General features: G+C 39.1%; 3 protein-coding genes across 11 annotated transcripts; 1 reads left to right on the top strand and 2 right to left on the bottom strand.

Moving 5' to 3' along the window:
• Nucleotides 1–401: 401 nt before the first annotated feature.
• FAM229B (family with sequence similarity 229 member B) lies at nt 402–12756 on the bottom strand. 7 transcript variants are annotated; one of them, XM_053591381.1, is made up of 4 exons: nt 12547–12756; nt 3767–3925; nt 1793–1931; nt 402–624 (listed from the first exon to the last, which is right to left on the bottom strand). In XM_053591381.1, exons 3-4 carry the CDS (start codon nt 1915–1917, stop codon nt 507–509), a joined length of 243 nt encoding a protein of 80 aa, XP_053447356.1. In that variant the 5' UTR covers nt 1918–1931; nt 3767–3925; nt 12547–12756; the 3' UTR covers nt 402–506. The 7 variants fall into 7 exon arrangements, with proteins under 7 accessions (XP_053447356.1, XP_053447362.1, XP_053447358.1 ...); XM_053591387.1 differs by having other exon boundaries at nt 3824–3925; nt 12547–12668; XM_053591383.1 differs by having other exon boundaries at nt 12558–12656.
• TUBE1 (tubulin epsilon 1) lies at nt 12722–29960 on the top strand. 3 transcript variants are annotated; one of them, XM_053591377.1, is made up of 12 exons: nt 12728–12860; nt 12961–13034; nt 13605–13657; nt 17018–17075; nt 20072–20187; nt 21704–21825; nt 22880–23067; nt 23604–23779; nt 24520–24660; nt 27634–27774; nt 28685–28859; nt 29197–29960. In XM_053591377.1, the coding sequence occupies exons 1-12, from the start codon at nt 12836–12838 to the stop codon at nt 29353–29355; spliced, it is 1428 nt and encodes a 475-aa protein (XP_053447352.1). In that variant the 5' UTR covers nt 12728–12835; the 3' UTR covers nt 29356–29960. The 3 variants fall into 3 exon arrangements, with proteins under 3 accessions (XP_053447353.1, XP_053447352.1, XP_053447354.1); XM_053591378.1 differs by lacking the exon at nt 13605–13657 and having other exon boundaries at nt 12722–12860; XM_053591379.1 differs by lacking the exons at nt 12728–12860; nt 17018–17075 and having other exon boundaries at nt 12960–13034.
• An 853-nt stretch (nt 29961–30813) lies between these two features.
• CCN6 (cellular communication network factor 6) lies at nt 30814–47995 on the bottom strand. Its single transcript, XM_053591380.1, has 5 exons — nt 47736–47995; nt 40755–41052; nt 35745–35987; nt 32269–32462; nt 30814–31152 (listed from the first exon to the last, which is right to left on the bottom strand). The coding sequence occupies exons 1-5, from the start codon at nt 47778–47780 to the stop codon at nt 30871–30873; spliced, it is 1062 nt and encodes a 353-aa protein (XP_053447355.1). The 5' UTR covers nt 47781–47995; the 3' UTR covers nt 30814–30870.
• Between the last annotated feature and the right edge of the window lie 12953 nt (nt 47996–60948).

Below are 60948 nucleotides of genomic sequence, written 5' to 3'. Positions count from 1 at the left end.
TTCATTTCATTTCAAATGAAAATGATATTTTTCATTTAAAAAGTTATATATATATATGTATATATATATATTCCTAAGCAAATGATATCAGGACAGCAACTGGCCTGGGATACTCAAGTAAAAGGACTAGGCTAAGTAGTAACCCAATATAAATCTAAAAAACTAACCTAAAATACATGAAACATTTGGAATAAGCCCCACCTGATTTATAACCACAGTAGATTAATCTTCATCTTGAATTATTGATATTAATGATCTACTGTGATAAAAATGATCTCTAGACCACTTTCTAATTGTGAAATATTATTGTCTTATCTATCAGAAATAACTGACAGCTTATCATCGCTCTACTTACTGTATTTCTGCCTTTCTTACTGCAAGTAAATATAGTACACCCATTATCATCATCCAAAGGTGCCACCACTTTTATTTGTTTACCAGATCATAAGATGATCCTGGCCCATTACCCTTGACCTAGTCAAACCTCTACAAAAGACTTAATGATGCTATTTAGGATGCATTTCCTTGCTGCTCTGTGCAGGTGGCTTTCGCATTGTTGCATAGACAGTGATAGGAACATCAGTTATTGTCAGGCAATGACTTCCAGGGCATCTTCGGAGTTGCCTGAATAAAAAAAGCAGATAACACATAGTTAGATATTAACAAAGAAATATTTTTTCAGACTGCCAAAGTTTCAGTGTATGTTCAACTGTTTTAAATCACTTTGAAATCTCTAAATGTCACAAAATAAATATAACACAGTGGTACTGATGAGGCAGACATTTTAGATTTTTGTAGAAAAGGTATTGTGGCTGTTGCCATACATTTAATTACAGGAAATTAATAAATACAAAGATAATCTTCCAGATGTTCATTTTAACAATTATTACCAGATGGCATAAAAAATGCCTAATTACAAATGTAAGTGATAATACTATGGCAATTCGTACATATATGCACCAGTAAAATCACTTCGGTTGGGTGATTTCAAAATTAAAATATTTATTTATAGAAGAACATAAAGCTGAATACTCTGCTCCATAAAGCATCCAAAAGCTGTTAGAATCTCAGATTTGAAGTAGCCCTTATTTGACACCTAGTCCAAAAATACATCTAGTATATGAATTTCTTTTCCAACATCCCCACCAAATAGTCACTTGGCCTTAAACATTTCTAAAACAAGAAGGTCACTACTTCCCAATGTAGTCTATTTCATCCTTCGATAACTCTGTTTTTTAGAGTGCCTACCTCATTAAGTTTAAATCTGTGTTCCAGAAATGTCCAAGCCATGAGAAACCTAACAATGTAGTATTTAATGTTTTACTATGGTAAACCACAGAAAAGGGAACAAATCCTATTTATTAGAGTTTTCTTCAATTTTGCAAAAACAGAATCTTCACACTCTTTCTGACAAAGGTCAAATCAAAGCCAAAGTAACACTAAATTCAAGGTCTAAGCCTATTTCATATTTGTAACCATATGCCTAGCACAGCACCCTGCATATAATAGCAATGAGAGTTTGTTTAATGCTATCTAATCTTGAAACTATCAACAAAGGAATCTAGTTCAAAATGTATCAGAGAAAGAGAGAATTGGTCTATCATCAAGATTTATAGAGACAGGAAATAGAGACTCTGCTAAGAAAACCTGAGCTCTGTTAATATTAATTTAATAACAGCAGTGTTTTGAATTCCTGGGTTTTTTTTTCTTACTAATATTAAATGTAAGTTAAAGCTGGTATTGATGATAGCCAATACACGTTTCCTCAGATGTCAGGATAAGAGGACTTTACCTGGCTGGTGACATCTCTTTCCCATTACAGGCAGCACTGGAGCTCAACCCCGGTTCCAGCCCAATTGAAGAATCTCCTCCTTCCACTGGAAACCTCCTTGGCTGGATCCCAAACCGAAAAGGCATAATTCACTGAAAACCTAGATTAAAAAGTTAAAATAATGGGGGTAACAAGAGCAATAACTCTTTGTGTTCAAAGAATTATTTGGATTTGGATTTGGGGAGTTTAGGGGTTTTGCGTTTTTTATAGACAAGGTCTTTCCTGTGCTGCCTAGGCTGGAATGCAATGACTATTCTCAGGCACAATCATAATGCATTACAGCCTTGAACTGGGCTCAAGCAGTCCTCCTGCCTCAGCCTTCCAAGTTGTAGCTGGGACTATAGGCACACAGACCATGCCTAACCTTGGAATTTTTAATGTTACTATTTTGTTACAGATATACAAAAACATTTTGAAAATAACATTTTAAAATATATGTAAAAGGGTTAAAACACTATATTACACAAATATCCCTTACACACAAGTTAGGCTTATAACAAATACAAAATAGCTACCAGGTGAAAAAAGTAAACTGTGCCCTATGATTAACATAACTGAAGTCCATTTCTGCTGTGTGAAAACAAAATCAGTTTGTCCTTAAATGGTTATTGTAATCAATAAACACCTCTCCATGCATCTATGCTCTTCTTTTCCTCTGAAATACAGAGTTTCACATCCACCAAAATATCTTCAGCTAATCCTTCTGTTCCTGGTGATTATTCTCCTCTGCCTCTCTACATTTATAGCACAGTAGTTAAGAAAGTAGTGTGGGAGAGTTGAACTGACCTGAGTTCAAATCCTGGTTCTGGACCTTACCAATTAAGTCATCTTAGTCAATGTGCTTAACTTCTCTATATTTCTCAGAGGTATACTGGAAATAATAATATTACCTGTACAACAGGTAATAGTGAGGATCAAGTAAGATGATACAAGTAAAATGCAGTGCCTAAAGCACAGTAAGAGCTCTATAAATATTAACTACTATTTCTCAGCTGAGTATTAGTAAATGTATATATAAATGTATACATGTGTATATTCTTAAATGTATTATGAAACATATGATATATGCATATAAACATCGATATAATAAATAAACTCTTTATTGCCTAGTGATGACTCAGTTTGAAACTCTCCCCTATTCCATTGGTCCTAGCCTACATTTGCTAAAGCCAACTCATTCATTAATTACATTTCATTTTCTCAGAGAAGCCTTCCAAAATCCCCATTACCTAGGTTTTCATAGCATCCTTTATTTCAGCTTTGTAACAGTTAATCATTCTAATTTGGAGTTTCCCAAGCATGGCATAATTCTTACCAGGGGAGGAAGGAAGACTGCCCCGTGTACTGTAGGATGTTTTGTAGCATCTAAGTCCTCTATGCACTAAATGCCAATAGCACTCCTCCCCTAAAGTTATGATAGTCAAAAATATCTCCAGACATTGCCATATGTCCTCTGGTAGAGGAGGGAGGCAAAATTGCTCCCCATTGAGAAACATTGCCCTAATTTTTTATTAATGTTTAATATTCCCTCCCACAATTCTATGTCTGTCTCTGTCACCACTGAATCCCTAATATCTAGAAGAGTGCTTGGCACACAGTGTTCATGTAATAACTCCATCTTGAAATAATTCACATGTCTTCAACTATTAGCCCATAAAGTACAGGAGAAATAAAAGATACCATAACAGTTTCTCATACCTATTACAGTATCTATGCTAATAAGTAAATGTTTGCTAATGGTAATCATAAATCTAAATTGAGGTTTAAGAATTTGAATATCATATAACGATTTTTATAGACCATGTTGCCAATTATCAAGCAAAAAGTGTTTTGTTCAATGATTCAGTAAAAACCACAGTAATCTCATGGTTTACTACTATCTATATGTGTAGGTATTAAGTTTTAGCTAAGTTGATCAAAGACATGTAGACTTACCAAAATAGGCCAAGTCTTATTCCTGCAGAGGTGAATAAATCAACTGCTTCTACTGACCTTCCATAGAAGGCTGGAATTGCCGAAGGAATGATGATCAAGTGTTCCAGTGACACCCAGAATTATGACATCAGAAGATTCTTTCACATAGTTTCTTACCTGCTGAAGAACCAAATCTCAATTCATTGCTCCACCAACAAGCTGAACCTTAGCTAAAAAGTGTCTCTAAGAGGTTTTTTAGGGTTTTATTCTTGTTGCCATTGCCTTATCTTCCAACATTACTAATATTTTAATTTACGAATGAAGACCTCTAATCAGTCTGCATAAAATCACACTTGAGATTCTTCTCATTTTTTACCCCATTTTCCTCATTCTCATTATCTCCAGACTTTCTTTTAACTAGTAACCCACATTCATCCAATCAATCCAATCTATCTACATCCTTATCCTATTCAATGCCTTTAAACCCAAGCCACACCTTTACACATGTCTTTATAGTTCTTCTTAGGTGAGATTCTTCACACACTCTAACCCCAGGGCTATCTTTTTTTTTCCTATTTCCTCAACAGAGTCTTGAAATTCCCAAGTGACAAGAATAAAGACAATTGTGAAAGAAGAATATATCATGTACTGCCCTCATTATTCTGTTCCCGGAGCTGCTTCTGTGCTCATACCATCTGCATTTCCCTGAATTTCTCTCCCTCTCCCAACTTTTTCTTGGCCTTTATATCAACAGCTTACTTCACTGAATGTATGCCCTGTTCAGAAAGACTTAAGTTTAATCCTAAAGCCAGAACATTACCCTGCAGCTAACCAATTTTTCAATTTTCATAGCTCATGACTAAACTATTAAATGCTAACAAGCATTTTTAACTTAATGAAAATCTCTTTGACTACCTACATTTTATGCTAAGTTCCCACTATTGTGTTTTCATAAGTTATGTTAGAGGAAGCTGAAATTTTACATAAGAACTAAAGCAATGTCAGAGGAAATCTTACCTCTACCTTCTTTTTCTTACTAGGATGCTATCTGTGAATAAGTTGATCACAATTTAAGCTTAGAAAAACCATTCAACTGACTGTGTCACAGTCAGACAAACTGAAATAATTGCCAGGCATTGTTAGCTAATGTATCTTAGACCAAAACATTTTTTGCCTCAGGATGGCAACATTTTTTAATTGTTTACATGTTTGAGAGGAGACAGCAATGGGAAGATTATGGGTTTTGGCATCAAAATTAGGTTTGAATTTTGACACTGTTAGAACTGAGATTTTCAGCAAATCACTAAAAGTTTGTCTATAAAAGGGTATTAATTTTTACCTCATAAAGTTGCAAGGACTAAAAGATCTAACATGTATAAAGCCAAAGAGTGGGTATAAGAACTCAATCAATACCAGCTTTTTTACCTTTTTGTGTACTTCTTGAAATCAGAATATTGAGACATTGATTTTGCTTTTTAGACACTGACATATACTCAAAAATATAAAATAAAATATACACAGGTGAGATTGTCTTAAAATTCTCTTATGTGCCATTATTTTTAATTAATTCCTTTGGCACAAGTGGCACCAAGTTTCTTTAGTGTGGGTACAATGAAACAAACCAAACAATAACCTTACTGGTGAAACTTCACAGCACTAGAGTAATACATCAAAAGACAAAAGACACGACTGTCTAGCAGATCTTCACACAGCAACAGATAAATAAATGAAGTATAAATGATAAATAAGAAGATGGTGAAATCTCCAAATACTCCCTCTTAATTATCAGAAGTCCAAGAATAATGACCTGCCAATCTCAGGATATCAATTCATGAGATGCAGAAAAGGAGTGATGTTTGAACTGGTCATATCCTAAGAAAAAAGACCGATTACTAGACTTCATTCATTCATTTAACAAATATTTTTTGAGAATCCACCATGAGGCAGACGTGTGTTAAGTGCTAAAAGATTAAGCAAAGACAAATATAGTTCCTATTCTAGAAGAGTTTACAGGTGTGGGTAGGATATGTTCTAAACTGAGATATCAAATATAAATCTAAAAGATGAGTGGGCATTAATTAGGTGGAAATGGGGGGGGGAGGCAAAGACATCAAGACAATCGATGAGGGGGACAGAGGAAACAGCACAGGCAAAGGTCATGTGCCAGTAAAGAATACAATAAAGATCTGAAAGGCTAGCATAACCACAGCTTAAAAAATAGAAAAGAAATATGGTCCAAAAGATAAGTACAAGTCATGCAGGAGCATAAGCCCCCATTAAAGACTGAATTTAGCCTTCATCTTATAAGGAAGACCACCAAAGAATTTCAATTTCCCAGGACACATATTTAGGTTTCAATGATTTTTCTCTATTAATTTGTTTATTAATTTGATTTCTCCTCCAACTTTTACTATTTCCTTTCTTCTCTTAACTTTGGACTTGTTTTTCTTTTTCTAGTTTCTTAAGGTGGAAGCTCAGGTCATTGATCAAGAGCTTTTAACTCTTCTAATGTAAACATTTACTTCTATAAATTTATATCAAAATCTACTTTAGCTAGATTCCACAAATTTTGAAATTTTGTATTTTCTTTTCCTTCAGTTAAAATTTTTCCTTTTGTTTTCTTTCTTGACCTTTGGTTATTTCAATACATTGTTTGGATTTCAAATATTGGGTATAGTCCACTTTTCTGTTACTAGTTTCTAATTAGATTCCATTTTTGTCAGATACAGTCTTATGATTTGAATTCTTTTAAGTTTATTTACAATTTTTTTTTTATTGTTGGGGATTCATTGAGGGTACAATAAGCCAGGTTACACTGATTGCAATTGTTAGGTAAAGTCCCTCTTGCAATCATGTCTTGCCCCCATAAAGTGTGACACACACCAAGGCCCCCCCTTCCCTCCATCCCTATTTCTGCTTTTCCTCCCCACCATAACCTTAATTGTCATTAATTGTCCTCATATCAAAATTGAGTACATAGGATTCATGCTTATCCATTCTTGTGATGCTTTACTAAGAATAATGTCTTCCACTTCCATCCAGGTTAATATGAAGGATGTAAAGTCTCCATTTTTTTTAATAGCTGAATAGTGTTCCATGGTATACATATACCACAGCTTGTTAATCCATTCCTGGGTTGGTGGGCATTTAGGCTGTTTCCACATTTTGGTGATTGTAAATTGAGCTGCAATAAACAGTCTAGTACAAGTGTCCTTATGATAAAAGAATATTTTCCTTCTGGGTAGATGCCCAGTAATGGGATTGCAGGATCAAATGGGAAGTCTAGCTTGAGTGCTTTGAGGTTTCTCCATACTTCCTTCCAGAAAGGTTGTACTAGTTTGCAGTCCCACCAGCAGTGTAAAAGTGTTCCCTTCTCTCCACATCCATGCCAGCATCTGCAGTTTTGAGATTTTGTGATGTGGGCCATTCTCACTGGGGTTAGATGATATCTCAGGGTTGATTTGATTTGCATTTCTCTAATATATAGAGATAATGAACATTTTTTCGTGTGTTTGTTAGCCATTCGTCTGTCATCTTTAGAGAAGGTTCTATTCATGTCTCTTGCCCATTGATATATGGGATTGTTGGCTTTTTTCATGTGGATTAATTTGAGTTCTCTATAGATCCTAGTTATCAAGATTTTGTCTGATTGAAAATATGCAAATATCCTTTCCCATTGTGTAGGTTGTCTCTTTGCTTTGGTTATTGTCTCCTTAGCTGTACAGAAACTTTTCAGTTTAATGAAGTCCCATTTGTTTATTTTTGTTGTTGTTGCAATTGCCATGGCAGTCTTCTTCATGAAGTCTTTCCCCAGGCCAATATCTTCCAGTGTTTTTCCTATGCTTTCTTTGAGGATTTTTATTGTTTCATGCCTTAAATTTAAGTCCTTTATCTATCTTGAATCAATTTTTGTGAGTGGGGAAAGGTGTGGGTCCAGTTTCAGTCTTTTACATGTAGACATCCAGTTCTCACAACACCATTTATTGAATAGGGAGTCTTTCCCCCAAGGTATGTTCTTGTTTGGTTTATCGAAGATTAGGTGGTTGTAAGATGTTAGTTTCATTTCTTGGTTTTCAATTCAATTCCAAGTGTCTATGTCTCTGTTTTTGTGCCAGTACCATGCTGTCTTGACCACTATGGCTTTGTAATGCAGACTAAAATCTGGTATGCTGATGCGCCCAGCTTTATTTTTATTACTAAGAACTGCCTTAGCTATACGGGGTTTTTTCTGGTTCCATACAAAACGCAGAATCATTTTTTCCAAATCTTGAAAGTACGATGTTGGTATTTTGATAGGAATGGCATTGAATAGGTAGATTGCTTTGGGAAGTATAGACATTTTAACAATGTCAGTTCTTCCCATCCATGAGCATGGTATGTTCTTCCATTTGTTAATATCCTCTGCTATTTCCTTTCTGAGGATTTCATAGTTTTCTTTATAGAGGTCCTTCACCTCCTTCGTTAGGTATATTCCTAGGTATTTCATTTTCTTTGAAACTATGGTGAAGGGAGTTGTGTCCTTAATTAGCTTCTCATCTTGACTGTTATTGGTGTATACAAAGGCTACTGACTTGTGGACATTGATTTTATATCCTGAAACATTACTGTATTTTTTGATGACTTTTAGGAGTCTTGTTATAATTGTTTTTATAATCAGAATAAAACTATTTTGGAAAACGTTCTATGTGCACTTGAAAAGAATGTATATGGTGCTATAGTTGGCTTAAGTATTCTCTGCAGGTAATTAGTTGGTGCCAGAATTGTTCAAGTCAATATTTTTACTGATGTTCTATATACTTATCAATTATTGAAATAAAGATGTTGAAATCTCCAGCTATAACTGTGAATTTATCTCTATTTCCCCTTTCTCTATTTCTTGTATAAGACAAGATTATACAAGAACAGGAAACAGATGGAGGGAAGGTAATTGCTGGGACCACACCTATGGTGCATCTTACAAGGGTACATGTGAAACTTACTAAATGTAAATATAAATGTCTTAACATAATAACTAAGAAAATCCCAGGAAGGCTATGTTAACCACTGTGATGAAAATATGTCAAATTGTATATAAAACCAGCGTATGGTGCCCCATGATTGCATTAATGTACACAGCTATGATTTAATAAAAAAAGAATAGGAAACAGATCAGTGGGTACCATCTTAGAGAATATCCACCACAGATGCTTTATTCTGATGTAACACTGAGAATGTTTGTGCAGTACTTATAAATGTTTATCAAATATTTCTGTCTTTTTGTCTTCCAGGAACTACAATTATATTAAGATCACTTGGAGTCCATATGACTAGTTTTGGCCAGTGAAATATGAATAATAATTAATTGCCTGTGCAAGACCCTCTTTAGCACACAACCAGAAATCTATACAGGGTGGCCATAAAGTTCATGTGCAATTGCAAATGAATTAAAGACCCAAATGTAGAGGCTGAACCTGTAAAACTACTAGAATAAAACAGGGAAAATGTCCACAACCTTCGTCTGGACATTCTTAGATATGACTCCAAAAGCATAGGCCACTAAAGGCCAAAGTTGACAAACTGGCTTATATCAAACTAAAAAGATCTTATTTAGCAAAGGAGACAATTAATAGAGCAAAGAGACAACCCACAGATTGGGAAAAAATATTTATAAACCATACATCCAGTAAGGGGCCAATATTCAAAATGTACAAGGAATTCACACAACTTGATGAGAAACCAAATAACCCAATTAAAAATGGGAAAGGACCTTTTTAAGAATAAACATTTCTCAAAAAAAAAAAACCCACACAAACATCCAGCAAACATATTAAAAGACCCCAACATCACTAACCATTAGTGCTAAATGCAAATTAAAACCATAATGAAATATATTAGCTCACCCCTGTTAGAATGCCTATTATCAAAAAGATCAAAGATGACAAGTATTGGCAAAGATGGGAGAAAAGGAAAACTTTGTACATTGGTCATGGAAATTATTATACCCATTACAAAAAACAATATGGAGGTTCCTGAAACCACTGAGAACAATCATCATATGATCTAGCAATTTCACTTCTGGATATACATCCAGGGCAGGCAACAAGGGCAAGAGGGAGGTAGAGAGCAGGAGATATTCAACAGTTTCAGTTTACACCGGAGGAATAACTTTTAGAGATCTCTTTGACAGCATGATAACTACAGTTAATAATAATTTATTGTGGCTCAGTGCCCATAGCACAGTGGTTACAGTGCTGGTCACATACACAGAGGGTGTCAGGTTCAAACCCAGCCCGGACCAGCTAAACAACAATGACAACAGCAACAAGAAAATAGCCAGGTGTTGTGGTGGGCGCCTGTTGTCCCAGCTACTTGGGAGCCTGAGGCAAGAGAATTACTTAAGCCCAAGAGTTTGAGGTTGCTGTGAGCTGTGACACCATGGCACTCTACCAAGGGTGACATAGTGAGACCCTGTCTCTAATAATAATAATAATGATAATAATTTATTGTATATTTCAAAATTGCTTTAATAAAGTAGATTTTAAATATTCTCACCACAAGAAAATATTAAGTATATAAGACAATGGATATGTTACTCAGCTTGATTTAATCCACAATGTCAATATATTTAAAAAAATCAGTTGTAGGGCGGCGCCTGTGGCTCAGTGAGTAGGGCGCCGGCCCCATATGCCGAGGGTGGCGGGTTCAAACCCGGCCCCGGCCAAACTGCAACAACAACAAAAAAAATAGCCGGGCGTTGTGGCGGGCGCCTGTAGTCCCAGCTACTCGGGAGGCTGAGGCAAGAGAATCGCGTAAGCCCGAGAGTTAGAGGTTGCTGTGAGCCGTGTGACGCCACGGCACTCTACCGAGGGCGGTACAGTGAGACTCTGTCTCTACAAAAAAAAAAAAAAAAAATCAGTTGTAGCCAATAATATATAATTATTTATTAATCTAAAATTAAATAAATTAGAAGTAGACAAAATAATGGTAGATCATCACATGGGATTCCAGAATGGATAAAGTATTAGGCATAGCCCCCAAACACTCCACCTCAGCATTCTAAATATCTAGGACTAGAGCCACATGCCACCATGCTAAGCTATTTTTATTTTGTATCAATGTGGTCTTGCTATGTTACCCAGGCCAATCTCCAACTGCTGACCGCAAGCAATCCTCCCTCAGCTTCCCAAAGTGCTGACATCACAGGCATGAACCACTGTGCCTAGGCATGACTTTCTTAATTTAACTCCTTTCCTATGTAGGGTTTCTAGGGAACAATGACTGGGACAGCCTGAGAAGTAGAACCCTGCAGAGGCCAGAATACCAGCTGATCTGGCACCACAGTTCACTGATACAGACCTATTCACGTCACTACTAACAAACTAGACCAAGATTTGCAAAGTTCCAGACTTTGGGACTTTAGCATCAAGACCTAACGTACTAACTGCACCTCTACCACTGACCCCGTGCTCACCAATAAACAGTTAAGAGTAAATCCATTAACTGCAAAAAATCTCTTGATTTAAAGCTGCCTAGTCATCATAAGTACTGTGATGAAAAACATGCAAATGTAAATGTGGGAAGTTTCAGCAATACAACCAATAGCAACTTCAAACTTATCAGCTATCAGAGAAATGTAATAACAACCATAATTTGTGTTGGGGGCATAAGGTCTTCCTAATCAGCCTAATGACAGTTCTTATTACTGCACATTAATAGCATATGCTGTATAATTTAACTTTTTATTAAATAAATAAGACTTCTTGGGTTTTTAATTCCGCAGAATTTTGTGGAAAATAATTTCATTTTAAAAGTGCTTATAGTCCCAGGTGTGGTGGTTCACACCTATGTAATCCTAGCACTCTGGGACGCCAAGGTGGGTGGATCCTAACGTCAGGGATTGAAGACCAGCCTGAGCAAGAGTGAGACCCGTCTCTACAAAAATAGGAAACTAGCCCAACCTTGTGGCGAGCACTTGTAGTTCCAGCTACTCAGGAGGCTGAGACAAGAGGATCATTTGAGCCTAGGAGTTTGAGGTTGCTGTGAGCTATGATGCCAAGCCATTCTGCCCAGGTGACAGTGAGACTCTGCCTCAAAAAAGTGGAGGGGGCTTGTATTCTTAATTAAAATCTGATAAAATTTGATTAATAAAAGTTATAGTATTTTTAAACGTTTGGCAATATTAAAGAGTTGGTAATTTTCAAGAATGTCTGATTTTTTAATCTTCTCCTCTATCCCATCTAAACATTATATACGCATCAAATGCCTAGCTTTAATCCCACTTCTATCAGACTTCTATTTACTCATCTACGTTCTCATTCACTGAATGCTACTGCTCTTATAGTCCGCACCACACAGTATTTTAAGTCACAGTTCTTTGAGTATTTCGTGTGTATGTGTGTGCGTGTGCCTTCAGTTACACTACAAGCTTCTTGGAGCTGAATCTAATGTCATACTTTCTTTTGAATCCTCCAGAAGGCCTAAAGTTAATGTTGGGAGAGTGCCAAATTCAACTAATGCTGGTTGGGTCTCTAAACTTAGTTTTGCTGTTATAGTCAAAGTCTGTAACCACCTCGTTTCGGTTGTGCCCCGAGATGTCTATCTGCCTGGGGTTTCTTTGTGTTTCTTTCACTGACACTGTTCGTCTTCTATCAGAATCAAGGGCTTGCTGGATAGCTATGCTAACGCAGCGCCCCGTGTCATATGAATAAACGGAATTTGACACGCCGCCCAGGGGGTTGGGACTGTGATCGGAAACTAGACCTGATAGCCCACGAACAGTTTAGAGATAGACATTTTAAAATACCACTTTAAAGCCTAATTACCCGCCAGTTACCCCGGCCTCCGGAGCTGCCGATGCTCACAGATGTTGGTTGACAAGGCAGCGAGGATCTGCGGTACAAAAGCCCAGTCGTTATGGTAACCGTGGGGCGCAAGCGCACATGCGCAGCGTTCTGACGAAAAACCTCAGCCTGGAGCTACAGAAGTGCTTCGCGACGGCGGCGATTTGCGGCAGCAGCATGGCTTACGGCCGCCCCTTGTGGAGCGCCGTTAAGAGCTGGATGCGAAGGCCGGTGCTGGTTGGTAGGGGCGCTTTGCTGGAGGCGTTCCAGCATGACCCAGTCGGTGGTCGTACAGGGTGAGTTGCGCGGGGTGGATGGGGACCTGCTTGCCACCGACTCCAGTGGCCATGTTTCCTGACTAATGTCCATTCTGTCCTTCCTCTCCTCTGGTGGCAGTTGGGCAGTGCGGAAACCAGATAGGCTGCTGTTTCTGGGACCTGGCGCTGAGGGAACATGCCGCCGTCAACCAGGTACCGCCTTCGCCTGGCACCGAAGTCTTGCAACAAATAAGTAGAAAACACTTTGAGCATTTTTTTATCCAATATAAGTTGTGTGGAATATTTTCAGAACATACTAGTTTTTAAACATACGTTGCTGTCAGACACACACTAAACTACAGAACCCTGCCAGAGACCTTAGCCTTAATATTTTTCCTAATTATCAGGTCTTGTCATTATTAGGATTCCTGTGAGAAAGTAGTGAGGTAGTATGTATTTGTAAAATAGACAAAAGGTGTGGTTATTGCGTTCCTTAATTTAACCAATCAGCTTTTAAAATGGTCACCAAGAATCTGGAAAACAGATGCACCTGTTCCACAATCCTACGGGGACTCCCATTTTCAGCACTCCCTGCCGAACATAATGTATACATCTCATGGCATTTACTCCTCTGGAAGGAGATTGAAGGAGTTGGTCTAAGCATTTTGTGATATTTGCTTTTTCTTGACTTAGCCACGTACTAGCCATTGTAGGATTATTAAAATTGGAAGGACTTCATTGGGGAAGAGACAAAACTTAAATGCTGTTTTTTTTTCTTTTTAGAAAGGAATTTATGATGAGGCAATAAGCAGCTTTTTTAGAAATGTGGATACCAGGTAAGAAGGGACTAAAGTCTGTCACAGCATGGTGATCCTTTTCATTTCAACAGATGGGGAGAGAATTCTTTAAATTACAGTAAAAATAGTCAGTAGTTGTGAATATGTCAGGCTTTTTTGTTTTTCTCATATTTATGTAAGCACATTCGTTCTTATTATATCATTAATATTCTCATGTTATCTTACAGTATTCTGTAAGATGTCCCTATAGTGTAACTTTTTTTGAACTTAACCTTGAAATAAAATTTCACTAAAAGAAAGCTGAAATTTTTCCCAAAGTATATCTTATTAATGCAGCTAATAATGGCAAACTTTTGAAAGAAAAATAATGTATATTGTTTACATTTCTTTGATACAATTTGTGATCAGTAATATTTGCTGTAAGTATAGAATGTGTTTAAATGGGGGTGGGACACAATTACAAGAAGGACTTTACCTAAAAACCACAATCAGTGTATGCTAATTTTTTGTACCCTCAATGAATCCCAAACAACAACAAAAAAAGTGTTTAAAAAGGAGAAAAACAGTTGTCAGATTGTTTTTGTTTATTTAATGAAGGGTATATGTTAAGTACTATTTATCTTTTACCTGAAAGAGTAATTTAAGTTGATATTCAGGGTATGTCCATAAGCTTTTAATGTTAAATTATTATGTTCACACATTTTTTTTAAATACTGGATAAAACCGTGGTGGCCTTGAATTGAAAAATATATACTTAATGTCAGGCTTTTTTTTTTTAGAGACAGAGTCTCACTTTATCACCCTTGGTAGAGTGCTGTGGCGTCACAGCTCGCAGCAACCGCCAATTCCTGGGCTTAGGAGCTTCTCTTGCCTCAGCCTCCCGAGCAGCTGGGACTACAGATGCCTAGCAGAATGGCTATTTTTTTTTGTTGCAGTTTGGCCGGGGCCAGGTTCAGACCCGCTACCCTCGGTGTATGGGACCAGTGTCCCTTAATGTCAGGCTTTAATCTAATTTATTAGAAATTCCAGTTCTCATTTGAATTAATTGGCTGAGTGTTTCACCTTTTCTTCTGGGAATGCTAATAAGTATCCACTTCTTGGTGAATTACAGAGTCTAGTGCCTAAGCTTGCAAACTCAGAAATGTTGGCACCTTGAGAATGGGTCTGGTGCTGTCCAGGACAGTTATATTAACCAAAGACCAGATTCTCATTTTCTGTCATATACATGTTATCTTTTGTAGGCAATCTACCTGTAAAGCTACATAATAATCAGAAGGTTGCTTGGTGACCATGGAATCAGACCAAGGGAAGTTAGGTTTATTACCTTAGTGACTGGTGTTATTTATCTTTATTATATGAAAATATCTGTCATATACACTAGATTCCCTCTTAATTTTGGCCCAGAATACCTTCATCTATAAATACTATTAGGCGGCTCAAATTTGCCTTGGTAATACTTCCTTGCTTCTCTTGCTAAGTTGCTTCCCTTGCTAAATTCCTACACCCACCTCTTCCTTTCTTAATAGCCAACCTTTTCATTGAGTGTTACATAGTTGAGACTTAGCCTAGGAGCTTTTCTTTCTTAATAAAGTGACTTAACTACACTCTCATCTACTGTGTTTTAGACTTTAATCTGAGAGCATTCTTATTTTCTTGATACGTTGGGGGGACGTAGGGTGACATCTCTTCTTTCTGCGTACTGTCAACACATGCACCTGTTCCACGGTTACCGCGAAAAGTCTTTTCCAAAAATGAGACCACCATCTTTGTATACACTTTATCAAACTAGTATACATTTTTAATAGCATGATAGGTATTTACGTATAGCAGCAGTTTGCAATCATTTTCTGTAAAAGACCAGATAGTAAATATTTAGGTTTTGTAAACCATAAAGTCTATTTCACAGCCACTTGACTCCACCCTTGTGGCATGAATACAGACATAGCTAGTATACAAATGAATGGATGTCTCTGTATTTGAACAAAATTTTTTTAGGACAACAGATGGCTAGATAGATTTGACTAGTTTACCAACCCCTGATCTATTATTCATGTATCATCTGTGTCCAGCTAGGATTTCTTTCATATATTAATTGTCTTTCTGAGAACTGTCTTTATTGATGTAGATACTGTGTTTGGTTGTTGATTTTAGTACTTTAATAATGTGAAATTCTAGGAGTAGCCTTAAATGCTCAGTGGTATATAATTGGTATTTCAGTTGATGTGTAACAGGAAACCTCATTAATAATGGCGTAAGCAATAAAGGTATCCATTTATCTTATAGACTAAGAAATTTGGAAATCAAATTTCTAGATTTGGAGAAATGCCTCAAAGACCTAGTTACTATGGTATTTTGCCATGTATAATATGCTCCCTTGTATAATGTGCACCCATAATTTTGGCCCAAACTTTCAGGAAGACACCCCTAAAGACTGTAGCCAGCTCTCAGCCAGGAGAGACACAGCTGAGATGGCTAACACTCCCGTGGTAAATGTGTAGATCATACTGTCTTTCTTTAACCACCTACTCTTGTGAAGGCTACCTCTTCTGTCTCTCCTGGGAGCCCTTACCTCCTCGCTACCTTAGCAGCTGCAGCTGAGCTGGTCACACACATGACTGGCTGGAAACTTCTGATGCTACTTGGCACATCGGCAGCCAGGAGGGTCCTTGGGGCCTGTGCAGGGCTCCCAGTCCCATCTGCGTGGCCAGGCCTTGGCCCTCGGCCCTTGCTCTACAAAGCTGCGACACACCTCATCACCCTGCTACTGCCCCCTCCCTTGATTGCAGTGCTCAGTGGAAATTGCTCTCACCCATCCCTACCAGATCCTCCCAGACTGGAACCCTGTTGTTCCAGAATCCCATGTGCCTGACAGGCCCAGTGCAGTGGCCCCAGGAGGCCTCCTGGGCTTCCCACTCCTGAGCCATACTACCCATGTATAATGTGCATCCTTATTTTTCCCTCAAAAGTTTGGGTACAAAAAAAGTGCATTATCCACATCAAAATATGATATATGTTGTTCTGTTCTCCTGTAGTGTATAGGCTTTTTGTTCTCGTGTTTATTACTTCATGACTAAAGTAGCAGTCTCTACTCCAGCAATCACATCCACATTCATTTTGAAGCAGGAAAAAGGAAGATGGTTGGCACCAACTACATCTGGTCCTTTTTATCAGAAAAGCTCTCCAGAATACTTCACCTTTATCTCTTTGGCTAGAACTGGATACTTGGCCAGCCCTAACTGTAAAGAAAGATAGGAAATAAGTACTGCCTAACAGGAGATAAGCAAAAAAGAAGGAATTCAGAAATAGCTGTTCTATGTACCTCACCTGGCCCACAAACATTCTTATATAAATGGAAGTTAATTTAGGTCTTATGACCTTGTCTCATTTTTTGTCTTTCAGAGTGGCTGGTGATGGTGGCAGTATTTCCAGGGGAAAAATATGTTCTTTAAAAGCACGAGTAAGATATATATGCTTAGATTCTTATATTACATGTGTTTTTAAAATAATTAAACTCTATAACTATCATGACAATAAAATTTTAATTTCTCAAATTCAAAACAATTTAACATAAATAGAACTATCAGACATGTGTCCACCTAAAACATTGGGGGAAATTTTTCATACTTAAGGTAAAAACACTGTATATTTAACATTTTAATTAATAAAAATATTTTCAAGGGAAATAGATGTCTAGGTAAATGGTAACAAAAGGAGCCATCTTAATTCTAAGGATCTAAATACATACTAATACATTATAATTTTTCATTTAAAAGTAATGGAAGATTTATTTACATGAGGGTTGCTACCAGTACAAAGCATAGATCCAGCCACATTATAGTGATTAAATACCATAACCATATACATTCTCCTTAACAAAATGCTTTAAGCCAGTAGCTCAGATTTAGAGTCTTATCTCATTCCAGCATTTCTTTCTCTATTGTGATTGTTTCTCTACAACAATCTACACTTTTAGAATTTTATCAATAATCTTTGGCTATAACAAGAAAAGTAGTATGAATGCTATGGAAGAAATTGAGGTGCTAAGGATCAGACCCGATATAGTGGCTAAAAAACTGGAAGCAGTAGTGTTGTGGCACTTGGGAAGTATCTCCTGATGTCTGTGATCTCTGATGTCCTTAAAAAACAAAATTTAGGGCAGAGACCATGTGCTTGTAAGCTATTAGAATACCTGATTAACACAGTATACTCCATAACATAGAGTTAGTATCCCAATCCAAAAATCTTAAGAGAAAGCATTTCCTAGATGACTCCCAATTTGAGCTCTTTCCTACCACCACCTCAGTGAGCAGAGTGGGAGGTAGAGGAAACAATAACTATTAAGAAATTATAGCCTTTGAGTTTTTGTCCAAGGAGGTACTTTTCCATTTTCTTCTTAGGAACTCTGGATTCTTTGGGTAAGAATCCAGGCTTTATAAGATAACTTGATATTTGAATCCTTCCACTATGTTCAGTTTCTTAGGTTAATAGGCAAATACTCAGAATTTTGTAAATCCTATACTACAATTAGGGAAAAGCCAGAAGCTATCATCAGGTGGCTCTGTCAAAGGAAATACAGTGTGTCCATAAAGTTTGTGTGCAATTAAAAATAGTTGTCTGTTTTAAATTACACATGAATTTTATGGACACTCTGTATAGGGGTCAAATCCTCATGCAGTTGTGGCCTTGGATGCCTAAGTGAGGAACCCACAATACTCTCCCAAAGTTCACCTGTTTTCCAAAGAAAAAACCAAGGGCCTAACGTGACTGAGGAAAGACTAGAACAGTTGTATATTATATCAGGGTTTTAATGCAAAGCGACTAGGACAGTGAGTGAGGTTTCTATCAAAACTCCTTAGGAGGTAGCCGAATGTCCCTTTGTATTCCACATATTGCTTATCTGGCCTTACCAGATAGTAAGTTAATTGAGGGTATGATTTACATACATTTAATCTTCCACAAGTCATTTCAATAAATCTGTTTTGGAATAAGGCCAGTGTAAGATAACTTGTTTTTTATAATCTTACACAATTTGTAGTGCTACAGTGTGCCCATACAGTGAAGTCCATCTTTAGTTATGTAATAAAGTCAGCATTTAAGGTAAAAATCACATATAGTATACAAACTTAATACAGTCCTGTGTATGCAAAGTATCTACATAATAATATGTATTATGTAACTGTATAAAGGTTTTACAAGTGTGTAAAGCAGTTTTATAGTATTTGTAATATACTGCTATATTTTTCTTGTATATCTTATAGTAAGTAGCATAGTTAATTACACATATAATTTTATTCACAGAATTTAAATTCCAGAATTAAAACTCCATTGTAGTCAGTATTCTGTAAGTTATAAATAATCAAACTTGACCATTATTCTGTGACTAGGCTAGCTGATTTTGAATCTCAGCTCTTCCACTTAACTAGCTGGGTAATCATAGCCAAGTTATTTAACTTTTCTAGGTCTCAGTTTCCTCATGTGTGAAATAGCACCTGTGTGTACAGTTGTAGGGATTAAATAGTTGGTTACATACAAAACATTTAGAACAGCAGCATATAGTAACTGATGAATATTATATAGCAGCAAAACTAAAACCTGTAAACCAAGCACTTCCTCTGTGACACTTAATTGAAAAGTTAACAAATCAAATTATAAGGTACTTGAATGTTATTTCAGATTTTTTTTCAGCTTTTTTTTTTATTTAACTCTATTTTACTTTTTCACTGTTCTTTCTCACTGCATATGAGAATATATGGAAAGTAAAGTACAAAGAAGTGGGAGGAAGCAGCATATCATCCTACTGCCAAGGGATAGCAACCCTAACACTACTTACATTCTGCTGTATTTCGTTCATCTTTTTTCCTGTTTTTTCTTTCCATAATTAATTTCATGTTTTATACTCTTACTTTATTTTCAGTAGAGTAGGTTTTCTCTAATGTCAGTAAAGTTTGTGATAGTGAATTAGATTGTGAATTACTAGGGAAAAGGGGCCATGTTGTCATTTTTGACATCTGTCCAGTGCCTCTGCTTTGCATGTAATAGAAGTTTACTCATTTGAATTGGACAGTTTTTTGCTTTGATTCATGAAGAACAGCATGATTGTTCCTAGTGAGCAGACAGGTTAATGCACCCTACATATATGGAGAATCTTTTCTGGTTAAGGTAACCTTCTAGACTTCTGAGACTTTGTTGGAAATTCAGTTGTGGAGTTTGTTTCCTTTTCTTTCCCCACTTGGCATTTTGGAGTAGGATAAAAGTTTAGAATCTATCTTTTAATTGGATTCCATCTTTCAAGCAGGGGAAAATTGGAAATTGTTACTAATTCTTACAACAGAATCTATGTAAATATTTTTATTAAGTTTATACAAAGAACAAGGAGTAACTTTTAGCTCATAAACTTATTTACAGAGTGAATAAAGGAAAATATAGTAATTAAGTTTTATTTCTTTTTCTCAGGCTGTCTTGATTGATATGGAAGAAGGGGTAGTGAATGAAATTCTGCAAGGACCATTGAGAGATGTATTTGATAGCAAGCAGCTCATTACTGATATTTCTGGCTCAGGAAATAACTGGTGAGAATATGCTGCATGTAAAAATTGGAAGATTGTCTGAAAAAAATGAGTGGTCTATATTCTGGTAGGTCCTGCTGATATGAAAGCAGGATATAATTTGCCTCAGAAGCTAGGGCTTTCAGGCCATCTTAACCTTAATAAATGGTGGTGTCTCACAATACTTAGAAGCCACCTGTATTTACCCTTACTCCTACTTTTATTTTTTTTTTTTTTTAAGAAAAAGATAAATCGGGCAGCACTTGTGGCTCAGTGAGTAGGGCGCAGGCCCCATATACCGAGGGTGGTGGGTTCAAACCCGGCCCTGGGCAAACTGCAACAAGAAAAAGATAAATCATGAAAAATGAATTTGTGGAATTTCTGTTTGTAAATTGATTTTTGCATAATACTAAATAGTAACAAAAGTTTTAAATATCGTTAGAAACTATTCTCTTACCTATATTATTTGACTCTTTCAAGTTCTCCAATTGGTCAGATACAATAAAATTAACACAGAGATGCAAGCCACACTAGTGTCCTGGTATTCAAGCTGTTTTTTTTTTGTTTTTTTTTTTGTTTTTTTGTGGTTTTTGGCCGGGGCTGGGTTTGAACCCGCCACCTCCGGCATATGGGACCGGCGCCCTACTCCTTGAGCCATAGGCGCCGCCCTATTCAAGCTGTTTTTACTGTTTTTAAAAAATTTAGTAGCTCCTTATTATTCACAAGACTCATGTTAATCATTTTAACTGTTGTATATGCCACCAGTCCCTCAAGCACATGATGTGGAGTGATTTATAATTTTTCCAAAGTGTGAATTTGAATCTCGTGTTCTGGGAGACTCACTTGAAGAAAACCAGTCACTTAATAAGGGAGCCCACCTAACTGGCTTTTCTCTAATTGTTGTATAACTTATGTAACTTATGAATTACACCATAGTACATGTCAAAGGAAAATCATTTTCTTTCAGTTTAGTGATACTGGCAAATTTGAGCAACCAAAAAGACTTGCAGAGCCTCATGAATACCAGTTTCCCACTATATGCCATTTAATCTAATAACATTTAACCTTTGTTTTTCTCTTTTTAAACCAGAGTAGGTTAGTATAATTTTTTTTTTAATTTTCATGTTTTTCTAGTTAACCACATTTTGCTCTTTTTAAATATGTAAAATCCACTGCAGTTGAGAGTTTACTTTAAATAGAGACAAAAAAAAAAAACCTATGTAACTGAAATCTTGTTTCATTGTAATTTTACCTTGAGAGATTGAGAAGTTAAATTTAGATATAGTTTGAATTCCATTGCTCAAGAGCTATCTTACCAGGATATTTGAGGATTATAAATATAGAATATTAAATTTACTATCTAGTATCTTCAGGATAAGAAATAAGAAACAAGAATGGATTTAACTGGTGCGATAAAAATACTTTTTCACATTTTTCTATAATCTTTTAATAAAGAGAAATAATAAATACCAGATGAGATATAATAAAATCAAAAAATAATAAATGCAAAGGCTTTTTTAATGTCTATTTTTAATTCCAGGGCTGTAGGTCACAAAGTTTTTGGCTGTCTTTACCAAGAACAGATTTTAGAGAAACTCAGAAAGTCAGCAGAACATTGTGATTGCTTGCAGTGTTTCTTTGTAATACACTCCATGGGAGGAGGTAAAGTTACTCATTTGTGCATAACAGTGGTAAAGTATAAGTGGGAATTCACTTTGCAAAAATAAGTTTTGTTTTTAACCTATGCTTGATGAAGATATAACTATTCATTGTGTATGTTTTTGAATGTATGTACATAATAGTTTTTTATCTTAAAATGTTATGAAATTATGTCACTATAATTTTTCTTAATTTAAGACATCTTGAGAGTGATGTTGGAAATTTTACAACATTTTTAGCTACATTTTAAGATGTATGAGCTTCTGAGGAATGCTTGCTTTCTCTTCAGAGTCTGTTTGTTCAGTCCTATTTCCTAACTGTCCTAACTGGAGCTAAGCATTTCTTGCCTGCTCATGTGTGCTTACCAAAGGATATCAGTAGCCTTTCTTTAACCACCTTCGAACTTTTCTTATCTCCACTAAGAGAAAAAAAGTGAAAAAAAAAAAAAAAAAAAAAAGCTCTTTTTCTCATTTTCTTTAAATCATTTCTTGCCTGAGCTCAAAAGTTTGAGACCAACCTGAGCAAGAGCAAGACCCTGACTTTTAAAACCAGCCAGGTGTTGTGGCAGGCTACTTGGGAGGCTGAGGCAAGAATTTGTGGTTGCTGTGAGCGATGATGCCACAGTACTCTAGTGAAGGCCAAAAGTGAGACTGTCTCAAAGAAAAAAAAAAATTGTATATATATTGTACCAAACCTGCCTGTCAAGTTAGGCTTTTTAAAGTTGCTTAATATCAAGTGTTGAATACTGTCTTGGTTGAATTTTTCACTGTTCAATCAGTTCTTATAGCATCATATAGCTATAACTTAAACATGAAAAGGCGTGAAATGTACAAAGCCCTCCCAAATTCATTATCAGAGCCAGACATGGAATTCAGGACTTTAGGCCTCACTGCCCATGTTGCCTTCATTTTCTTAACTGAAGTTAGATTTGGTAATACATAACCACAGAAATAAGTTGAAAATTATTTCTACAAATAAAATACAAAATTCCAAGTTCATCACAATTATATTCTGAGCCATTTTTGCTTTTTTTTTTTTTTTTTTAATTTGTCTTTAGGAACAGGATCTGGCCTTGGCACATTTGTTTTAAAGGTACTTGAAGATGAATTCCCAGAAGTATACAGATTTGCAACTTCAGTTTATCCTTCCAATGAGGATGATGTCATAACCTCACCTTATAATAGCATCTTGGCAATGAAGGAACTTAATGAGCATGCAGACTGTGTGTTGCCCATTGACAATCAAGTAAGAAATGACGCGGACAAATTTTATGTTAGAGCAGCTTAGTGGCTGGGGTAGTTGCCAAAAGTTTTAACAGGATAAAGTTTATTAACGATTTACACAGCAACTCAGGCTCACTTCTATTGACTGCAGGTTCTGTGGAAAGCCCAGTTTGGGGTTTTTAGGCAACTTTGAGTGTATCAACTGTTTCTTGGAAATCTCCCAAAGTCATAATTAACTCTATTCTCAAAATACCTGCAAGATCTTAATGCACCCCATTCCCAAAATAGCCCAGGTCAGCTGACCCAAGCCAATCCAAAATAGCCTAACTATATCCATCATCCGCCCTGTTCTTGTAGCTAACTATCTGACATTTTATATATATTCAATCCTGTGTTGTGCTTTTGTGTTTTGATGACACATTGTCTTCACTATTGAGCTTTCTTATCTAAGGGAAAAAATAAGTTTAAATTGCTTTTCTTTCTCTTTCTTTCCTAGTAAAATATCATCTGTGTCCACTCTCCTTAATAGCTTCTCTCCCAATATTTTTTCCTCAAAAGTCTTTATTTGACATCATTAGCAAAATTGACTTGGTGGTGAATTCTGGGAAGTTGGATACAACTGTGAAGCCAAAGAGTCTGGTTACTTCAAGTATTGGGGCTTTTAAAAAGCAGCACAAGAAGCCCTTTGATGCGATGAACAACATTGTGGCAAATTTGCTACTCAACCTAACAAGGTAATTCTATCTGGTAATCAAATTACTGTCCTTTTAACAATGTTTCGAATTGTTTGTAGTAACATTTTTTAGTTATTCTAAGTTGTAAGAGCTTAGCTTTTGTTTGATACTCCATCTAGAGTGGTAAAGCAGAACTTGAATTTATATGACTCCAAAGTAGCATTTCCTAAGTACATTCCATGGTGTATCTGATACACCGTGATTCCAAGGTGTCATATGATATAAAAGGTTTTGTGGTGACCTTACTTATATAACACTTGGTTAGATAAAATTAAACATATATTTTTGGTGTAGAATGTCTTGATCTTTCAAACCAGCTGATACATAGTTCCTGTTTAACTGGTCCAAAAGATTTCCATGAGTTTGGTGTCAGAGATTGCTTTGGTATTACAGATTATAGAGCAAACCTTTAAGGAATTCAGTAAAGTTTCCAGAATAATTATTGACCTATATGTTTTTAACTCAAATATAAACTCTGTTTTAAATGAGATATTTAATATGTGTAGTAGCCAACTATAATAGTATGTTAGTCACACTTTAGTTAATACAGAAGGAAGAATTACTGTAGATGTAACATGTTATATTTTAATTGTCTTCATAATACAGAAAACACATGTTCTGCATTGAAAGTACAGGGTACAAAAGGATTTGAGAAATTGCCTGCTGAATAAATCTAGCTGCTTTCAAAGTATGTAATGTTAAAATTAAATTTTTTTCGTTGTTTTAATATTAATTTTTAGCTCTGCAAGATTTGAAGGGTCCCTTAATATGGACCTTAATGAAATCAGCATGAATTTAGTTCCTTTTCCTCAACTTCATTATCTTGTGTCAAGCCTGACACCTCTGTATACATTGGCAGATGTTAACATTCCTCCTCGAAGGTAGGATGTAAGTTTATTTCATTTTTTTTTAGAACTTTAAAAAATTACTTTAAATTACTTTAAAATTACTTTAAAAAAAATGTTAAGAGAAAAATGTTTGCAGTAATGCCATTTATTTCTCTGTGTCCTTTTATTTGTGAGAATTAATAAAATACAGTTGATGGTCATTCTTCCATTAGATGCATACTTCTTTATTTAGAAGTAATTGTTTTAAAATGTCAGTATTGAACTATTTGAAATTTAATCTGATGATGAAACCTGTAGACTTGTGAAAATTAATAAAAATTTAATATTTACTAAAAGAGATTAAATATTTTGCATTCTGACAAGTTTGAATCTTCAGTAACTATCAAGTGACAGAACCTTGCCCAGATGACTTAAACTTTTCATCTTAGTTTTTCTCATCTTTGAAAAATGAAAGAGTACCTACCTCATGTCCTTATTAAAGGCAGATTAAATAAGAGTATGTTTTAAAGTTCTTATAGCTCAGCACCTTAGAAGACTTTCAGATGTAAATCTACATGGTAGCTATCACATATAATTTTTAGAAAACTTTGGTTTTTTGACTGTGCGTCATTTTTGAGCATAATGGCTACCTCAATTTGACAAAAATGTGGTTTTGAAAAGCACTCTTAGCATATAGAGTTAGAATGAGCTTGGAAAGTTCTCACTGCATTCATAGTTGCCTGAGGGAAAAGGTCCTAACAAATTTTGTAAAGTGAGAGTAAGTGAATGAATGAGAAAGTGAAAACTAAATTAAAGATTCCTTTGTATAAAGTTTTGGCAAGGTAACAATTCTATACTTTAGGAATGTCACAAATGATACTGATAGTGTTCCATTTCAGCCAGTAGCAAATGACCACTTATGCCAACTAATAGGTGGGACTCCTAATCTGCATGGGACATAACAAAATAAGCAGAATGCAGTGTATGGACCATGATGATCATTAAATGTCCACTGGTATCAACCCAGCATATTAAAATTTGGTTAATTTCCTTTGTGAGCACACAGAATGTAAATTGGTGCTTAGCTGTTTATTGTACAATCATGATGATTTACACTTCTTTGTATTTCAAATTCTTAAAAAATAAAGAGATGAAATTTCTAATTAAGTTCACCATAATGAAAAAAAAAGTCCTGACTTGGTCCTTCAACCTGAATGTTTCAAAGTCTGTTAAACATCTTGTTGGTACATTTTGATAAAAATAATGGCTGTCAACTTTTTTTTTTTTTTTTTTTTTTTTTTGGTAAAGGCTTGTTTTTAAATTAAAATGTGTTCACAGGAATCTGTAGGGAACTTTAAAAATTTTATTCTCAAGGAATTTGTCACACTCAACATCTGTCACAGTGTTCTTAATGGTCTTTATAGGGTGGAGGTGCTGTTTGCTTCTGCCCTACTTGTAGATATTCTAAAGGCTGCCATCGTTGCATATGGACCCAGTCATTTATCCTTGTGTAAATAATAAATTGGGTTTTTGTTTTTTGAGATTCAGTCTTGCTCTGTTGCTCAGGCTAGAGTGCTCTGGCCTCAGCCTAGCTCACAGCAAACCCTCAAACTCCTGGGCTCAAGAAGTCCTCCTGCCTCAGCCTACCAAGTAGCTGGGACTATAGACATGGCCACCATACTTGGCTAATTTTTCTATTTTTAGTAGAGATGGGGTCTTACTTTGCTCAGTCTGGTCTCAAAGTCCTAACCTGAAGGGATCCTCCCACCTTAGCCTCCCAGAGCTCCAAGATTACAATAGCCACTGCATCTGTCCAATAAATTATTTTAAAATGGTAATATTAAAAGCAAAAGGCATAGTTTTAAAATCCTCTTCAATTTTTTGTTGTTGTTGTTGTTTTGAGACAGTCTCACTTTGTCACCCTCAGTAGAGTGCCATGACATCATATTTCATAGCAATCTCAAACTTCTAGGCTCAAGTGATCCTCCTTCCTCAGCCTCCTGAGTAGCTGGGACTACAGGCACCTGCCACAATGCCCAGCTAATTTTAGAGACAAGGTCTCTCTTGCTCAGACTGGTCTCAAACTCCTGAGCTCAGGCAATCCACCTGCCTGGGCCTCCCAAAGTGCCAGGATTACAGGCGTGAACCACTGTGCCCAGCCTCCTCTTCAGTTTCTTATCAGTACTTTCCAAACAAGTGAGAATGGTTTTGGTTGTGGATTTTGTTAACAAAGTCCATTTTTGCCAAAAGAAAATAATAAGCACATATGAATAAAAGTATCCTAGTACTATAAATAGTTTCTTACTAGTTTTTATATTTTTACGAGACAAGAAAAGAATTCAGGATGACTTTACCTGCTTGTCATAGAGTGATTCTTAATCTTTTCTGGATTTCCATCACTATTGAAATATCTATACTTTTAACTCCACAAAATGCCAAAAACCACAAGCACACCAGAAGTTTGAACAAAATCAGAAGATTCATGAATCCTCCAAAACTCACCTGTCACTTAGGAAGTACTCTCTTTTCTTCTGTAGCATCCTTTGATAGTTTCCTCCTAATTGTTCTTAACTAATTTATGATATATTTTACAGAGACAAAGCAATTACCCTAATGTTACAGGTTTTTATTTAGTTTTGATAGTTTGGATACTAAAAGTAGATAAGCATACTGAATTACATAATAATGATAGCCATTTCAGAAATCAATACTACATAGAGCTCACCAGTGCTGAGGTCAACATTTTGTACCTACCTAAAATTATCCAGTCTACTGAAGAAGCTTTTCGCCCTCCCACAAAAAAATAGGTATTGCATAACTACTCCTATTTTATCATCAGGATGCTTTGAGTATATGATAGCTGGCTATTTAATAAACTGTATTTAGAATATGTAATGTATTCTAATATTAGTATAATATTTGGTATAAAGTTCATTTACCTGTAGATAACTGTCTTTTCATTTTATAGTTATATGTAGAAGGAAGAAGTAATATTTTATATAAACAATATTTCTTTCATTGTTCTAGATTGGATCAGATGTTTTCAGATGCCTTTAGTAAAGATTACCAGCTAATTCGGGCAGACCCCAAACATAATCTTTACCTCGCCTGTGCCCTCATGGTTAGAGGAAATGTACAGATTTCAGATCTTCGCAGAAATATTGAACGGTTGGTTTATATTTTTCAGGATAATTTACATGTAGTGCTTAAAACAGTGTAGCATAGTAGTTAAGACTGCCTCTTTTCAAATTCTAGCAATGCCACTTACTAAAGTGTGACCCTGAGCAAGCCAGATAGCCTCTTTGTTCCTAGTTTTCTTCAAGTGTAGAATAATAGTAATAATAATACAAAACTGTTATTTATGAGTTCTAAGTGATTTATTTTATGAAAGTATTAGCTGTTTGTTTTCAATTACTATCAGGGCCACTACTAAGTGATTTATTTTATGAAATTATAGCTGAGTTTGTTTTCAATTACTATCAGGGCCACGACTACTGCAGTGCTTTTAAGTTTGTTTTACAGCTTAGCAACAGTCTTGTTTTTAGGAAAACTACTCTATTGAAATACATACAAAGTAAAAAAAATTATAATACCAGGCAGTGCCAATGGCTCAATGGGTAGGGCACCAGCCCCATATACCGAGGGTGACGGGTTCGAACCCGGCCCTGGCCAAACTGCAACAAAAAAATAGGCAGGCGTTGTGGTGGGCGCCTGTAGTCCCAGCTATTCAGGAGTCTGAGGCATGAGAATCGCCTAAGCCCAGGAGTTGGAGGTTGCTGTGAGCTATGACGTCACGGCACTCTACCAAGGGTGATAAAGTGAGACTGTCTCTATATTAAAAAAAAAAAATTATAATACCTTCCTTTCTCTTTATCCCCTAATTTCTAATCTCAAGGAATGTGTTTCTAGCTTTAAGAATCACCATCACAGCCAATTTAATGTCCCCCTATCAAACATCCCTTAGTTCACCATGTTATTGCTAATAGTAAAAAATAGTTAACTTAGTTTATAAACTAAGCAGTTAGATTGATACCATCAGTAATGTCCTTAGTTCTTTGTGGGTTTTTTTAAATCTCAGATTGAAACCCTCTCTACGGTTTGTCTCCTGGAATCAAGAAGGCTGGAAGACCAGCCTGTGTTCAATACCTCCTGTGGGTCATTCTCATTCATTATTGGCTTTAGCGAATAACACCTGTGTGAAGCCTACCTTCATGGAACTGAAAGGAAGGTTCATGAGGCTCTATAAGAAAAAGGTAATTATCCACCTCCATAACTGCATGTGTTTATTTTGGCTATTTAAGGTGTACTCTTAAGGATTACACTATTAGAAATCGGGTGATCTTGTTTCCTATATTTATTGTACTGATTGTAAGTGAAGGGGAGAAGCGTCCTCAATACTGTTACCACTCTACATGAGAAATGTCATGACTTTGTAAGATTTAGGCAAAATGGTCCATTTGACACAAGTTATCTTTTCCTTTAAAAGCTGAGTGAACTATAGTTTTAATAGTGCATATTTATCTTATAGGATAATTGTATATATCAAAGTTCCTGCAGTGGTAAACATTACCCAGTTTTGTTAATTGACAGGCTCACCTTCATCACTACCTACAAGTTGAAGGGATGGAAGAAAGCTGTTTCACAGAAGCTGTGTCTTCCTTGTCAGCACTCATACAGGAATATAACCAACTGGAAGCCACAGAAAGCATACCTGTGCCGGATCTACCTAGATTAAGCATAGCTATGTAAAAAAGAAACCAAAAAACTTCTTCATAATTTCGCCTTGTTTTTTGTCACCATTGTGTTTCAGCATTTTTGCAATTCAGAAAGTCTAATTTGTTTCATATCAGGAAGTTTTTTGCATAAAATACTTTATTGATGATACCAGTGTACAAAATTAGTGAAGTCCTAGTACCTTTATGTCAAGCATTTATCTCTGAAAAGTCCCCTTTTCTAAAGTGAGAGAACAGAGTTCTTCAATATTTTGCTTTATTTACAGCCTAATATTTAGGCATATATACACTAATAATCATGTTTGCAATAAAAACCTTATACAGATATATTTTTATATTTATGTACAATTTATATTTTGATATTCTGTTTAAATTGTCCAATTTGTTTTAAAGTAGGTACTGGGAGTAGGAGAACACCATATAAATGTTTCCATGTCATATCCACTAACTTTTCAAGGATAGGTTTTTATTACAGCTGTTAAAGATGTTTTGTTTCTTCTTTGGATTAGCAACTTATTTGCACTCAAAAGAGTCACAGTTAAAACACTTCACATGTATTTATGTTAAATTATTTTTTAAATAATTGCTTTTCAAAACCATTTGTAATAAAGGCCCATATTTATAAACAGTGCTATTTATTATTTTGCATGTAACCATTTATACAAGTGAACAGAACATTAATCAGCTTGATACCATCTTCCAGATTTTATAGTAAATGGCATACTTGTCTAGTGAAATTGTTCCAATCATTGTTATCTTCAATTTTAGTCTTAATATTTTAAATCATACTTTACGTGTAAGAAACCATAAGTTTCTTTCCTTTGCAAAGTAATAATACTGTTCTTGGTCTTTATCTTGGAAATTTTTTAACTTTTTACAGTATTTAATTGGATCACAATTATTTATAGTCACCAGAGAAGTTCTGTTTTCTCTTTTCCAAAAGAAACCATAACTGATAATCAGGATAGGGTAATGAAAATTATAGTGTAATCTTCTATTCAAGAATTCAGAATTATAGGAAAATTAATTGCCCTATAATGATTATCAACTGATGGGAGTCTAGGCCACATTCTCAAGTAAGGATCAAATTTTAAAAATTTAATTTGCCTTTTTTACGCATCTTTAATAAAGTACTCCAAATTATTTTGTAAAATATTTACTTGTAGAGTGCATAATTTTTCTTTATATAGGGTGATATAGTTCTATATACCACTCTGATTGCTCAGATGGTACTGAATGTCTTGTACTCTAATTTCTAAAATATACCGTATAGTATATTTTAGAAATCAGAGTTTAAAGTATACCCTATAGTATATTTTAGAAATTAGAGTTTAAGTTTTTCAAATTTTATGTATATTTTTAGGAGAATTTTTTTAAAAGCTTCTAAAGCCTTAATTAAATACACTGATGTGAGAATAGTTGGGCATTCTTACTGTTTTAAAACCAGTACAGTAGATTTGCTTCCCTTTTATAAACACTCTATTTTTTTTGATTATATGACATGATTGACTGTTCCCCCATGTGCTTGGCTTTATAGAATCTTAAGTTCAGAAAACATATCTCCAGGTTCTCTGCAGTTTCTTTGACATACACAAGATACAATCCACAGCATCTTCCATTTAAATGACCCGTTATTTGGGCAATCAAATTGAATGGTAATCATTTTAGACTTATTTGGGATGCAGCATCTCTTATCCAAGCATATTCCACAGAAAGTGGGTTTGTAACTCTGAGTACTCGAGCATCCAGAAAAGACAAACTTTTCAGCTCTGGAGAGCTGGAAGGTGGGTTGACATGTTTTTCCTTTGGGGATCTGAAAAGATAAATAAATTGGATTATAAGAGTTTAGAAAGTCGATAATGTTGAGGTTTTTTTTTTTTTTTTTTTGCAGTTTTTGGCGGGGCTAGGCTTGAACCCGCCACCCCCGGTATATGGGGCCAGCGCCCTACTCATTTGAGCCACAGGTGCCTCCCATTTGAGAACATTTTTTTGAACATACATACAGATGTGATGATTTCCATAGTTGCTATGTAGTTAACTGCCAGCACCCTGTCTTCTCTGCCTTTCAGTTCCCCTCTCACCAGAGGTCTGTATGTCATTCATCATACTATAGGATCCACTCAGTGGGGTTTGCTATCCTAAATTTCTGTTCTCTTCAATATCAGGGACCATGCATTATTAAATGCTTATTTACCTAAGACTTAGAAAATTCCCTAACATAATTCAGACACTTTTGGGTGGAGGGGTAGATGGATAAATATCTTAAGCCCCTTTAAAATTGAGCTGTTGATTGCTAATATGATACGGAATAATTTAGGGATGGAAAGGATTTTGTAGCATTTCAAAAAAATTACTCTTTTTGAGACAGATGTCTTGCCTACTTCAAGAATAGGACCACCTATAATTATGCCAAGTTATCTAAGAGTAAGTATATCATCATAGTCCCTTAGCAAGTTTACTATCTAATCACAGAACATTTTGTAAATGGTGTGGCCTCCTTTCAAGTCACTGATAAATAACCGAGATCAGAGCTGCTCTGATGGTCATAATACCTATTTTCATAATTATTGTATAGCAACCAAAATATTCATTGCTTTGATTTCACCACAATTAATATAGAAAAAATTACAATCTTAAAACAATCTATTCTTAACAGTGCACATGGAGGGATACCACAAGTCAGGCTGATCAAGACCCACCTTATTAAGCATACAGTGTCTAGATGCAAAAGATTAACATTACCTCTCTGGTAAAATTTTCCCCACCAAGTGCAGTTAGATTACTGTCTGTTTTCCTCTGAGATAGTTTGAGTTGTTACAATGAGGTGGATTTATTTTTTTAAGAACTAAATACCATCCCTCTCCCCAAAACACAAACATATTTCTAGGAATGTCTTAATGTTGAATTATAAGTCAAATCTAAACCTTACCTTTACTATCTTTGAAATATTCCTGTTGCAAGGCTGAATATAACACAGTCTTTTCTCTTTCCTCATTTCACAGTTGCTGTTTTCATTTGTTACCCTATCAGATATTCCCATCCCACATGTTCTAGAACAAGGAGTCCACTTTGTTGCTTGCACAAGACATTTTCTTTTCCAAATGAGTGGAAGATTTCTATAAGCTAAAATAAAGGGGAAAGTACATATGTATACATACATAGTATTTGTATAGACAGATCATTTTTAAATATTTTTTAGGCTAATACTAAAGACATCTGAGTCTTTGTTTTTGTATACTGTGTCTCAGAATAAAAGCTTATGGTCTACCTTATCCTTCTATATCCCTTTTCCCACTCCCCAAATAACCAAGTCTTACTGTCCAATTTCTTAGGAGGAATAAAAATATCTTTGAAAAACAGAGTTGATTTACCCATTTGTATCTTTCTGCTTAGCTTTTCTTCTGAATACTAAACCTAAGCTATGTTCTGATTGATATTTGCCTTTTCCCTGGTTCTTGCCTCATTTCTGGCACATATTAAGATAAACATTAGTAGGGTTAGGGAATTTGGGCTATTGACCAGAATAGTGTGATCTTATTGTTAAAATTTCATCTTGTGTTAAAATCTAAAATACAAAAATATTTGAGAATTATGCTGTCAATGAGACCAGTTTTCCTCCTTGTGGTTTAACCTAGTCCCTTAAAAAATTCTCTAATAAAATGTTACACTGTACTAAATGATCATTACATGCTAAGTCATTGCAGATGTATTATTCAGCTTAATTTTCACATTCTCTATTTTTTTTGTTTGTTTTTTTGAGATAGAATCGCAAGGTGTCACTCTGGGTTGTGTGCTGTGGCGTCATAGCTCACAGCAACCTCCATCTCTTGGGCTCAAGCGATCCTCTTGCCTCAGTTTTTCTATTTTTAGTAGAGACGGGGGTCTCGCTTTTTGGTCAGGCTTGTCTTAAACTCATGAGCTCAAACAATCCACCCATCTCCAAGAGTGCTAGGATTACAGGTGTGAGCCACCTTGTCCAGCCCACATTCCCTATGTCATCAGCCCATGGTACCATGGGAATAAATGGATAAATGGGTCTTTAGATAGGTAGCTAAGTGGGTGGACAGATAGAGCCCCACCATTGTCTGCTGCTTTGGAGAAACACAAGGAGCAGAGGGGAAATAATGGGATTATAAGGGAGTATAAATGTTTTCCATCTCCAGGTAAATTCACTGGGGACTTCTCATGACGGAATTGGGCCCTTGGTCCATTTTACACAAACTACATAGCGATCTGTTGTCTCAAGGCATTTCCTTAAGGTTAATGTACTTTTTCAAATGGATGCTTTAGACATAAGGTGATGATTTGAGTCTGCATAGCAAAATTCTGGCTATATTACTTCAAAAAAATTGAGTTAAAACTCTAAGAAGACCCATAAATATACCTTTTAGATAAGAAATAGTGTGTGCTATCCTTGAATACAATAGTGGTGTGCTACTTCTTCCAGTGTAATTGTAATAGAGTCAGGATTCTCATAGGAGTTAAAGAAGAAGCAGAAACACGAAGATACCTGGAAAGCAGAGTACAGTTTAAAGCCCTCAATGCGGGAAACAGACTAGAAGCCTGGCACACGTCTGCAATAAGTAAAGATAGGTTAGATTTCCGCATCACCAGTAACCCCACTTGTTAAACAGAGCTGTAGTTCTGGACTTGAATGTTCATTAAAAAGCAAGAAAACTAGAAGAGATTTTTAAAGGAAAAAGTTTAGTGTTTGGTGAGCATTAAAGAAGCCTGAGGGCATTATGTTGCTGCATGCTTCATACTGACCCAGCAAAAGCTAGATTCCAACCATGGACTACATTATAATGACAAATATAACAAAGTGTGTGCGTTTTGTTATCATGGTTAATTTTTAAAGCCAAATTCCTGTGTAGGTCATAAATACAGTTGCATGGTTAAGCAGAGAAGAGATGTCAGATGAAATGTATACTTTCTCTGAAACATATCTAGGCCTAAATCCCAAATACCAGAGAGCACTTAAGAGATTTTCCGATTTTTTGTAGCAAAGTACTAACTACTCAAGACTGATCATTTAAGGCCTTCCCTGACCAGGCTTCAAGTGAGTCCACTGAAACTTATTTATTTATATATTTATTTAGGCTGGGGCTGGGTTTGAACCCACCACCTCTGGCATATGGGACCAGTGCCCTATCCCTTTGAGCCACAGGCGCCGCCCCTGAAACTTCTCTAACTACACAAACAAGACTAACCTAAACTTGATCCAAAGAGCTTTTGTTGTGAAAAATTGCTCTCAAGTAGTCTCTCCAGGAAGGTTCACACATGGGTTCTAAGAAGAACCTCATATGGAGTCAGTAGGATCCAATGCGGAAAACCAACTGTTCAGTACATTTTGAAAAAAGAACAATTTGGCTTATAATTTTAGAAGTTCTAAAGCATAGGTAGCTGAATCAGAGTCCCTGAGGGTGTTCCTTTCAGAGTTTTTTGAGTATAAAACTCATCTCTCTGGAGTTCCTCTTATTAAATATCCACATAACAAAAGTGAACTTGAGTTTTTAATATATACAAATATTCTGTATTTCCATGGTGTCTTTCACTAAGTTCTTAATCAATAAAAAGGCATTCTTGATTTCTTGATGAGAACACAGAAATATGAACAAGAACCAGACAGCAATACCACCCCTTTTAAACCTTCTTCTTCTGTGCTTCACTTGCTGGTATTTTTGAAACTCCTGTCTTCAAAATACCCTGATGATTAAATAAGTTGCTAATTCAGAGTAGACAAGAATATAAGATTTATGAATATATTTAAGCTAGCTGCTAATGGCTGGTGCTCAAGATCAATAATCACATTTCATTTTTCCTACTCCACTGTATGTGTGTGTGTGTTCAGACAGAGGAGATGAGTAACTGTCGGGCTTCAATTTCAGAGTGAGAGGACTTGAGATCAGTTGTCTATTTGCAGAAATAATATTTACAAGTTCAAAGCATATGTTGGTCCTCAAATATTTTTTATCAGCTGGCTTCCATTTCTGCTTGTATGATACAGAAAAGTTGCCTTTGAAAGTTTTGGGAACTGAATAGTCAGGCTTCTTGCCCATAATTGAATAATACAAATAAAAGTATCTCCAGGGTACATATGAATAATATTTGGTCAATTTCCCTGAAAGAAGGTTGGGAAGAAGGAGAGGTATAGGATTTAGAACAGTTTCCTTACCTAATAAATCTTTTTAAAATATTTTACCAGAAAAATCTAAAACATAAAGTTTTCTTTACCGATACTTAACACCTGCCTGAGGCAAATACTGAGTAAGATGGTACCCTCAAACTAAGTTTCTTTCTGACTACCAATTAATAAGAACTTGCTGAGGACCTACGACACATAAAAGGAACATGAAGAAAACCACCAAAGTCAGACATGAAAAATAGCGCTGCTTAGGAGCTCACCTGGCATTGCTTTGTGGCTTCTCAAAAGCTGCCCTGGTAGTGGTTCCAGGCCACAGTTTGATTGATGAGACATCTTTCCCCCTTTAGTTGCAGAGCAGCGACTGCCAGCCAGCTTTGGTATGAACAGAGGTGTGCAGCCAATGGCCCCACTCACACAGAGGCAGCTGAACAGGGGATTGGGCTGAAACACTTGGCCATTATGATAATGCTTCCTGTTGAACTCACATCCAACAGCTATAAGGTCTGAAAAGAGAAAAGAGCAAAATCACCAAAGAAGCCATGACCTGTAATACTCTAGACCTCCAAGTATAATAAAAGCTTTAGAAATAGCTATCTCCTTCATGAGAAGAATCTCAACTTCTTGGGCCCCGTTAGGAACCTCCTTCACAAAACATCTGCATAAAGATTAAAATGAAGTATTTTCATTAATTGTAGGCCATACACCCCAAATGGTCACTTCCAGTATTAAAAGCACTGTTCTGAAGTAAAGTTAATTTTAAAAATCACCATAAGTACAGCAGTAGAGGACTGTAAATCTGAGAGATGGGTTGATGCCTGACAAGCCAGTTTTTCCCAGACATCCAATAATAGGCTAAAGTATAATCTTAGGAAGACAGGAAAAGTGAGTATCTGAAGAAACTATAATTTGACTACAGTTCAGCAAGGTAACTGATTTTTTTTGTTAAGAGAATTAAAGGACACATTCACTTCCTCTGAGAGGTATTCTTGACCTTCAGGATCAGCCTTTCTCCAAGTGTGGTCCACCAACCCTTCACAGTACCTGAGACGCCTTCAGGAGATCAAGGTCAAAACTGTTCAGAACACTAATGTGGCTGGCCATTTTTACTGTGTTGATACTCACACCGATACTAAAAAGGTAATGGTGGCTAAAACTGCTGTTGCCTTAGCATGAATCAAACTCATTGTATTTTACCTTGTCTTAAACTTTAAAAAAAAATAAAGGGCAGTTTTGCCTAAGAATATCCTTGATGATGTAAAAATTACTAATTTTATTAAATTGTAAGTATTGACTATGTCTTTTTACTATCCTGTGTGACAGATAGGGAGTATATGTAGAACAGTCTACGTTCCAAAGTATAACAGCTGTCTTCAGGAAACTTAAGGAATTATGGCATTGTTCAAGATGTGAGCTGAACTAGTCACTTTTTGGTGGGAATTTTACTTCAAGAAATGACTGATGACAATCTATGGTTATTCAAACTTGAGTATTTTGGAAACATTTTCTTGAAAATGAACAAGGTAAGTCTGTTGCTTCAAAAAAAGAAAACAACTGACAGTATCTGTTGCTGATGACAGAATTCAAGCTTTCAAGTAAAAATTAGAATTTTAGAAAACTTGTATCTACCACTGAGAGCTTTCCAGCTACCCAACATGTAGACTTTGATAATGAAAATGGCATTAATTCATGTGATTTTTTTAAATATTACATAAGTATGGGTGGTGCCTGTGGCTCAGTGAGCAGGGCGCCGGCCCCATATGCTGAAGGTGGTGGGTTCAAATCCAGCCCCGGCCAAACTGCAACAAAAAAATAGCCAGGCGTTTTGGCGGGAGCCTGTAGCCCCAGCTGCTCGGGAGGCTGAGGCAAGAGAATCGCGTAAGCCCGAGAGTTAGAGGTTGCTGTGAGCTGTGTGACGCCACGGCACTCTACCAGAGGGCGGTACAGTGAGACTCTGTCTCTACAAAAAAAAAAAAAAAAAATACATAAGTAAGTGTATCAACATTTTGAACATCTACAGAACATAGTGAAGTGATATTTTCCAAATAATGTGTAGAAAGACAAAATTATGCATAGTGAAAGACTCATTTCAAGTGGGTCTTGGATAGGCCAATATCTTTTAAAGCCACAGAGTTCAGTTTATTCATGTGGTTTCAGATTTCATGATGCAGATAATTTTTAAGAAACTCCTACTTGTCAAGTTTTAATATAATATCACAAAATAGTATATGCACAATTATCTGAAAATCCTGTGGAAATACTGTCTTTTCAATTACATATCTGTGTGAAGCTAGTTTTATATGTTTCAACCAGAAAATTATAACTACACATTGAAAGCAAAAGCAAACATGTCAATCTAGAGATTTGTCAAAATGTAAAATAATGCCACTCTTTTCACTCAGTTGTTTTGGTTTGGAAAATAAGTGTTTTCGTTAAAAAAAAAAAAAAAAGTGGGCGGCACCTGTGGCTCAAAGGCGTAGGGCACCGGTCCAATATGCCAGAGGTGGTGGGTTCAGAGCCTGGCCCTGGCCAAAAAAAAACTGCAAAAAAAACAAATAAATAAAAAAAAAGTAACCCGGATGGAATTTTAATAAATAAATAAACAATAACTTGCCACTAAAAAAAAAAGTGCCCCCCTTAATCTCCAATGGGTTTTTCATTTTTAGGCGAATTAGTGAATATTTTTAAATTTCTAATTCATTATTAAATATCCAGTAGATAAAACCCATGTAAAAGTTCTTGGGACCTCATTAATTTCTAAGATTATAAAGGGGTCCTCAGACCAGAAAGGTCTTTTAATGTTATTCTAGATCAGGGATCAGTGAATTTTGGTAACGGTCCAAATAATAAGTATCTTGACTTTTGCAGGCCATAGAGCCTCTGTGAAAACTGACCCTGCCGCTGCAAAAGAAGAGACTCCTTGTAAATGCACGGGCTGTGTTCTAGTAAAACGCTATTTACAGAAACAGGTTATGGGCCAAATTTAGCCCCCAGGCCATATAGTTTGTGACCCTGGGTATAGATTATCCCCCATCCCCATCCTAATGGTTGTGCTTTGTTCAAAGTCTCATCACATTTTGTGTGAAATTACTTACAGAGAGTTCTGGCACAATAAATTTGACTCTGCAAGGGCAGGGCCTGTATCTTTTTTTTTTTTTTCTTCCTGTTGTGCCCCAGTTGCTGGCAACAGCAGCCACACTGGATGCTTACTAAGTGTTTGTGAGGTTAATGAAGTGATCTGTCCAGTTTGGGAGGGAGGGGCATCCTGAATGCCAGAGTCTGAAACGTCATGTTTTTCCCATAGAGTTCCCACAATTAAGAACCATTTTTGAGAGTCTGCTGCATACCAGATATTGTGATGGATGTTTTAGGTTTTATGTCATGATTTCATTTGATCCTCCCAGCAACTCTATAAGCCAGGACATATACATGATGTAACTGAGGCACAGAGAGATTAAACAACTTGATCAAGGTTATCAGGAGCACAATGGGGATTCAAACCTAGACCTCACATTCTCAACCAATGCAATATAATGCTGATCATGGTGTCAGGCTATCAGCCTTACACAGCTCTGCATGTTAAGTCCGACTCCAAAGATAGAGCCTATCTTTCCTCATTCCAAGCTCATACCCAAACTTCTGATAGCAGTTTGCCTTCCCACTTAGACTTTTCTACAGAGAGATTAAACCATCCGGGTGACAAAAGTATTTCTCTTCCCTTAGAAATTTTAATTGTTATTGTAAATAATGTGGCTTCTTGAATTAGTATCAGTGTGTTGCAGGTTTAGATGGTTTGAATCCATCTCCAGAGTTTAGAACCATAAATCTGGGGGTCAGGTTGTGGTTTGGGGGGGACTCCACCTTCTTTTTTGCAAATTGCAGTAAAAAGCACAATAACTTCATTAATTAAGAAGGCTGAGGTTAAAGTAGTATGTCTGAATATTAGCCATACATCTTTATATTTTTAAGCAGGATATTTTTACATTTATAATTTTTATTCATTAATTAATATAACACGGACACTTTCCATGCTAATAAACAACAAGTCTACATTATTGTTTTATTAACTGGTAGTTTCCCACAATACTAATGTGTTCCAAGAATTATTTCACCAATCCTTTATCAAACTTTCTTTTTCCATTCATCTATTAACACTTAATCAGACATGTTGCTTATATATGTTCCAATTTGTCACTTGATGGTGTTAGTTGTCTGTGTTTGTTTTGGTGTTCCTGTTTTTTTCTTTGGTTTGGTTAATTTTTTTTTCCCTTGGGTTGGTTTGGTTTTGATAAGAGTTTTCATTTTTATATAGTCATATCTGTCATTTTTTACATTTTGTGATTTTGATGTCTTTCTCCAAAATACCTTACACATCCAAAAAGTATAGGCATGCCTTTTTTTCTAGTTCTAAATTCACTTTATAAACTATATTCTAAAATTTGAAATGTATGCTGATGCAAGGCATTAGGTTAAAAGACAGGATAGCAAGGGATTGAGAGAATACACCAGACCCCACAATGCCTGCGTTCAAATTCCAGCTCTACTCCTGACCAGCTGTGTGGACACTGACAAATTCCTTAGCTTCTCTGTGTCTCAATTTAGCAGGATTATTTTTCATTTACAGAAAAGGCTGAATTCAGATTGCTGACAGCATTAACAAAAGCTGTCATTTTGTGGCACTTTAAGAAAACAGAACCTGTTACATAATTTCTCCAATTTTCCTTTTTTTTTTTTGTGAGAGAGGGAGTTTCACTTTGTCATCCTCTGTAGAGTCGTGTAGCATCACAGCTCACAGCAACCTCCAACTCTTGAGCTAGAGCGATTCTCTTGCCTCAGCCTCACAGGTAGCTGGGACTACAGGCACCCGCCACAACGCCCGGCTATATTTAGAGATGGGGTCTCACTCTTACTCAGGCTGGTCTCAAACCTGTTGGCTCAGGGTCGTCCTCCCACCTCAGCCTTCCAGAGTACTAGGATTACAGGTGTGAGCTGTGATTTCTCCTATTTTCTATCATTAAAAGCAATTCCCTGAGAAGAAGTGCAAGATGACCTCAATGCAATGAAAGTAACAGGTTTCGGAATATGAGTAAACATCTGCTAATTTCACACGGGGTCCAACAGCATGGAACCAGTCCCACCAGCACATGAAACTAAACCCACCTCATATTTAACCAAAGTAAGCTAAATACCCCCCAAGTTAAAAAATGCAAAAAAAAAAAAATTCTGTCTAGACTCAGCCTTTTCCCCCCAGAGATCCAGAAGAAAACACTTACATGCACACACTCCGGTCTCGTAGCTTGGCCTGTCTGCCGAGTAGTCACAGTACAGCCCTTTGTGTGGGTCACAGAGGTCAGCTTCATTGCAGATGTCCCCCGGTTGCTTGGCACAGATTTTACAGCATCCACAGCCGTCCCTCACCAAGCTCACTCCAGGGGGACAACTGGGCTTCTGATAAGGACATTTGCAAGGCCAGTGACAAAACTGCTTACGCTGATGCACTTGTGATGCTTCTCCAGGCCTTCCTTCAGGTGTCACATCTAACAGCCCAGTGCCCTGTGCCCTGCAGCAAAACTTCATTTGATAATAAAGGTGATGTTAGAAGTGGTTCCTCAAATGGCATGATAGGAATAGAAGATTTCCCCCCAACAGTGTGTTGAGGTGTGTATAATGATAATAATACCTATCAGCTTTTATTTTTTTTGAGATAGAGCCTCAAGCTGTCACCCTGGGTAGAGTGTCATGGCATCACAGCTCACAGCAACCTCCAACTCCTGACCTCAAGTGATTCTCCTGTCTCCACCTCCCAAGTAACTGGGACTACAGTTGCCCACCACAACACCTGTCTATTTTTTGGTTGCAGCCATCATTGTTGTTTGGCAGGCCCAGGCTGGATTTGAACCCGCCAGCTCAGGTGTATGTGGCTGGCCTTAGCCACTTGAGCCACAGGCGCCGAGCCTACCTATCAGCTTTTGATGTGACCACTGTCTCCTTAAACTACTCCTCACCCAGCTTCCAAGACATCACTTGTATTTCTTCTTTCTCACTGACCGCTCCTTCTCAGTCTCCTTTGCTGGTTTCTTCTCATCCTACTAATCTCCAAACATTGGAGCCCCCATGGCTCAGACCTCTAAAGTACCCTCCCTCACTCCGTCTCCCATCCGTACCTCCCTGCTGAACTCAGACTCAAAGCACCTACTAACACCTCCACGGAGGTGCTTCACAGGCACAGCAAATTTAACACAGCCAAAACCAAATACTCCATCGAGTCCATCTACTTTTCCATACTCTTCCCTATTTGAGCAAATGCCAATTTCACAGTTCTGAAATACCTTAGGCTCAGATAATTCTTGGCTCTTTTCTTTCACATTTATATCCAGTCACATCAGTAAATCCCAGTGATTACATTTTTCAAATACACCCACCCTGCTCTGCTATTGTGATCCAAGTCACCATTGTTCTTCACTTGGATGTGTGCAGTAGCCTCCTAAATGTTCTCCTTCCTTGCCTCTTTGACAACTCAGCATCCAGAATGATCCTTTTAAAATATGTCAGTACATGCTACTGTTGCCCATTTCAATATAAAACCCAAACTACCTCCAAGGCCCTGCATCACCTGGTCCCCATACCCTGTCTCCCTTTGCTTGTGACCACTCACCTCCGCCTCTTTCAGTGCAGCCATACCGGCTTTATTGTCTGAATATTCCAGGCATGCTCCATCTCTAGACATCTCCATTGGTAACTCTTTCACGGCCAAGTTCCTCAGCTAGACCCTCTTTGGCCATCCTTCATAGAAGAGCTCTCTATCCCAGCCTTTTCCCTACAGACCTTAACACCTGCCTTATTACCTATATATTTTACCTGCGGCTTTTCTGATTCCTCCATCAAGAATGTGGGCTTCGGGCGGCGCCTGTGGCTCAGTGAGTAGGGCGCCGGCCCCATATACCGAGGGTGGCGGGTTCAAACCCAGCCCTGGCCAAACTGCAACCAAAAAATAGCCGGGCGTTGTGGCGGGCGCCTGTAGTCCCAGCTGCTCGGGAAGCTGAGGCAAGAGAATCGCGTAAGCCCAAGACTTAGAGGTTGCTGTGAGCCGTGTGACGCCACGGCACTCTACCAAGGGCGGTACAGTGAGACTCTGTCTCTACAAAAATAAATAAATAAATAAAATAAAAATATAAAAAAAAAAAAAAGAATGTGGGCTTCTTGAGAGCAAGGCCTTTGCCTAATGTCTGTCTTACCGATTGCAATAAGTATTTATTAAATACAAAACCGTGGTGCTTCCTATGTGCCAAGTACTTTACATGGTTATGTCATGTAACCTTCATAGAGACAGTATGAAGTTAACCCATGTGATAGGCAGAATAATGTTCTCCTCAAAGATGTCTATGTCCTAATCCCTGGAATCTATTAAGATGTCACCATACATGACAAAGAGAATACTGCAGATGTGATGAAGTTAAGGGTCTTGAGGCTGTGTCCTGGATAATCCAGTACAAGAACACTGAATCCCGCTGGGAAGAGGCAGGCATATGGGAGAGGGGGGTGTGGGGATAGAAGCAGAGGGCAGAGCAATGCCATGAAGGAAAGGGGCCGAGATCCTAGGAGGCAGATGGCCTTTAAAAGCTGGAAATGCAAAGAACCGGTTCTCTCCCTCCAGACGGAATGTGGTCATGCAGACCCTTGATCTTAGCCCCATAAGACCCATCTTTGCACTTCAGATATCCAGAATAATAAATTTGAGTTGTTTTAAGCTGCTAAATTTGTGGTGATCGTTCATAGTAGCAGTGGGAATTATATGACCTATTACAAGTCTGTAATCCTAGCACTGTGGGAGGCCAAGGCAGGTGGATCACCTGAGATGAGGAGTTCAAGACCAGCCTGAGCAAGAGTGAGACCCTGTCTCTACTAAAAATAGAAAAACTGGCCGGGTGCTGTGGCAGATGCCTGTAGTCCCAGCTACTCCGAGGATCACTGGAGCCCAGGAGTTTGAGTTTGCTGTGAGCTGTACTCCACGGTACTCTAGCCTGGGGTGACAGAGACTGTCTCAAAACACAAAGACAAAAAAAATCATTAATGCTACTGGATCTATCTGCTTTGAAGATCTGCAGATACCTCTCCACCACCCCTACCAAACTGCTCCTCAGCTAACAGTTCCCATTTTAGGGAATGCTGTCACCATCTACTCAGGTCCCTGAGCCAGGAAGCTGAAAACCATTCTGGATCTCTTCCTCGCCTTCATCCTTCATGCCCGAAAGTCACTGGTTTACAGGAGAGACGAGAGCTCCTAAGAACAGCACTCGGGGCCTTCCCATCTCTTGCAGTTCTTATCTTCAGGGTCCAGAAAACTAAATTGCCTGCAGTTCCCTACCTATGGGATGCTGTCCCTCCTCCCTGGAACATCCTTCCCCAGACTCCACTCCTTTATTTAACTTTCAAGCCTCTGTTTAGGTATCACCTTTTCCAGAAAGCTTTTCTATAACCTCCCTGCCTTGTACAAGTCTTTGAAATTATCCAAGAAAGTGCCTGTTTCCTCCACTCTCCATAAAGTCACCCAAACTCAGGTGCTCTCCGTTCACTTCTGAGTGTTCACTGGCACCTAGCAAGATGCCTGGCAATTAGTTTATGTCATTAACTCTCAATGTTTATTTCATGGACCTGAAAGCTGTTAGAATGAACCGGAGACCTAACCCTCTTTCCTACTCAAATCTCTGTGTTGAGAAGTGTCAGTATAAAATCCTACCATTAAACCCTCCATCTTTTTTCTCATCACTGGTAAAGCAAGTGTGCCAGGAAAAAGCAACATTTCTGGCTGTAATTTATGTTGAATGCACAACATAAGAGGAGATTTTGGCAGGCCAGGCTTCTGCAGAAGGAGCAAACGTGGAGAAGGGAGTAGAAATAGTGAGGCTAGAATCATCAAAAATTTTTTAAACTAAAACATTTTTTGCCTACTTCTCAGTTTTGCACAGGTTCAGCCATGGTCACCAGGGAGTCACATGCCCGATTCAGGCGCCTCTCAGCCAGTCTCATGTCTATGCACTCTCTTCAGTCCTCTGCCCACTCTCTAAGGTATCTGACTGTCCTTTCCCCCGGCTTTCAGTGTGCCTGGCCCTTCCACTCCTCCCACCTCTTAACATACCTTCTCGGCCTCCTCCCCAGGCTCCCGCCACCTTGCCTTTGACTTACATACATTCAGGCTGATGGGCACGTCACAGCCTTACTGCGTTACTCTTCTCACTCCACACCCTGCATCTTGATAATCTTATCTGCCTCTGCCTTCGGTTTTCATCCTGTGCAAGCTGCAGAGCTAAAGTTCCAGCCTGAACTTCACTGAGCTCTAGACCCACGACAGCTCATGATGTCTACTGGTTATCATGACCTACATGTCCTACGGGAAAAACTCAGGTCCCAAAGTCATTATCCTTCATCGCCAACAGCCCCTCCAGAGTTTAGAGTCAGGAAGCTGACAATCATCCAGGTCACCTTCCTTTCCCACACCTCCTGTGGTCATGGGTGGCTACTCCTGCTTATCCTGCCATCCTCACCTCCCTAGAATTAGCTACTCTTCCCATTTCACTGCTATTAAAGTATTAAAGTACTAAAGTACGGGCTCCTGACTGGCTTTCCTGCCTCAAAAACGATTTCTCAAGTGCCTTTACTGTGTTGCTGCCAAAGGGATCGCTTTACAAAACTATTTGGTTGTATTAGTTCTCCCTTTAAAGCCCATGGATGGTTGGTTCCCTGCTGTCTACACTGCGCAGTCCAATCTGCTAAGCATGATGTCCAAATAGCCCTACTCTGGGTCACGCACACCTCTTCAGCCTTAGCTCAGCAGGCTCTCCCTCCAGGCCTCCCATGTTGGTTTCCTTCTCCCTGTTTTTTTCTCATTTTGTTCCCTAATGAAATTCCCACTCCCCAAACTGCCCATTTGGGGGATACCTGTTTATCCTTCCAGTCTTGAACATTTCCACATCATCCCTGAGGTCAAAAGGTAACACTAGTGAAATCCAAAGGTAAAGAGAAAGTTACGGCAGTAGGCTAAGAAAAGGAAAATGTTAAATATAGGAGAACAATAAAAAATGAGATCTGATTTATCATCAAAAGGAAGAGGAGGAGGAAGAGATGGAGAAGAAGATGACACCCAAAAACACTGTTGAAAGAAACAGAGCACCCTGCCAACCTGGAATTCTATATTCAGTGAAACTATCTTTCAAAAGTGAAGGTGAAATAAAAGACACCTCCAGATAAACAAAAACGGAGAGAAATCATTGCTAGCAGACTGAGTTCACAAGAAACACTAAAAAAATCTTTAGTCTGAAGGAAAATCACTCAAAAATAGAAGAAAAAATGAAAAGTCCTGGAAATAGTAAATATGGGGATAAATATGAAGAATTTTACAGTTTTCTCTGTCTTCAGAAATATAGTGATTGTTTTCAAAAGCAAAATCTCAAGGGTCATTACAATAGCAAGCTTTAGGATAGCTCTAGGGTCTAGATTTCATCTTTGCGCCTCAATACACCTCTGTAAAATGGGATTGATGATATTCCCCTGGTAAGGTTGTTCTAACAACTGAGATCATGACTAGAGTGTCTAGCACAGTGCTTGGCACGCAGCAGATGTTCAATAAATGGTAGGCATTAGCAGGCCCTTCAACAATTCGTGAAAGCAAAGTTAAGCACAAAATATTTTCTTGCTGCTCTGTGCATAACACATTTTTGTGTTTGTTTATTTTGTACACATCTCTTGAGACTGGAATAATTATTGTTTAAGGATATGTAGTACAATGACAGGCTTTTCTCAAGAATGAAAGAATAGGAGACAACCAGCCTGATTTCACATCTACTGGGAGATACACCCCTCCTTATAACTGCAGGAATGACCTGGACCACTGACACTCTTGTTATGATACTTTTGAAATTGTAAATATATATATATACAAATATATGTAAAATTTTATATATTATAATTATATTATATTTACATATTATATGAATATGTAAATATTTATTTACAAACGTGATACTTTTGAAATTGTAAATATATATGTAAATTTATATATTATAATTATATTATATTTACATATTAAAAATATGTGAATATATTTGGTCTGTGGTTTGAAATATATATATTTATATAAATATATGTAAATATATACACACATATATGTATATATATGTACACATATACAAATGTATACATATATACATAGGCTGCTAAAAAAGTATACACTTTTTAAGAAAGGACAAAACTGTATTAAAATTGTAATACTTAAGTCACATTTGTCTTTTGCAATTATAAGAGATACAAGGTATAAGGTAACAAACATTATTGGTATATTTTGGGTATTACAATTTTAATACAGTTTGCCTTTCTTAAAATGTATATAAATTTTTGGCACCCTCTGTGTGTGTGTGTCTGTGTGTATGTGTGTGTATATATATATAGTATAATGATTTCCAATCCTGTTTTGTAAGATGCAGCTACTATTTACTGCCCCAAACAACTATTAACCCAAGAAGTGTCCATGTTTTCTAAGTCACCAGAAGATTTCACAAGCTGTGTCCCCTGTGCCAACAATAACCTCCACCATGTAAATAAATCAACAAATAAGTCATCCTGTTTTAATCTTCTTATTTAAAAATACTAAGGCAATCAATGTCTCATATTAAATTAAACTTCCCTTTGGTCTGTGGTTTGAAATATTTCAAAGCTTTCAGACTGATTCCCTTTCATGAAGTGAGAAACTCATGGAATTGAGAAAAAACAAAGTAATAGAATGTTTAAAACCTGGAAATGTTTATTCCCCAATGCTCCTTTCAAATAAGGACAGGCTTAACTGGGGAAAAAAAAAAGTTGTTGTCAAAATCCATTTTTCCAGGAGCTCTGCACATTCTGCAAATAGCTATGGAAAGTTGAGCCCCGGCAGGCCGGCATGAAGAGGCACTGTGTATGGCTGGGCCGCGGCCCCAGGAGGTGCTGTGGCTTAGATCCCCCTACACAAATACAGAATAAAGCAAGGGGGCTGCTCAGACATGGCAGAAACAGGCTTCGGTGCCAGGGCCTGAAAGGGAGAAATGTTTCATATTTTCTTCATGAAGCTAATGAACCACAGCAGATCTTTATTTGGGGAGGAAAAATGGTCTCTTACATCTCAGGAAGTATTTCACAGTTAGGTAATTCATCCTCTCTCTTCCCCACGAAGGAACTGAAAGTGGCTGTGGTCTCTGGGAGGAGAGCACTAAGGAGGGAGAGCTTACCTGTGCCAGGCCAGCCAGGACGAGAGTGAAGAGCAGCCCCTGCATGCTGCTGGAGCGCAGGCCACCCGAGGGACAGAGGAGGGCAGCTGGCTCACTGCTCAGGGTGCACAAAGCTCCCCTGTCTGCTCTGCGGAGCCCAGGGCTCCTCAGCAGAAGAGCACACACACCTCCACCTCCCACACTCCTGACTTTCAGGCTGCACTTTCATTTTTAGGGATCTGTTTTCATACCCTGCTGACTTTCCTGGGACTCCTCTGATACTGCTCTGCCTCCCTGAGAATATAAGCCAGAACATGGGCTGGGCTCCTGCTTCCTTCCTGAGGAAAGCCTCTTTCTGCAGCCATGCTTCCACGGCAGACAACGGTAAAGTCAGCCCCTGTCTTCCTGGGCCTACAATCAGATAATTAAGCCGGTAGTAATCGTTCATTTAACCAACATTCATTTAACAGGTTTGCACCCCTTCCCCTTCTCGTGCTCTCCTCCCTGAGGTGTGGCCACAGCCCATCTCCTCCCGCGTCGCCCAGTACAACTCTGCTTATCCCACCTTCTCAACCTTGGCGTTGGTTCATAGACTTAACTTGCCTCTACAGGGCAGCCTTGTCCTCCTGAGGATCTGGTGTCCAATCTACCTGCCGCCCCCATCCTAGGGCCCGTTTCTATTTTCTTTGACCTGTTATCTGTTCTAGACTCACAGCTCACCCTTGTGTCTGTTCAAGAAAGTAAAGACACAGCCTTTAAGCAAAGCTTAAACACAGTAAAGACACGGCCTTTAAGCTTTAAGCAAAGCTTCGCTCAGGCCTGAGTAGTCGGTTAAACCACGATCTTACGCCCACCAACAATGTGGAACACCCAGTGTAGTTGTGGTGGCAACAAAATAGTACAAAAGCTGAGAGTGGGTTAACAAAGAAAAATTGGTCTTTGGGGAGGTGGGTGGAGGGTGGTCCGATCTGATCTGATTCCTGCCCCTCCCTGGCCATCGGAATGGATAATTTCTTATTTCCTGCTTCATCTATCAAAAGCAGAGGCACCACAGGCCCGGCACTAGGGTTTGCATCAACTACACCTCTCCAGCTCCACCTCTCCTGTTCCAGAAATGAACTGCACATATCTGTGCAGCGGCTAAATCAAAGGAGATGCGTGCCCCTCCTGTCTGCACTCTGAGAAATGCTGCCAGCTGTAGCCATTCCTCTGGAAACATCTGCCCTCCCTCCACAGTCTCACTGCCATGGAGCGGGAAAGAGGTCACAGTGGGCACCCTTGCCGCTCAGCAGGAAAGGAGCACCTTGCTTGAGAACTAACTTCTAAAACCTTCCCCAGCCTACGGAACACAAGGCTTTGTGTTATTCACTCTGTATTGTTTAGATATCTCCAACCCCGGGGGCTCCTATTTAACTATTTCAAGCCTACTAAGGCAGACTAAGTGAACACGGCACATCAGAGGCCGGGGCTGCTACCTCTGACTTTACACAGTAAGAGCAAGACAGCGTGCACCCTGCTCTGACCACCTTCCTCCGTCACCTCCTCTAACTAAAAGCTCATCTGGCTCGGAGCTCATTTCACAAATACTCGGCTCGTGATGGACGTTCAAATAGACACAGCGCTAAACAGAACTAAATTCACACCATATTCTGTGACTTACAGGAAAGCTTCCTGTGTATTATCTTTTTTAATTTCACAGCTCAGTGAAGTAGGCAGAAGCAGCATTACCTTCCTCATTTCATAGATGAAAAAGTTAGAGCTAAGGTGATTGTACCTGGTCAATAAAACACACTTACCCCCTGCCCTTTAAAGCTGTATCATCTACTGGGGAGAAGAGGCCGAAGAAATAAACACAAACTGTCCATCACTGAAAACAGGCTAATAGTGAAGGAGAAGGAAGGAGAAGAGCCAATGACAGCAGGAGCTAATTTAGAGTGGGGACAGAGGAGACACCTCTGAGGAAGTGATGCTGATGGAGTTGAGAGACAGAGCCAGGTGACGCGCCAGGAGAAACCCCAGGTCCTCTAGGGCTCTTTCTCACAGCAAGATGTGCACCTGTAACGGTGACAAGCTCCATCTGCAAACACACCTCCCACTACCCTCCCCACAGACCCCTGAAATCATTCTGTTAGGAACATCGTCACAGCTGGAATATATCCTTCTCCTGGGAGTGTGGGCCATCTGGGCAGGCAAAGGTCAGCACACTTATACAAGATGGGGAGCAGCCTCATCTGCTCTGTCTTTCCTTGTGGAGAGGGAGGCATTGTTAGCCTTGAGAAAGGAGACAGAAGTTGGAGTAATGCTTTAGAAGTGTGCTGCGAGGGAGGGCGGGTATTTGCATCAGTGAAATTGGAAGCACGACCATAACAACAGCTAACATTTGCAGAGGGCTCTTGGTCTCAGCATCGCACTCTACCGTCTACGTATTAACTCCTTTGATCCTCCCAGCGCCAGGGTAGGACCAGTACTACTGTGATCATCTTTGGTTTACTTATGAGGAAACTGGAGCCAGGTCACGTGGAGAGCGAGAACAGCATCACAAGCCCTTAATCACCGTGCCCTGCTGCACGCACTATAAATGGCATAATAATCTGTCGCCAGATGATTTATTGCGATATTAATTTGCATTGAGTTCTCAATATTTTCCTTCTTCCTGCTCCCCTCCCAGATTTTAAAAGGTTAGTGAGGCCCTTTATGTTGTATTTCCCACAGATCCAGCCTCCATGCAGAAAACGGAAGCTGCTGGAAAGCTTTAACCTTGTCTTTTCAGATCCTGTCTTGATCTGATTGAAGAAGCGATGCTGGGAGAGGAGGGGAGAAGAGGAGGAGAGGGGCCCGTGGGCTGGTGCAGACTGGGCTCAGGCCCTCTCTGAACAGCATCCCTGGGAGGTGCTGGAGCTCAGAGGCACTTGGTTCTCCACGGTGCTTCCAGAGACTGACCCAGGACGGGGGTCCCTGGGTCTACAAAATTCCCAAGACTTTCTACCCCAAGGGTACAAAGCCTCAAGTTCTATGCGGACATGGACCACCCAGTTATTGTCAGAAAACTTAGAAACTGAAGATCAGGAGCCTGGGCTCTTTTCTAAGCACTTGTTACCCTCCCAGATTTTTCAACTTCTGCTGCTGGTGGTGGCGTGTGTGGCAGCAACAACAACGATAGTGGTTTTGGGGAGGAACGTACCAGCGACACCTTAGAATAAATCCATCTCCAGATGGAGGTTGGGAGGAGGGTTCAGAGGCAAGTTTAATTTGAATTAAAGAAAATGAGTGGGTGGAATCATACTTGCTACAAATACATAAGTCTCACAAAATTGCCACTCTCCTTGGGTGTGTACTCCCCCTGCAAGTTCACAGGCCCCAGAACCAGCACCATTGCTGGGGCGCCTGTGCCAGCCCATCTGCTCGCTGTTCACTCCCAGCTGGGGCTGCGACTAGGTCTCTGATAAAGCAGTCTCCTGGCCAGGTTGTTACCGCAGACCCAACAGTGCTGAGGGATATTCACACAGAACTGCTCAATAGAAGCTCGGTGGTTAAAAGGACTTCTTGGCTAGGTGCCGTGGCTCATGCCTGTAATCCTAGCACTCTGGGAGGCCCAGATGGGTGGACTGCTTGAGCACACAAGTTCAAGACCAGCCTGAGCAAAAGCGAGACCCCCGTCTCTACTAAAAATAGAAAAACGGAGACAAGAGGATCACTTGAGCGACAATGCCATGGCACTCTACCCAGGGCGACAGCTTGAGACTCTGTCTCAAAAACAAAAAAGAAAAGAAAGGAAAGGACTTCTTGTTAAATCACCAAACTAATAAAGCTAAGCATGTCTATAATTTTTATACATTTATCCACTGCATCCTTCTGTGGCAAGTCATTGGACTATTTCCTTGTGGAAGCATCATAGAATGTATTTAGACAAACCTAGATGGTAGGGCCTGCTGCAACCCAGGCGTATGGTATAGCCTATTCTGAGTACTATAGGCAATTAGAACACATTGGCAAGTATTTGTGTATCTTAACATATCTAAGCATAAACATGGTACAAGTAAAAATATGCTATGAGAGATAGAAATGGTCCACCAGTATAGGGAACTTTTCACAAATGGAGCTTGCAGGACTGGAAGTTGCTCTGGATGGGTCAGTGAGTGAGTGGTGCTGAGTGTGACAGCCTGAGACATTGCCGCGCAGGACTGCAGACGTTATAAACACTGTACACTCAGGCTACACGAAATTATAAAACGTTTTTCTTCAATAATAAATGAACTTTACCTTATTACAACTTTTTTACTTTATAAACTTTTATTTTTTTAACTTTTTGATTCTTTTGTAATAACACTTAGCTTGAGGCCCAAGCATATTGTACAGCTATACAAAACAGTTTCTTAGTAGTCTTCCTTATTCTATACTTTTCTTCTATTTTAAAAAGTATTTTATTTTTTCTTTTTAAACTTTTTCGTTAAGAACTAAGACACAAGCAGGCACATTAGTCTAGGCCTACAAAGGATTAAAAGCTTCAGTATGCTGGGGCAGGGACACACTTGGACCTGTCACCTCACCTCCTATAACAGCACCTTCTTCTGGATACCTCCTGAAGTACCCGCCTGAGGCTGTTTTACACTTATAGTTAACTTTTCTTTTAAGAAGTAAAAGGATTACTAAAATACTGATAAAAATATACTATAGTAAATACATAAGCCAGCAGCCTAGTTGTCGATTAACATTACCATAACTGTATGTACCAGACTTTGACATGACTGGCAGAGTAGATTTGTTTACACAAGCATCACCACAAACACCTGACAATGTATTACACTATGAGGTAACAGAAGCTACAAAGTCACCAGGCTATAGGAATTTTTCAACTCCATTATACTCCTATGGGACAACTGTCATATACACGGTCCATCTGTGATCAAAATGTCATTATGGGGCAAGTGACTATATTGTATTTCGCACTTACCCTTTTCCTATACGTCCTTTTGTAAAATGCATCCCAATTTTTTCATAAAATTCCAGCCTTAGGGCGGCGCCTGTGGCTCAGTGAGTAGGGCGCCAGCCCCATATGCCGAGGGTGCCGGGTTCAAACCCAGCCCCGGCCAAACTGCAACTAAAAAATAGCTGGGCATTGTGGCGGGCGCCTGTAGTCCCAGCTGCTAGGGAGGCTGAGGCAAGAGAATCGCGTAAGCCCAAGAGTAAAGAGGTTGCTGTGAGCCGTGTGACACCACGGCACTCTACCTGAGGGCGGTACAGTGAGACTCTGTCTCTACAAAAAAAAAAAAAAAATTCCAGCCTTAAGACCTCAACATGATTCTAGTGATACATGTATGAGAGAATAGGTTTGCGGCCTCTTCTACGTCCACTAACCTATACACAAGCCTTCTACCTCCACTAACCTATACCACACACCTGTGCATTCTCTGTGGGACTGCCCTGTGCACGCCAAGGTGCTGCCAAAGCCCCCGCCTTGGAGGGAAGGGCACAGAGTTACCAGGCTCTGCTTGGCCTCCTGTCCAGCTTTTCATGAACCAGGTCCAAATGAGCAGTTCCTGACAACCACAAAATGCCCTGCCCTACCATCTGCCTGGGCCTTGGATCAGAGTCTCCTCGAAAATAAGCAGGTGCTTTCATTCCAAGGGCAGGAAAAAAGTCAGGCTGTGGCCCAAGGAAAACAAGGCCAAATATCTCAGAGGAATATAATTCACGTTGTCACTTGGCCCTATTGTTAGTCTGGTTTGCAAGGGGAGCTCTGGGTGGGGAAAGAGGGTTGGGCTATTCAGAGGCAAGCACTGAGGATGGCCACAAGAGTAGGGAGGGGAGAAAAGGAGAACAAAGAATTTTCAGTATTTCCAAATGTAGGTGGAGCTAGTCTTTCAGGAAGGAAAAGCACGCACAATGTGGCTGCCGTTCCTGATTTTAAAATGGTTGTGCATGTGAATCGTAATCCAATTAGCAGGAGACAGTAACAGGCATGCTAGACTTGGAGTCAGAAGACCTCAAATCACATCCAAACCCTGCTACTTTGCTGAACTCGATGACCTTGGATAATACCCTCCAGAATGCTCTGGCTGTGGGCTTCTAACTCCTCCAGTCTATCCACATCATTGCTATCTGATTTCTCTTCTTTAGACACAAATTTGGTCTTGTCCCTCTCCCTCTTAAGACCTTTTTTTTACCTTGCATATGGGATAAAATGCAGCTCCTGGGAGGACAGTAGAAGACTTTCCCAAGGCAGCAACCTCACTCCTGTCCTCTCCACCTGCCCCAGCTCTAGCTGAACAGAACTGTTAGACTGTGAAGACCCTGACCTCTCACCTTTGCTCCAGCCATTCTACCAGGACAGGACCGCCCATTAGCACACGTGAATTCGCCTCTGAGAAGCCTTTCTAACCATCGCTGGGAGCAAAGTTTCTTAAGCAATTTGTGACCCTTTAACACCTACACTGCAGTCATCTGTTTATATGTAAAGTTTGCCAGATTTAGCTAATAAAAATAATGATAGTGACGACAGGGTACCCAGTTAAGTGTTTTAGAATAAATGGAGCACACTTATACTAAAATATTATGTGTTATTAACCTGAAATTCAAATGTAGCTGGGCATATGTTTTGAAAATGTTCCTTACCAAACTGGGTCACTTCTCTACTAGAAGTAGAGACTGGGGTTCATTTTGGTACCCACAAAAAGACTGACACAGAGTAGGTGCCTGAGCAATCTTCATGTACGTCACATGATAAGCATTCGGAGTTTTTAGCCTTAAGATTATTAATCTGACCGGCAAATGAATCAATGTTCCACTCCTTTTTTTCCTTGCCTTTTTAAATGAGATCCACCTTTGAAGGCTAAAGGTTGTCCACCCCCCATTTGCAATGAACGCCTGATGACGCTAGATGGCGCGATGGGCCAAGGTACCAGCTCCGGCTCCCCGTCCGCGCCCCTGCAAGAAGGCGCTGGCTCTGCGCAGTCTGCATTATTGACTGCGCTGCTGCCGCAGAGGCGGGAGGAGCCCGCAGCCATCTCGCCGAGTCCCCTGCAGTGTCGGGAACATCCCTTCTGGATGCTTTTTCTCCCTGCAAAATGTCCCTTGATTTGGGGCGGCGGCGGAGTGGGGGCGGAGATAGCTCGCTCTCTGTTGCACACATTTTTTTCATTCACAGGAAAACCAGATCTTTCCATTAGAATCGTTTTTGTTTCACATTGTCATTCTGAATAGCGGCACCAAAGAATAGCCGCTGTAGTTTTGGAAAGCCGTCGCCTTTAAATCAGCATCTATTTGGAAATATTACCTAAAGTAAATGAAAGGCAATAAAACGGTGTGTGTGGGCGTTCCCGTTCCTTATTTAGGTTTCCCAATGACAAAACATTCTTATGAAAATAATTAGGACGTAAAATAGTTTCATTACGTCGATTCCCGCTTTGTAACCGGAAATCTGCACTCTGGGACAGAAAATAGACAATGTGAAACTGAAGCGTGGGTGGGGCCCGGGGCAATGCTGCCGGGCGCCTCCCGACCAGAGGAGGGCGCTGGTCCGCTCAGTAACTTGGACTCACCCAGGGAGCCCGCGTGCGGCAGGCGTTTCCACAGCAGCTAACAGGTATGTTTGCTCACTCCTTTTGTCTAACCAGCGCCTTTCCTTTGGATCTAGATTGGCTGATGAGAGTGGTGTATTGTCCCCTTTCTTTGTGAAGCACACGCTGAATGCATCCGCTGTGCTGTCACATTGGGGTTTCCTTAGTGCAAGGAGAATTCAAAGACAATGCACAGCGTCTTGACCCCAGAATCTTAGAAGCTGTACTTAAACCGTCGCACGTAATTCAACAACACGTTTTAAGCGACTTTTCTCCACTGAATCTTCCCAAAGCGTTTTGCTTATATTTGTTGGAAACGTGTCCCCTTTCTTGGTATGCTTCTGCGTCACCAGTTTTAGTACCATGCGCTCAAATCGCCTGGTTATCAGGATACAATCAAATGAAATGAACAGGTTAGGAAAGAAGCAAACAACGCTCTGCGGGCCCGCTAGAGAGTAGCCTCCTGTCCCATGACCGTGCGTTTCACAGAGGAGATGGAGAGGTGGTTAATCTAGCTAGTCAGTTAGACAGCTGCCGTGGAGACACCCTCCATCTGAATTCAGAAAGGTGCTTATCATTTTTTAAAAAATATACAAAAAGCACATACTAATCTACCGCTTAGCCAAATCCACATGTAATGTAATTGAATCAATTGCTACATCAAATGCCTCTTCAGACTTGGCAAAAGAAAACCGCGTTCACTCTGACGCTCAGTTCTTTGATGGGACTCATCCTCAAAAGACCTGCGTGCGTGTGCCTTGTGTCAGTATTTACGAGTGTGGTAAGCTACCCTTCAGTCCTGGATGCTGCATGTCCTGAGTCCTGTGCGGGTCACACACAGGCTTTATGGCTTACTGCAGTAGGCAAGAATTTTAGTTCTTAAACAGATGCACAAGAAATGCCATGTGTTTTTAGAATCCCTTAAATCAAGTTACAGTGACTCCAAGTCCCCCTTCCAATGAGTTGTTAGCCAAATGAATCATATTGAGAACCGTGTCCATCCCAGTGTGCAGCCCACGCTGTCCCATGGTCCCCTCAGGTCTGAAGACCCTGCTATGTCCATATTGGTCTTGAGGCGTTAGAACTGTTGGTGCACTAGAAGATCCCATATCTACAGTCCAATCTCCCTGGCTGGGGTCATTTCCCCAGGACACTGCCAAGCAGACCTGAGCAGCTCCCATTCTCACCAGTCCTCTGACCAGTCCTGGGAGCAGAGAATCTCTTCTTGCCACAGGGCTGCCCCCCAAACATGCCTCTTCTCCCTCCCACTCTAGACTAGAATTTACTATAAACAGGATTAGTGGCAAACCCTTTCAAACAGGTTGATAACCTCCCCTCCCCAGTAGAACGAAGAGGTTGCAGAAACTAAATTTGTGGATTGGCACTGCAATGGAGAAAAGTTCTGTGGTCATGGGACAAAATAATGTGAAAGATTCAAAGCAGCTTCAATCAACAATATTTTGCCTTTTCTGGACCATTACAAACAGAAGAAAGACAAACTTCTCTACCAAGGAGAACATGGGAGCTCCGTTTGGGGGCTCTTGAAGCATTTCTACCTCTAAACATTTCCTGTCATTAACCAGCATTTCTAGTTCCTAGGTTCCTTCAGTCCCATCTCTAATTAAACAAACACATTAAATTTTCAGTATCAACAATAAATGTCCCTCCAGCCCAAGAAATTTCTGTTACAATTGTACACCTTTGCTACAATAGAAAAGAAATAACTCAAGTTTATGTGATGCAAATGTTGGTTTTGAGAAAAAGAATATGGAAGCAAGTGAGGAAGTAATGAACAGGAAGCATAGCAGTGGGAAAGAAAGCTGGAACTAGCAGCTCCTGGGAGCAGGAAGGTCACTGCAGGTCATCAGGCCACTCCCTGTAGGGAGCTCATTATCTCATAGACAGTGCACACCATTGTTGGAGCCTTCTGTAGCATCACTGTCCAGTAGAACTTTCCACAATGATGGAAATGTTCTATAGCAGAACTATACTGTGCTATTGAGCACTTAAATGGTCTATTTCCTTTCTGGGGGGTAGGGAGACAGAGTCTCACTCTGTTACTCAAGGTAAGGTGCTATGGCATCATAGCTCACAGCAACCTCAAACTCTTGAGGTCCAGTGATTCTCTTGCCTCAGCCTCCCAAGTAGCTGGAATTACAGGCACCCTAGGTACCTGGCTAGTTTTTTCTATTTTTAATAGAGACGGGATCTCACTCTTGCTCAGGTTGGTCTCAGAACTCTTAAGTTGAGGCAATCCACCCACCCCAGCCTTCCAAAGTGCTAGGATTACAGGCGTGAGCCACTGCACCCAGCCTAAAATCTCTATTTTATGATTGAGGAACTGCATGTTTATTTTATTTAGCTTTAATTATTTTAAATTTAAATAGTCAAATATGGCTGGTGGCTACCATGTTGGGCAGCATAATTTTGCGGTCTTCTTTCTTTTTTAATCTATGATTTCTATTTCATACATTTCCAAAAATGTTCTAAGGAAGCTTACCCAAAAAATCAAGCATAGCATGAAATGGGAGAATTGAAACGTTTTTTAATTATTTAAGAAGAAAAACAATAAAAGAAGAAGAAAACTCTAAAAAAGAGAGCAGGCAAATCAATGCCTCAAGACACATGGAATGAATTAAGCATTGCCTTTGAAAATAAAATTTATTTCTAAATTGCTGGAAAGTCAAGCAAAATGAAAAGTCATGCAGGTGGCAAACTTGAAATTTATAGTTAACAATTGTTTGGCTACACATCAATGCTCGGTTCCTAAACACAGCTGCCCTGCCCCAAGGTCCCCGCCCTCACCCAGCTCTCCTAGCTGGTATGGCAAAGCCATTCTGGGTGATATGCAGCAACCTTACCCAAGCTGGCTGGTCATAGTTCTTTCTTTGAGAGAATTAACCCGGGACGCAGAAGAGTGTTGTCTCTCTCTAGGCTGATGGCCAGCACGTGTGAAACCTGGGGTCTGCGGAACTGGGAACAGAGGAGGAGAAGGCAGCAGAAGGCAGTGGGGCCAGAGTCACCAGCACAGGCTTTAGGTATCCACCTGCGCATTCTCTCTCTCTCTTACTTCGTGACATTGGCCACATGCCTTAACTTCCCTAGACTTCCTCCTCTGTAAGATAGAATAATTTTAGTTCATATTTCATAGAAGAAATGCAATTAATGCAAGCAAAAGGCACGCCTAGGACATAAAAAGTACCCCACAAACATTATTATTAATTATAATATTAGAGGCAAAGTCCCAACAGCATCCAAGTTTCTGGATTCACATCATTCCCCAAGTACAAACCTGAGTTCCACTGGATTCCACGAGACCGTCTTCCCCCAGATTTCTTTTTACAGTTTTATTGAGCTGTAATTGACAAAATCTCCCCCATATTCTTAGAATTTCTGTTTTGCTTCTGCTAATTTGCTTTGGGGTTCTGCTAACTATATCCATTGATTTCTAACTTTCTAACAACATTTTATTTGGAAGTCTAACCAGGTAAGCTACGGAGTACCTCAGCTTCTGCTGACTCTTATCACAGCCAAGGGCATGGAGCTGGAGGATGCAGATTGACATAGCCTTAAAGATACTGTCTTTAGTGGATATTCTCCGTGTTTGGGCTACCCAGCACCACACTCTCTTCTTTTTTATTTCTTTCTTTTTTTTTTAAGAGATAGGGTCTCTCTGTTGCCCAAGCTGGAGTGGAGTAATGAGACCATAGCTCACTGCAGCCTCAAACTCCTCCGACCTCAGCTTCCTAAGTAGCTAAGACTGTATGTGGGAGCCAACACACCAGTTATTTTTTTTTAAGATAGGATCTTACTATGTTGCCCACGATGGTCTCAAACTCTTGGCCTCAAGCAATCCTCCCACCTTGGCCTCCCTAAGTGCTGGGACTACAGGAATGAGCCCCTGAGCCAGGCCCACAGTATAATGTTTGAGAGGTTTGACACGAATAGAAAAGAAGTGATGCTGTTTTGTCCAAATGTTAGCACTATAAGTGTAATATTTGTATCTCATAAAGGATTAGGGAAGGAACATTGCCTCAGGACATAGAGGTCAGAATGCTTTTCCTTGTTGAGAGTGGGTAGGGAATGCCCAAAACTCGAGTGTGCTGACTGGGGACAATCTTCCTCCTGAGGCCAATCTTCCTCCTGGCCTCAGAACAATCTTCCTTCTGGCCTCAGAACAATCTTCCTTCTGGCCTCACTTCTTACATGTGACCCCGTGTAAGTGTCTTGGTGGGAGGCAGACCTCCCCCTCCTACAATAGGTTTTGAAAGTTGCTAAACCACACTTTTCTCCACGCCTCATAGGTACGAGTGGATCTGTGAGCTGAGCTGGACTAACTGAATGCTCCTGACTGGGACTTTGGAAGAAGCAATGCAGACATGGTTTGTGGCCGTGGTGATGATGCCGTTGCAGGTGACAGTCGCCTGCTCACCAGGCAAGCCCTTATAATGTGGCCCTTACTGGCTCCTCCTGCCTCCTTCAGCTGCCATTTCCAGGCCTATTTGTGCAACCTCCCTGTCCATTCTGTGAGCTCCCTAATATGCTGTCAGCGGATTCCTTTTCTCCTAAGCTGTTCAGGAGGGGATGATTTGTAATCAAAAACCCTGCCTTTGGGCGGCTCCTGTGGCTCAAAGGAGTAGGGCACTGGCCCCATATACTGGAGGTGGTGGGTTCAAGCCCAGCCCTGGCCAAAAACTGGAAGAAAAAATAATAATAATAAAGAACCCTGCCTTTCTTTTTAATGCCTTTGAGTAACTAAGAAACTAAAAATAAACCCAGTTTGTGCCTTGGGCTCTTGCTACATCACTATCAACTGATATTACTATGCCAGTGCCCAGGGTGGGCACATTTCTATCAGTTCTTAACAATTCTCCATAGTGCTTGCTCTGCCACTGGGTCATAGAGTATATACTAGGGCAGAGCTGGTGATAGGAAGAGCAAGGACCATGTAGGTACCAGATATACTCCCTCACCTCCAAAGTCACCAGTATCAGATTTGGGGCTAACATTGTATCCTGTAGAAAGGAAAATAAATTGTCTTCAGAATGACTACATTTATACACAAATCACATTTTCATCTTATTTTTAGATTGGAATTTAAAACAGATGTGTGAGGACATCTCTAGCAATGATCTCATTTAGATGAATAAGTTAGTCTCTCTGGGCATGAAGTATTACTATAGTTTCCTCTTTCACTATGAAGTTCTCCCTGAAAACTGCTTGTTCAACAGTCTGTGAGCTCTGCTTTCTTCCCTGAGTTTTAGGGAGGTGAGAGCATGTGTACCCAGCCCCTAGTAGGTGCTCAGAGTGCAGCGGGTCACAATGTCTGTTCATCAAATGGATAGGGGAGCTAGTCGATGAGTGGGTGCGCAAGAAGCAAACCAAAGTAGAAAGAGGGTCTGCCCCATGTGGGCCCTTCTGTGAGCTTGAATATAAGAGAGAAAGAGCAGGGCTGATGATCCGTACGCCTTCTCATCATGAAAATATGAGGCTACCTGGTCTGTTTTTCATTGCAAGGCAAGTTCACAATGAAATTCTTCTGTTAAGGTAAACACCCGATGGGAGACAGACGTGAGCTGAGAACGCTCGTTGATCCTGTTTGCTTGTGGGCTGGATGCGCTAACACAAGCTCACATCTCAGAGTCACCGTTGGCGTGTGCAGGGTCCCTGCCCCTCGC

The sequence above is a fragment of the Nycticebus coucang genome, chromosome 5 (genome assembly GCF_027406575.1).
Source record: "Nycticebus coucang isolate mNycCou1 chromosome 5, mNycCou1.pri, whole genome shotgun sequence".
NCBI classification, from domain to species: Eukaryota; Metazoa; Chordata; class Mammalia; order Primates; family Lorisidae; genus Nycticebus; species Nycticebus coucang.
Note: the sequence above shows the minus strand (reverse complement) of the source record. Positions and strands in the feature narration are given on the sequence as shown.

Excerpts from the sequence above, each read along its gene's own strand:
- FAM229B (XM_053591381.1), bottom strand. The coding sequence starts at position 1,917 with ATGCCTTTTCGGTTTGGGATCCAGCCAAGGAGGTTTCCAGTGGAAGGA. Across the intron at positions 625-1,792 it reads AAAGAGATGTCACCAGCCAG|GCAACTCCGAAGATGCCCTG; the intron begins GTAAAGTCCTCT and ends TTTTTTATTCAG.
- TUBE1 (XM_053591377.1), top strand. The coding sequence starts at position 12,836 with ATGACCCAGTCGGTGGTCGTACAGG. Across the intron at positions 13,658-17,017 it reads TTTAGAAATGTGGATACCAG|AGTGGCTGGTGATGGTGGCA; the intron begins GTAAGAAGGGAC and ends TTTGTCTTTCAG. Across the intron at positions 17,076-20,071 it reads TATGTTCTTTAAAAGCACGA|GCTGTCTTGATTGATATGGA; the intron begins GTAAGATATATA and ends TCTTTTTCTCAG.
- CCN6 (XM_053591380.1), bottom strand. The coding sequence starts at position 47,780 with ATGCAGGGGCTGCTCTTCACTCTCGTCCTGGCTGGCCTGGCACAG. Across the intron at positions 41,053-47,735 it reads TCCTGGCTGGCCTGGCACAG|TTTTGCTGCAGGGCACAGGG; the intron begins GTAAGCTCTCCC and ends TATCAAATGAAG. Across the intron at positions 35,988-40,754 it reads CGAGACCGGAGTGTGTGCAT|ACCTTATAGCTGTTGGATGT; the intron begins GTAAGTGTTTTC and ends TTCTCTTTTCAG.